Below are 72089 nucleotides of genomic sequence, written 5' to 3'. Positions count from 1 at the left end.
AGAAAGAATTTCATTTCCTAGTATCTTTCCTTTCAAAAGAACCTTCCAAACCCAACTTTTCTTTATCCTATTCTGTGTTTTAAAACCTAGATTCCCTGGTGAATCGGACATCTAGAAATCCAGTCCGCTTTAGAAGGATGACCAATCTAGATTGGCGAACCGGACCAACTCTCTAGTGTGTGAGAACCAATCCAAAAGAAAATTGAAAATAAAAAATAAAAAATAAAAATACAATTTTTAAGAATCAGGTGATCCGATTTATATCCAGATTGCTTGATTCTTTGACAGACCAATTCCTACATGGGATCAGGTTGGTCATGATTGATTCCCTATCTAAATCAATGATTTTCGATCCATATCACATGTTTCTACAAAATATTGATTTTATCAAATCTTGTTTCTTATAAAAGCTGTTATAGGCTCAACCCAATTTCTCTTTATGTTATCGATCATATTTCTTATAATAACTCGTATACACACCATATCTCTCTTCCCTCTCTCTCTCACTCCACCACACTAAGACCTTAAAGATATATCCAAAATAAGGGCATTTATTTTTTGTATAAGGAGGTCAAGGATAACTGTGACCTATACATTAAATACGAATAGTCTCGTTGCATACTTTTTCATGTTGGTGTGGTTTCCATATATAGTTGCAACCTTAAACAATCCATTTAAGGCACATCTTCAAATTTTATCATAACATATAGTTTTGATGTAAAATATTCTTAAGATTATCTCAAAATCTATTTTCAAATCTAACTAATAAAATTTTAAACTCAAAAAATTGATTAAAATCAAGTAGATTTATAATCATATCAAAATCTTGAAAATAAACGGTCTAGATAATATGTTACATTTCTGGGACTCAAGATCCTTTGGTTTTTTCATAGTCATACATCTCGACATTGAGAAGATTAATTAGAGAGCTTTTCAATTTTCAAAATTAAAAGAACTTTTACATATCGATCTTTTAGGTGTATCTGTAGTTCTACATTTGATGGTTGCAAGTTTATATAAACTTTTTCCTTTCCCTCGGAAACAACTTCAAACACTGGTCGCTATCTTTCTTATCTTCTAAAGATCGACTATTTCCCACCTCTCTTATTTATTTATATTTATATTTATATTTTTTATTTTTTATGGTGCTGGCACGTGATTACAACAATGTCATATCCATTCTACACCATTCTTACATAAGGACGACCAATCAAAATGTCTCCAATTTTTTGCAAAGACTTATCTCTTGTGTCATTTCAAGTCGTTTCTCTCTTTAGAAAAAGCATTTTCAAATCGTCTTTCTCTCTAAAAAAAGCCATTGATTATGTGAGGGGTCAGAGCCCCCCATAAGTTAGTGCTCCATGTGGGATTCTCTTGTCATCACCGTGTTGCTTATCTCTTTTCGTTCATTGCATTTGACCATGGTTAGAGAGAGAAAGTGCATATTACTATTTTTAGATCGGTAGAGAAAGAATTGAATCGGAACCGTTAATAGACATGTGGCCCTAAGTGGTCCAACTGCCCTAACTGATAAGCCGGCCGGTTTAATTGGTCTAATCAGGCAAATTTTGGACGGTCCAAAAATATTAAAAATATACAAAAAATCTAATAAAATATAGACAGTTTATTTAAAGTATGATTAACAAAACACATCCAAATAAAGTTGAATATTAATGAAAAAATGGATTTTAAAGAATTGATTTGTGTCTAGAAGTATTTTAAATTTTTTCAAAAAAAATAGAAAAATATAAAATTAAGTATTTGTGGCAAAAAAAAATTCTAATATTTGTCAAAATGATGAAAAACATTAAAAAATATGTTACAAACAAAATTCCTTAGTTTTAGGTATTTTTTGTTTTCTCAATTGCTTTTAAAATACCCAGCCGGTTCGTGAAGATCGGCCGAAACCGGAATTGGCTAGTGGATGTTTCCAATCTAACGAGGTAGTTACGATTTTAACCACTCGATTTTTTCTGCACTGGTTTAGATAGAGAAAGTATATCTCGTAAGGGCTAGCAATGGGCCGACAGGATGGCCCTGAAGAGAAGTAGGTCATTGGCTATAGACCGTGGCCTGAGGCCTGGGTTAGGATTAGTGCGACCCGGTCTAGTCCTTTTTCTTTTTTTCCTTTTATTTCCCTTCGGTTGCCCTTGGTCCAATCCAGCCCTGATTACTAGCCCTATGGGGACAAGGGTCAGACTTGGCCTAACCCTACCTTAATTGGGCCTGAGGCAGGGCAGGGCAGGGCTTAGCCCGGCCTACAGGGACAAGGGCCAAGGTAGGCCCAGCCTATTGCCACCCCATTCTCCTATGAATGATATTTCATATGGCCATGTCCAGAGAGAGAGAGAGAAAGTACATATTTTTTCGAAGTTAGAGAGAGAAAATATATCTTATGAATGATGGCATTTGGCGTCTTTGATCGTGCTGTGTGGCTTATCATCTTTCGATTCATTGCACGTTTTTTTTGTTGGATATGGTCATATTTAGAGAGAGAAAGTACATAAATATTTGAAGAGAAAAAATACAAATTGTATGGATGATGGCGTTTAGAGAGAGAAAGTGGACCCAAGAACATGCTGCGCAACCGTTTGAGTGGCGGTGGGGATGGTCCAATCCAACGCTGATTACTAGCCCTATGGAGACAAGGGTCAGGCCGAGCTGGGCTGGCCCAACCCTACCTTAATAAGCCTGGGCAAGGCAGGGCTTAGCCCGGCTTAGAGGGACAAGCGTCAAGGTAGGCCCAGCTTGTTGCCACCCTATTCTCCTATGAATGATGTCATTGGGCGTCTTTCGTATGGCCACGTCTAGATAGAGAAAGTACATATTTTTTCAAAGTTAGAGAGAGAAAATATATCTCCTATGAATAATGGCATTTGGCTTCTTTGATCGTGGCGTATTGCTTATCCTCTTTCGATCCATTGCACATCTTTTGTTGGATAAGGCTATATTTAGAGAGAGAAAGTACATATTGTATGGATGAGAGCGTTTAGAGAGAGAAATTAGACCCCAAGCACACGATGCGCAACGGTTTGAGTGGCGGTGGGGATGGTCCAATCCGACCCTGATTACGAGACCTATGGTGCCAGAAGTCAAGCCAGGGCTGGCCTGGTCCAACCCTACTTTAATAGGCCTGGGCATGGCATGGCTTAGCCCAAGCTATAGGGACAAAGAGCAAGGTAGGCCCACCCTATTCTCCCATGAATAATGGCATTGGGCGTCTTTCAAAGTTAGAGAGACAAAGTACATATTTTTCAAAGTTAGAGAGAGAAAGCATATTTCATATGAACGATGGCATTTGAAGTCTTTGGTCGTGTTGTGTTGCTTTCGATTCATTGAATGTCTTTGTTGATATGGTTATCTTCAGAGAAAAAAAAAACATAAATATTTTAAAAGTAAAAGTGTATAAGTATTTAAAAAGAGAAAATATATAAATTTTTAGAAAAAAAAAAAGCACGTAGTGTAGGGATAATGCGCTCAGAGAGAAAAAGTGGACCCCACGCACAAGCTGCGCAGCGGTTTGAGTGGCGGTGGGGATGGTGCTTCTAGAAGGTTTGCAGCCTTTTGGATTATTGTCAGAATGTTTTTTAGCGTTATGGACGAGACGTTCCAAAAATGGCATACATTTTTTAGAGAGAGAAAGATAAAAGAAAATATTTTATTGGAGACAGAAAGATAAAGAGAGTTTTTTTTGGAGAGAGAAAGATAAAGAGGTAGATAAAAGAAGGGATATGCCCAAACACTATCGACGCACATGAAAGCTAAGTTTTAGAAAAATAAAATAACAACATGAGAGAGAAACACACACATGAAAGCCAAGTTTTAGAAAAATAAAATAAACAAGAGCTCCATCTAGAGAGAGAGAGAGGCTTCTAGAAGATTTGAAATTTTTGAAATGATGGTACCATGTGCAGGTGATGTGCAGGAAAGGAATCAATTTGCATGAAAGAAAGATATGTCATCCTAGAGAGAGAGAGAGCTAGAGAGAGAGAGAGGCTTCTAGAAGATTTAAAGTTTGTGCACTATTGTTGGGATTCTCTTTTGTGCTCACCATTGAGATGCTCTTGTTGGAGCAGCAGTGTACATCTACTCCCATTTAGGAGATTTTTTTAATATTAAAAATTGCAACCACTTAGGAAACGCTAGATTATTATTTTCAATTTTTTTTTTTTGAATTTTGAGTTTTTTGACATTTAGATCTCACTATTTAAAAATTGAATAGCCTCCGTTCAATCTTGAGGCATCAGTTTTTGGGCAATCTCGATGCATCATTTGCTGGAAGCCCATAAATAATACAATTTGGAAATTTTAAACTTGGTCCATAAGTTGAAGAACTTATATTCCCAAAATTTGATATCCTAAAGTTAATCTTAGACTGAGTTTTACACGACGGAGTAAATAGACATTATACACCAATAGGTGGATAATATTTTATGATATAATTATATGGAAATGTATACAATGAGATCATTTACTTTTGACATAAAGATATCACAATTATCATTGGCTGCTAGATTTGATATCCTGTGGTTGAGAATAAGTCACCATTTGGGCATAAAACCCAAAATAAAATTTATTTAAGACTGTGACATTTTTATCCATTGAATTTCACATCTAATGGCTAAATCCTAAATGTAATTGTGACCTCCTTGTAATCAAGGGTTTTACAGTATACAATCTCTAGTTATATGGAGTTAAAAATATGGAAATTTGATTGTGATTGTGACCTCCATGTACAAGACGTAGAACCCAAACCTAGATAAAAAAATATAGTGTAGGAGGTGTGGGATCTACATTCAGACTCGAAAATATAGTGTGAGAGGTGTGGGACCCAGACCTGGACCTGACCCAAAAATTAAAATACCTATTTACTTAACTATATTTAATTATATTTCATATATTGGAACCCAAAAATATTACCTGGATCTAGACCCAACTAGACCTGAACCTGGACCCAGACCCAAATAGTATTCGGGTCCAAGATGTGGACCGAGCTCCAATCTGCCAAGTCTAATTTTTGAACCCATACTCAGATTCGAATCGGATCAACCCCTCGAGTGACGGGTCACATCGGAGTCCATTGCCACCCCTACTTTTCTCTACTTGAAGAGAGACATGTCCAGCCTAGTGGTATCATATCACATATGTTGACGCAATCCAAACATACACAAATCAATTGGGGACCTGGTTTCTATGCGGCCAAGCCCGCATATGTAGAAATGCGGTCCTTTTAATAATTCTATTTGGATATGGATTTTAAGACTTAATATTAAAGATACGTAATATCTAACACAGAGATCAAGAATATGAAAAAATAGATAAAAAATTAAAAATAATAGTTTTAGAAAGAAAATATTTGGATCTTTAATTTCCCTGATTTTTGGATGAAACACCTTCTTTAATGTGGATGCTTTACACTTTCTGGACCGCCTACGTAGACATGTTGTCCAGCCCGCATGAAACAAATTTCGATCAATGGCGCACTTCCATTTTTTTGTAACTAATAAACCAAGTCTGTCATTCTAACCTGTTACATCGATTAAAAGAAAAAGAGCACACCTTTTCTAGCAAGCACTTTGACAATAGTGGTCTTACATAAGTGGTTCGACAAGTTAATCGGTTACAAATGCACCTAGGCCCCAAAATACACTACTCGAAGTGATAGTGCCTATGCATTTGGCTCCAACCCAACTTGTTTTCCTATTTTGACATTTATCTCTTTCTCTCGTTAGGCAACCGTCAGGGTCCGGGTCCGGGTTTGGATCGGGCCGAGTCAAAAATAAATTATATAAAAAAAAAGGGTTGGTAGGGTTGGGTTGGCACAATCCCTAGCCCGGCCCTCAGTCCAAAGTTTGTGGCCTAGACCCTACCTTTTCTAGGGCTGGCCAAACGGGCCCATCCATTGCCAAGCCTATCTCTCTCCTCTGTATCTCTCTCTCCCTCTCCCTCTCCCTCTCCCTCCATCCTTAGGGGTGCAATGGACCCCACCAGAGCTGGGATCTCATGGGTAGACCTGACCTTGGCTCTGGGTATGGGTCCAAAATTTGGAATCGAATACCATTTTGGGTCTAGGTACAACCGGACTTGACCCGTACCCTACACGTACCCATAATTATAGGGTATATGATGGCATGTGTCTTTAGGCGTGCATTAGGTGTTCATATTGTTGCAATACTGTCAATATTTACAATATTATTGACAAAAAAAAAAAGCTCATAATCATAAGGTATATGATGGCAAAAAAAAAGAATTAAAATAAACTCATTGTCATAAGATGGCAGTGGATTTGACCATACTTAGGACCCAATGGCTAGACCTAGGACCCGACAGCTCCGGTTATGGGTCCAAAATTTGTAACCAAATACTATTCGGGTTTGGGTCTGGGTCTAGCTTAATCCAACGGATAGACCAAAGACCCGACAGGTCTAGTTATGGGTCCAAATTTTATAGCTAAATGCTATTCGGGTCTAGGTCTAAGTCCAGGTCTAGTTGGACTTGACCCGTACCCAACCCGTTGCCACCCCTATCCATCATCTCCCCCTCCCTCTCTCCTCCCCCTCGCTTTTCTCTCCATGTGATGTTGCTTTTGTGTGGAGTTACGTAGGAGGAAGGCTTACATATGAGTGAACTTGTGTAGAAAGCTACAAAGTAAGGGAAAAAAGAGAATTGTTTGGAAAGCAATGAGTTGGGTATATACTAAAAAAGTGAGGTATTGGACATATTTTGGGGACCTAAGCTATAGCACTATGGTGCACAAGATCAGAAAAGCAGCACATTGGTTGTTTTTTTTAACGAAGGAAACCCACACCGACCTCCACATTTGATGTTCATAGATATCTAATTATTCGTTTTGCTTTAAGCAAAAGCATCCTTTATTTTCTATTTTTTTAATATTTTATTCTATAATTGAGTTTAATTTAATGAAGTATATAATAAAATTATTCACATTCGGGATATGAAGGTCACAATTAATCTTAATGTGAAATTGAGTTGTTGCATTTGTTCCATTGACTAGGGTCGAAGTTAAAAAGAATTTTGTTGATTTTTGACAGACCCAAGCTGTCAAATTTGACATCAGATGATTACAAGTATTTGTGATCTCTTTATACCAAAAGTAAATGGTCTCATGATATACAATCCCTTAATTTAATTCTTGAGGGAGAAGAGATCGTTATAGTTAAATGCTAGATGCTCACGTAAATACAAGACATATGCTGCACATACTAAGGCCCTATTTGGATGTCCAGACAGTGGTATTCAAACCTTAGTTTTTACGTGAGGAGCGATTGTGAAAATAGGCTCTCTTCATTGGTTATCACCTGTAAAGTTGTCAATTATGAAATAGGTAAGCTTTCTACGCTTCTCCTACTGCATAACTTATATACTTTCCTCTATCCAATCATTTTTTCTTACTGAACGCTTGAGATGGCCACAATCACAATGTCTGGTCTCTACACTATTTTATTTTTAATTTTTTTACAAACTATTTTGACACCAAATTTGGGTGTCCACTCCTCTATGAAAGTCGCACATATAAAAATATAAAAAAAAATCTCAATAAAATAAAATAACCAAAATGCCTATAAAACTTTTAAAGGGTATTTGATAGTTATATTTTATCGAAAAGTTATTTTTAATAGTTTTTTAGGTTCACACATTGAGATGATAGCATGTACCAAATTTTATATTTGGATAGTTTGTAGAAAACAAATTAAAAATAAAATACTCTGAAACCTCTGATCTAAAAGATGAAATGGTTAGGGGCTCATTTGATCTAAATTGGGCCGACTGGATAAGCAGGAAAAATATATGTTATCTGCAGTAGGGAAAGTATAGAAACCTTTCCCTAATGAAAATAGGCTCATTTTATATTATGTCATCATTATCATGTGATAGGAGCCTCAATAAACCTCACTTTGGCTAGTTGGATTTCAAGGTATCCTAAAACCTAACCCTAAACCCTAAACCCGGGAAATACCTCGCCTTGATTATCCTAAATAGTTTATATTAGAAAACCTTGATAGTAACCTTGAAAAATGAACTTTGTGCCCAGTAACCTTTGAGAAAATTACCCAAAATAGGTCTATTTCACTTGTGAACTATATAGTACATAATATTGTGAGTTCAATGCACTAAGGAGTAAAATAGTCCAATCTCCCTTGCTCTAGTGCCACATTGCAAATGCCACATATCACAAATATTAGTGATCTATTTAATATAGAAAAAGTTTATATAAGGTCGCAATCTTAAAATTCAGAATTAAGGTGCACCTCAAAAAGCGATGTTTTGAGGTTGGAAAACCCTCTAATTGATCATCTCGATATTAAAATATATGAGTATGTAAAAAATAAAGATTTCGAGTCCAAAAAATAGTGCATCTTGCAATACATTATCTAGACCACCCATTTTCAAGATTTTCATGTGCTTATAGATCTACTTGATTTGAACATTTTTTTGCCTTCGAAAATTCATAATTAAATATGAAAATGAAATATAAGGCCACCCTAAGAATTTTTATTGCTAAATTTACATCTTATGATAAAATTTAGAGGTGCACCTTAATTGGATTATTTAAATTCGCAACCTTATACAAACCACACCATTTAATATTTATCAAGGTTTACAAAAACGGTGACCCCATCCAGAATCGGGCGATCAAGATCGGGAATTGCCCAAGACACACTGGACTAGACCAAAAAAAGGTATTCGGACTGTTCCAAATAGTGGAATCGTTGATTTTTTCGTTGAGTTGTTGATTTCGACGATTCTTTATCGAGTCCGACCGATTCCAAGTGATTCTCCACCAAGTCAAGTGAAAAAAAAAAGGATGAATATTTTTTTCTTGAATTATTTTTGTAAAAAAATTGAAACAAAAATTGCTGATTCCCCCGATTCTTTCAATCCGATCCACCGATTCCCCCTATCCGACATAGGTACGGATGTGACCGATTCAAGCCATCGATCCATTTTTTTAAACCTTTACCGATCGTTTTTTCTAGTTGAGTTAAACTGATTGTTTTTCTCTCATAATAAGCAAGGTTCCAATCATGAAGGTGCATCCATGGAGGTAAAACGATTGTTTCTCTCTTATAAGAAGCATGTTCCAATCTTTACCACCCTTTATGATTGCATCATAAGGGATAGTGTGCTAGAAAAAGGCACACCCATATGGAGCATAAACTTTATAAAGTTTGTACCATGGTTAGGTATCCTAAAATGTATTTATTTAGAAAGCCTAATAGGTAATCTCAAAAATGACTTTTTTGCCCATTTACCACTAAGAAAATTACCCACAATAGGTCTATTTTACTTGTGAACCATAGTATATCCCATTATGAACCAAATAGTCCATGCTCCCATACTCCAGCCCCACGGTGCCGCGGAGCAGGCTCCATGAGTCATAGATACCAGGTTTACAAAGTTATGCTCCCTCTGTTGCTCTTGGTTTTCTATTTGGTGGACCCAATTTTGTGTGTGTGTGCATGTGCGTACCATGAATGAGAGAGAGAAAAAGAGAGATGTTGATTTAATGGATGGCTGAAAACTAAACTTTCTATAATGGAAGACAAATATATATATATATAACATTCGGAGAAGAGATGGTTATAATCAAATTTCAAAAAACCTCAGCTTAATTGGTTAGCGCTCGTTGATTTACAATGCTATGTTTTAAGCTCAATTCCAACAAATAGTAGAACGCTCTCCCTACTAAGGGAAATGTTTCTATTCTTCCCTTACAGCATAGAAGATTTATGCTTCCCCTACCATCCAACCATTCAATTTTAATCAAGAGAGCCACTCACCATTTGATCCTAGATCCTATGTCTCAAAATATTTTATTTTTAGTTTTTTTTATACAACTTTTACGTATATGAAATTTGGTACGTGTTATCTTTTCATTGGGGCGCACCTATAAAAAATATTAAAAATAAATTTTAGATAAAATATAATGACCAAAATACCCCTTGAATCTTTCAGGGGTATTTTGATCATTTTATTTTATTGAAAATATTTTTTTATATTTTTCACTAGTGCGAGTTTAATAGAGGATTGGACGTACACAATTTGGTGTCAAAATAGTTTATATAAAAAAATTAAAAATAAAATAGTGTAGAGACATGACATTGTAATTGAGGCAATCTTAGCCCTCTATTCAGAATGGACGGTTGGATAAGGGGAAGTATATAAGTTTTGTGTTGTAGGGGAAACATAGAAAGCTTGCTCTTATGATAATAGGTAAATTTTATCTATAAGCCAGAGTTAAGGGGTGGACACGAGCCATAAAAATAAGAAAAGATCCTAATAATACAGAGATTGTAGGATATGTCACATTGGCCTATCCTGAGAAAGATAGAGTAAAAGAGGTGTGGATGACAGAGGACATATGATTATGGAAGAGATGAAAAGAGAGATGTAGATGAGATACACAGATGTGAGGAAAAAATTAAAGAGCCGAAGAGCTTTGGAAGAGAATTTTATGGATAGAGAATATTTAAAAAGAGAGGAAATATAATTTATAGAGAGAGAGATTTGGTTAGTTAAAATGAAATCAATGCATAAGTAAGTTGATTCCTTTTTTTCTCTCTTCAAATTAGAAAATTGGAGTTATAAGAAAAAATAATATTTAGAAAAATGATTTGGGTTAGTTATAAAGAAAGTCAAAATTATAGGAAGGCAAGAAGAAAGGTGGACTTTATAGGCATGTTCTTGATCTGATTAGATCATTAAACACTATATTATGAAAGTTTGTATGTTGCGAAAAAAAAAGAAGGAAACAAGCCTTCTTTTTATATGTTCTTCCTCTCTTATTTTCTACTCGGTGGAATTTTGTTTTTTAATTTATAGTTTTTTTGGTTGATGAGTGGTATTTTTATTCATTGTAGATATTTGAGCATATGTAGGAAATTAAGCACGAAGGCTATATTAAGGTATATTCGAATTGCATGCATATGCTTTATATTATTGTTTGTCTTTTCTCTTTAGTAATAATCACTAGTAATTAGAAGTATGATTGTTGGATTACATCCTATATTACGATTTGATTATACCTTTTTTAAACTTTTGACTGTGGATTTCAAAAATCTTAAATGAATAACATTGTCTTTGATATAAGACTCATCACTAAAAACTACGATTCTTTAAAGAAATAGACTGTAAATTTTGTATGTTCATTAATTTTATTTGTGGCCAATCTTTTAAAGAATTTTAAAGTCCTATAAATTAAATTTTCTTTTCACAAGAAATTATCTTCTATTAGCAGTTTTAAATAACAACTCTATTTTTGTAAATTAGTGATTTAAGTTTTCGTAAAAAGTAACTTTATTTTTGTGTTTCCATACTTCCTAAAATTCCAGTAAATTTTAAATTTTATTTTTCAAATATTTGAAATTACATACATTCTAGAAAATTAAATTTTAAGTACAAAGTTTTACTAGCTAAAAATTTCAAATTGTAAAGCATCCCAAATGAATTATGTTGCATCTATTATAAAAGTAGAAACCATCTTAGTTCTCTTATATTTATTAGATTTTAAAATTTTAATAGTTTAAACCTTTTTAAAGCTTCATTTACGCATATTCCCTTTTTAAGAGCTTTAAAGTCTTTATAATTGAGTTTTTATTTTAGCTAATTTTCCATGCTTTAGAAATAGTATATGATCCATTCTCTCAATTCTAATACTCCGTCACAATTTCTTGGGATGTTAAATAATGAAATTTTTATTTCGAGCTACTATTAGATAAAGCGTGTGGTTTTTAGAAGGTTGCAACCTTGACCAATTCAATTAAGGCACACCTTCAAATTTTATCGTAATATGTAATTTTAGTGTAAATTTTTTTTAGGATTATCTGAAAATATTTTTTTATATATAATCATCAAATTTTAAACTCCAAAAATAGTTAAAATCAAGTAGATCTATAAATATATAGAAATCTTGAAAATGGTCGGTCAAGATAATGTGTTGCAAGATGTACTATTTTTAGGACTCAAAGTCTTCTTTTTTTTTTCATATTCATACATGTCGATGTCAAGATAATCAATTAGAGGCTTGCTCAACATGAAAACAACCTTTTTCGATGGATTTTGGAGGTGCATATGTAATTCTACATTTTAAGGTTGCAACCTTCTATAAATTTTTTCCTTAGATAAATACATTAAATGTGCAGTATTGTGCTTTTTATTTCTTTAATTTTTGTGCTTTTCTGCCTCCTGATATTTTTTATTTAAAATGCATCAATTATTTTTTGGTGAATATTTTTATTTTTTGTCCCTCAATACATTCTACGTGCAACGCACATTAATCAACTAGTTAGTCATAATCAGTGTTTGATTACTTGCCCGAGTAACTTGGAGTTGCCACCTTGGCCTGAGTGTCAACGAGTTGGTAGTTTAACTTGGGGATCTTAAAAAAAAAAAAAAAAGAATTTCTAAAAATCCAAAAAAATAAATTTATTTGTAATATGTTTTTATGTTTGGCCATGAATACTTGTTTTTACATTTTTCCTTCTTTTTGGATTATTGCTAATACCCCATGATTATCGATTTTTAAATATCTATTTCTTCACGAATTTTTTAACTTTGTTTAGTTGTGCTTGATTTAATTTTACTTTAACCATGTTTTTCTCAGTTTTTGGAATTTTTATTTTTATTTTTTTAACACTTGTTGGCTTTTTCAGAATTCAGCCCAACTCGGGACAAGTTATTCAGACTCAGCCCGAGTACTCGGCCAGGCCTTGGCTTACTCGGCCCGAGTCGATCCAACACTTATCAACAATATCAATATATTTTGGCCTAACAAACAGGATTCTATTCTTGAAGTTGCACCTTTGAATAGAGGGATTCCAAATTTCCAACTTTTTTGGTACAATTATAAGGGAGTTTTTGTTTACACTAAAAAGAGGGATGTCCTAAAGAGGCAAAAAAATTTAGGATGTATGCCACAGTGTCATCACCATGTGATAAGGGTAATTGAATTATTGGATTTTTTTTTGTCTTTTTTTCCGTATGAGTTTATTGGATTTAATCAAAGCTATAGATTCAGAGTCATAAGGATGAGGAGACAACTTTTTAAGAAAGGGGATTTTTAAAGAATGATTTTCCTTCTTTAACTCTATGTTTCTTTTGCTTACATAAGATAATGATAAATTCCTCAGTTTTTTAACCTCCATGATTTTTTTATCAAGTAAATAAAGGATTATAGTATATTTTAAATTTTTGTATTTTTAATTCTAAATTTTTGTTCTTTGAAAATATCTATGTTTCTACACAAATTGGGAAGGAAAGTCTGAGATCTCCCCTTTGAAATTCATATTGCAAACAAAGAACACCATAGTATTGAAATTCACCTTTCAGACAAGGTAGTTTTTGAAAATCCAGGTCCAATCAAATTACAATGCCATAGGTTACTCGTTCTATCTCTCCTCAGTGAATTATACTAGTTGCACTAGCTAGATCTCACTTAGAACTCTTAATAAAACTATTTTTTTATATTTTTTTTTATAAAAATTATATTAAAAAACAAAGAATATCTAAATCGAATAAAAATAATTCAAGAGAATAAAACCAATTAAAAAAATAAAGAAAGTTTACCAAGAGGTGCCTACAAGCCAGAATGAGAAGTTCGTGCCGGATCAGATTGGCAAGATCATGTATCAGCCTTCCCACTTGAAAGATAGACTATTACAAAACCTAAATTTCGAAGAAGGAAAAAGGTTATACAAGACTGCAACCTTTAAATGTAGAATTAAGGTGCACCTAAAAAATTCATCATAAAAGGTTGTTTGATGTTGTAAAACCCTCTAATTGATCATTTCAACATCGAGATGTATGAATATGAAAAGAAAAAAAGATTTCGAGCCTTAAAACTAGTATATCTTGCAACACATTATCTGAACTGTTCATTTTTAAGATTTTCAAGTGTTTATAGATCTACTTGATTTGAATCATTTCTTTAGTTTAAAATTTTATAAATAGAGATGAAAGTAGATTCTCAAGCCATCCCAAAAAATTTTACACTAAAATTATATTCATGATAAAATTTGAAAGGGCACCTTATTTTGATTGTTTAAGGTTGCAACCTTATACAAACCACACCCTTTGAAAAATAAAGGTTTAAAGGTTAATCTAGGGTCAAATGGAAGGAAGAGTTTTAAAATCCAGGATTATAGCAAAAAACTAGGTTTTCTTTGAGGATTGTGCTTAATTAGGGTCATGGGAATTTAATCTAAGGTTTTTGGGAGGCTTAGGAACATCAAAGCAGGCTCAGAATTGGCTTTGTTTGCTAACCCTGCAAGGTATCCCTAGGGAAAATTTTGGTGTAGGAATGTGCCGGTTTTTTTGGGGCATAGGCCACCAAATGTTTTGCCCAAAGCATGTCACATGCATTTTAGGAAAGATCAATTCTAGAGATGAGTGTTTGACAACTCGGTCCGTGTTCCGAGAACTCGGTCTCGCTAGTGCTTGAGCCCGAGTTCCTCGAATTGGGTGTCCCACTTGGGGATATTAAAACAATCATAAAAAAATTCCCCCAAAATAAGAACTTTATTTGTGATTTATTTTTTTACATTTTCTATCATTTTGGCAAAAATTGGAAAGTGTTTTAACAAATGAATACTTAGTTTTATATTTTCCCTTTTTTTTGAATTATTTCAGAACTACCCCCAGTTACAAATTGATTTACTGCTCCACAACCGTACAAATGGACATATTTGTTATTCTACAATTTGTACACTATCAGTCACATCTCTCTAATGGAACACCAAGCCCTATGAAGCTTTTACTAATTGGAAAAAGTTTATATAGAGTCGAGGCTCTAAACAATCAATTTAGAGCCCACCTCAAAAAATTCAATAGAAGAGGTTGTTTTGATGCCCAAATATCCTCAAATTGATCATCTCGACATTAAGATGCATGAACATGAGAAAAAAAAATGGATTTCAAGTTTTAGAAATAGTACATCTCGTAACACATTTTTGGATCGTCAATTTTGAAGATTTTCAAGATATGCTTGAACTACATTATTTTTTAAGCTTTAAATATTATAATTAAAGATGAAAATATATTTTAAGGTTATCACAAAGATTTCAGGTATTGAAACCACATTTCTCAATACTATTTGAAAGTGCACTTTCTTGTGATCGTTTAGAGCCTCGGCTCTATACAAACTGCACTCTTATTAATTTGATGGGTGATTTGATGCACTTTGAATGTATTAATGAATGAGTTGCAACAGGCTAATCCTAAAGATGCCAATTCTAAATCATTATTTCAACTTATTAAATAACTTTGCAATGGCCGATTCGAAGTGGTCATGCCAATTCCATGCTTGGATAAAGGAGGAAGGTTGTACTACGTAGGTCAGACAACGTAATACTTTGCCACATCTTTTCATGAATTATGAACTTCTGTTATATCAAATAGAATGACAGAACATGATTTGTGTAACCGACCCCAAATAATTAGAATAAAGCACGAAAGATATAATAATAATGATGAATTGCAACCTATTAAGTTAAAAACCTTTGTCTTATCTCATCTAGGCAAGTCAATCTCTCTTCCGAAAGGGTTATCTCCCTTGAACATTCATGCTTGCTCGATGCATTCCCTCTCGTATATGACACAATTAGTGTAATGAGAGACATATTATGTGCCATGAATACATAGTCAGGGGTAGTTTAGGAATTTCATTTGCTAATTGAAGGGAAAATGTACTATATTTCCTCACTTATATATATATATATATATATATATATATATATATAGGAAAGATGAGATTAGCCCACTAGTTCATGAACATATGAGCCCAAGGTTGATTTGACGATCACGAATGTTTGGTAGTGTTTGAATTTTAGTTTTTTTCTTACAAATTAAAATCACTTGAAATTTTATATTTATGTTCATAAAAAATAGTTGAATCTTCGAAAAATATCAAAAAAATATTTTACATGAAAACAATTCACCAAAATACCCCCGAAATGTTTTGGGGGGTATTTTGGTCATTTAGTTTTTTACAGATAATTTTTTTTATATTTTTATTAGGTGCGCCTTGATGATAAGAACATATAAACAAAATTTTAAGTGATTTGAATTTGTAAAAAAATAAATAAAATTTAATCACTACCAAAAATCCATGATTGTCAGATCGGCCTAGATTTAATCTGAGCCGTTGGGCTCATATGTTCATATGAGCTAGTGGGCTAATCATATCTTTTCCCACACACACACACATACACACACACACACACATATATATATATATATATATATATATATATATATATATATATATATATATATATATATATATATATATATATATATTAACGGCTCAGATGTTCATATGAGCTAGTGGGCTAATCACATATTTTCTCGCACACACACACACACATACACACACACACACACACACACACACACACACACACACACATATATATATATAGAAAATACTGAGATTAGCTTACCAGCTCATATGAATCCAACGGTTTAGATTGAATCTAGGTCGATCTGACAGTCACAACCTCATTTCATATTTAATTTTTAATTTTTTTTCTACTAATCTAAATAACTTGAAATTTTAAATGTGTTCTTCAAAAATAGAAGAATCTAATAAAAATATCAAAAAAAATAATTTACAAAATTTTTTTTGACCAAAATACCCCTTAAAAGTTTCGAGGTATTTTGGTCAATTTATTTTTTGTGAATTATTTTGTAAATATTTTTATTAGATGTGCTTTGATGAGAAGAATAGATATGTGTATATATATATATATATATATATATGAAAAAGCTGGGATTAGCCCACTAGCTCATATGAACATATGAGCCCAACGTCCCAAATTGAATCTGAGCAAATATAAGGATCACGGATGTCCGGTAGTAGTTGAATTTTTTTTTTTCGACAGATTCAAATCACTTGAAATTTTAGGTATGTGTTCTTCTCATCAAGACGCGCCTAGCCCACAAGTTGGGTGCTCCGTTTACAACCAAAAAATCAAGAAGGAACAAGGAGAAAAGTGTGGGAGAATAGGTAGTGGGGGGGATAGAGAGATACAGTTAAGAACGATAGGAGAGAAAAGGAAAAGATAATTACATGCAAAGTGCATTACAATTCCAAAAGAAGTTATTCAAAAAAGTTCTTCACTGTCTTCATCCTGAGCGTATCAACACCAAAATTAGCTTGCACGGCCTTTGTAACGCTCTGCAGAACTGTGGGGTGTACCATGCGGGGTATGGGTTGGGCTGCTGAAACTTAAGCTTCAAGGTGTTGGAGTTTGTAGCTTTGTCCTCTGTTCTGTCTTGGAGTGTTGGTAAGACCCAAAGAATGCATGGGCCTTGCTTTTGAGAAGAGAGAGACATTTTCGTAGAAGCAGAAGGGAATGCTTCTAAGGTAAAGTAGCGATGGTGGCTGCTCCTAGGCAGGAGCAACAGTGGCAGCTACTAGGTAAAAGCTGTGGTGGATGTTGAGTGGGCCTACTTCTAATGGGCGGGAGGAGTCAAAGGGTGCTGATAAGCATGAACCTTAAAAATATCTGCTAGCTGTAGTTGTTCATGAGGTCCCTACCAGGGCTTTGTCCGCCATGGGAGAGATGGTGGGGGGTGGGGTCTGAAGAGGCCTTAAAGAGGGCTAATAGAACAAGGTGGTAAGGCTGCAAATATTGAGTGGTGAATAGAAAGAAATTGGGGTATAGGGGTCAAAGGGGAGGTGTAACAAGAGAAATATGGAGTTGCAAGAGAGCTTACCGAGAGCCCTACTTACCGGCTGCTGAGTATGCTTAGGGAAGAGAGACGAGCATGGGTTTGAGGAGGCAAGAGAGGGAGATATTAATGGGGATGTAAAAGAGAGTAAAGAGGTAGTTCCCATTTCCCCGAAAAAATAATTATATTGTTTTCCTTCTGGAGGCTATGCTATAGATGGAGCAGATGTTAAGGGGGAAAGATGAGAAAGAAGAAAAGGGGGGTTAAGAGAGAGAGAGTCTAGAGTTTGAGGCCATACCTTTGAGAAGCCGGAGAAGACCTTCCAAAGTTTGCTATGATGGTTTGCTTTGATGGCGAGCAGAGAATCAGAAATGAATTAGAGGGGAGAGAGAAAAGAGAGTTTTAGGCCAATATGTGCCTATATGAAAGAAGAGGATTATCCTTCTTTTTTATTTTTGGGAGAAAGAGGGGGAGACAAAGAGCTAGAGGGGAGAGATAGAAAGAGAAAGTGAGAGGGGGAGGTGAAACTATTGTCAAGCAGACGGTTGGGCTTCTTGTTTTGCCAGTCGGTCTACCTCAGAATTGGATGCTCGGTAAATATGCATGAAGGTGACCTGAGGGACAAGGCTGCACAAGAAATCAATATGCTCAAAAGTCGAAGCTAGCCTCCAGGGGGGCTGTTGCTCACGGGTGGCCCAAAGAAGGGTGTTGGTGGAGTCAACTTCTATAAGGATACCTTGAGAGTTGATTCCCAACTGAGCCACCCTCTTCAGTACTTCAAGCAAAGCCAGTGCCTCAGCATAAGTGGAGTCCTATATCCCAATATACTCTAAGAATGTGAATATTTTAGCTGTACTATTTGCAAGCCAGCCACCTATGCCCCGAAGGTCCTGGGTTTCCTAAGGAAGACGGGTTTCCTAAGGAAGACCCATCGGTAGTCAACTTTAGAAATCCCCGAGAGGTGGGGAGGGGTCCAGAGGGGCCTAGGTCAATCTGATAGGGTTGATAACTTGAGGAGGCAGGCCCAATTGTTAAGAAAGTGTTGTATAGGAATTGTAGAGTCCATAGGGATGTTTTTGGCCCAAAGAAAAATGAGAGCAAAAGTGGAATCAAATATAGATTCGATGTTTTTCAAGGTGCCTCTGGATGTCCGAGAATTCCTCTCTAGCCAAATGCTCCAAATTAGGGCAGAAACTGGGAGGTACCAAAGCTTTTTTCCATTTTTTAAGAAAGGGTGGGAAAGAAAAGACTAAAATAGACTATTTAGGTTATGAGGTGTCACCCACTTTAGGCTAAACAGTTGGAGGGATGACCAGAGGGTGAGAGAGACTTTGCAATGGATAAAAAGGTGTGGAATGGATTCCTCTTCCTCAAGACACAGAATGCACCGGTTAGGGAGAGAGAAGCCTCTCCTCTGGAGGTGATCTAGTGTATGGGTCTTACCTTGTAGGAAGACCCAAAAGAAGGCCTGACCTTTGTGGGCAACAGGGAGGGCCCAAGAAAAATTGAGGAGAGGCTCGAGGTTCTGGTTGGGGAGGAGTGAGGAATAAAAGGAAGAGACGGAGAAAGTTCCCGAAGGGGCCACAGACCAAATTAAAGAATCATGTCAAGAGAGGGTAAAGAAGATGGGGTCAAGAATTTGGAACAATGTTAGCAAGAGAGCAGATTCCTGATCCGTGAAGTTTCTTCTAAAGATTGGTGTCCAAACTACATTGGAGGCATTGAATTCTACGCAGTCCGTAATGAAGGCTTTAGGTTCTCTTGCCACAAGGATGAGAGCAAGGAAAGCCACTGAAAGAGGAGAGTTTCCAATCCACCGATCAGACCAGAAGAGTATGCAGGAGCCATCTCCTAACCTATATCAGATACGATGTAGGAAGGCATTCCTGGTTGTGGAGATGCTTTTCCACACTCCCGAATATCTATGAGATGGGGCTCTAGGGAGCCATTCCCCACTGCTAGGACCATATTTCGCTTGTATGACCTGTTTCCAAAGGAGTGTGTGGGGAGACAAAAATTTCCAACACCATTTGTCAAGAAGGGCAAGATTCATGGTTCTAAGATCTTTTATTTCAAGACCCCAAAATTTTTTTGGGGAGCATACAATGTCCCAAGCTACTAGATGTATTTCCTTTGATCCCTCTACTCCGGACCATAGAAAATCCCTCATTAATTTTCTCTAAGCGCTGGATAATAGAGATGAGGAGCTGAAAGAGGGACATGTAATATACTGGTATACTAGCCAAGGTAGCTCGAATGAGAATAAATCTGCCCCCAAAGGATAGAAACCTGCCCTTCCAGGAGGCAAACTTCCATGTGAATCTTTGTGTGAGATCGTCCCACAGTTCCTTTCTAGGTTTTCCTAGGCACAAAGGGAATCTTAGGTATGAGGAAGCTAATGGTTCCATTGCATATCCTAGATGTTGTGCTAGGCTCCACAATTCAGTATCTCCTACATGGACTCCTAACATTTTTGTCTTCTTGAGGTTAACCTTTATCCCTGTGAGGAGTTCAAAGGCACGCAGAAAACGCCAAAGGCAATCAACTTGGGTTGGGTTTGCTTCGCAGAAAAAAAGAGTATCATCTGTGTAGAGTAGATGGGTTACAATTGGACATGATGGAGAGGTACTAAAACCCGAGAGAAGGCCTCTATCATAGAGTCTAGAGATTGTTTGGGTAAAGAGTTCCCCAATGAGTGTAAGAGGAGGGGTGAGAGGGGCGCCCCCTGCCCAAGGCCTTTTGAAAGAATCCATTTGGGGACCCATTGATGAGTATGGAGACGGATGGGTTGGAGATACAAGCTTGAATCCAATTTCTCCAAAGTGAACTGGATCGAGTCGAGCAGGTCCCAGCCGACCCTATCATAGGCCTTTTCCCAATCCGGTTTAATGATGAGGCCTTTCTGGCTAGACAAGGACTTGAAATGTATTGCTTCATGGGCCGTCAGAGCACCGTTTAGAATTTGTCTATTTGCAACAAAAGCTGATTGGGTTGGGGAGATAACTGTGGTGAGGACCTCTTGCAGGCAAGTACCTTTGCCAAGATTTTGTAGGATTAATTGACGAGGCTGATAGAGCGGAAATATGTCATTCTATGAGCTCCTTCAATTTTGGGGACCAAGGCTAAGAAGGTTCAATTGAGAGTTGAGTTAAGTCTGCTTCTGAGAAAAAATTCTTGGAAAAGGCATGAATATCAGGAGCTATAGTATCCCATTGGGTTTGGAAAAGGGCTAAAAGGAAACCGTCTAGGCCAGGGGCCTTATCTTTCAGAAGATCAAAGGCAGCTTTCCTTATTTTCTTCTAAGGTGAAAGGGCACTCCAATGTAGCCATCGCAGGGGAGATGGTTTGAAATGCAATATTGCCAAGAAGTGGGCGGTGGTAAAGAGGTTTAAAGAACAGATTCTTAAAAAATCTAATGAAAAAAGGCTAATGTGAGAGGGTTGGGTAAATGAGAGAGGGCCTACTAAAATTTGGGTGATAGCATTGCCCTTGCGTCTCAAGCTGGCCGTCTTATGGAAGAAACCTGTATTCCTGTCCCCTTCCTTATGCCACTTAATCCTAGACCTCTAATACCAATAAGTTTCTTCCTGCTTAAGGGTCTGAGATAGGGTGACCTTTGCCTGGAGCCCATCTTCCCTTTCCTGAGTGGTAAGTGTTCGGGATTCCTCTAGGAAATCTAAATCTGGGCTGATGGTATTTAGGTTTCTGATTGGGACTCTAAAGTAAGAGGGGAGCGCTAGCGACTCCATTGTTTCAAAGCGGCTTTAAGAATTTGGAGCTTACGGGACAATCTATACCCTGCCCACCCATATATCAGAGTAGAACTCCAGGTGTAGTGGAAGAGGGGGAAACCTAAAAAAAGTTCCATCCAAAAAAGTTGGATCTTCCATCCAAAATAGTTCAAACCTAAAAACCATGCAGGATGGATCTTCCATCCAAAAAAGTTCAAACCTAAAAGATTTATTAGGACGAGTAATTGGGAAGAAAATCTTCCCAAAGGTGGTTGACCAAGAAGTGATCAATCTTAGTCATAGTTGGACTTTCTGCATGGTTAGATCATGTGAAAGAGGCCCGTGATAAAGGGATGTCAATGAGAGGCATGCTCTCAATGATTCCGAACAGCCACTCATGGATGCATTGAGTGGACCACCCATCAATTTTTCTGAAGACCACTCGACTGTGTTGAAATCTCCTCCCAATAACTAGGGGAGGGTAGGCGAGGCCAAGGATGAAAGCTCCTACCAAAATGAAGGTCTAAGAGAGGCGGTGTTCGGGCCGTATACAAAAGTAGTCATGAAAGTGAAACCATCAGAGATACAATTGAAAGAAAGGGAGACTGAGTGATCCATGATTTGTGGCAATAAACCTTGAAGAATGGTTGGGTTCAAAATTACCCAGATTCCCCCTAAGGCTCCCTGGGAGTCTTTAGCTACCCAGGTGGACGGCGGGGGGCTGTTGTGGACCATGTTCTTGGGAACCAGAGGATGGAAGTCTCGGAGTATGCTTCAAAGCATGGTATTTGCGGTGCACCATTGTCCAACCTCCAAGGTTTGGATTGATGCAATCGTGACAGTCGGGAATTTGAACAGAGGCAAAGATAGGGTAAGTGAGGCCATTACAATGGAGATGTAAAGAGGTTGGAATGAGTTCAACCGAAACTGAGGAGATAAGGACTAATGTCTTTCCAAGAGGAAAAGAACCAAAAGACTACAAGTGGACCGAAAGGAACTGGCCACAACAATCACCTAGAGATTTAAAGATTTGATTTGTCCATAGGTGCAATAGAGTACCTTGGAAGGTGACCTAGTATTTTCTATTATGTTGGGTATCCAAGAGTTGGTTCCACCCATTGTTTGCAAAATCGCCCAATCTAACTGCTAACCGCCCGGTTAGATCGACCAGTGGTTGGTTCCAGTTTTGGGCGGTTAGGGTGATCAACCAGTATTTTAAAAAAAAATCAAAAAAATGTATACAAATTATCAAAAATAAGGAATTTGATTTGTAATGAATTTTTAAATATTCTTTATATTATGGTAACAATTAAAAAAAAAATTGGTCATTAATACTCACTTTTATATTTTTCCATCTTTTTAGAAAATTTTAAAAATATCCCTTGGAAAATATAAAATGGGTTAAAATCCATTTTTTTCATTAACTTTCAACTTCATTTGAATGTATTTTGTTTTAATCATTATTTATATGCTATTCATATTCTAGTAGATTTTTTTGTATTTTTTTATATTTTTTCAACACTTTTTTGATCGCCCAGGACTTGCCTGGTTAGAGCGGTTGATTCGGCCGGTTAACCGGTTAGGTCGGTTAGTGTTGTGCTCTTATACCACTTATTATGCGCGGAAGCTCTAAACCCGGTGTGTTAATAGTTGGCAAATAAAGTATGAGAATTAGATCATGAAATACATACAACAAGAAGACAAAGATTTACGCGGTTCACCCTAAACGGGCTACATCCATGGGCACGGCAAACAGAAATCCACTATACCAATCAAAGTTATATTAAAGATTTTCGAACAAACCTCGACAAAAACCCAACCTTAAAAAAGGACCAAAATACCCTTGAAACTTTTTCGGGGGTATTTTGGTCAATTTATATCTTATAAAATATTTTTTTGATATTTTTTGAAGATTCACCTATTTTTTATAAACACACGCCTAAAATTTCAATTGATTTGGATTTATAAAAACATAAATAAAATTCAAATACTATAGGACATCCATGATCGTCAGATCGGCCCAGATTCAGTCTAGGTCGTTGGGCTCATATGCTCATATGAGTTAGTGGGCTAATCCCAACTTTTTTCATATATATATATATATATATATATATATATATATATATATAAAGCTTGGGTGAGCCCACTAGCTCATAGAATAGTATAAGCTCAGCGGCTTAGATTGAATTTGGGCCGATCTGATGAACACGGATGTCTGGTAGTGTTTGTATTTTAATTTTTTTTTTTAGAAATCCAAATCACTTGAAATTTTAGATGTGCGTTCTTCTCATCAAGTCTCACCTAATAAAAATATAAAAAACATAATTTGCGAAAATATTTTTGACCAAAATACCTCCAAAACTTTTTAGGGGTATTTTAGTCAATTTTTTTCATGTAAAATATTTTTTTGATATTTTTCGAAGATTTACTTATATATATATATATATATATATATATATATTTATGGAAAAAGATAAGAATAGCCTACTAGCTCATATGAACATATGACCCCAACGGCCCAGATTGAATCTGGGCCGATCTGACGATCACAAATGTCCGATAGTATTTGAATTTTATTTTATTTTCTACAAATCCAAATCACTTGAAATTTTAGGTGCGTGTTCATAAAAAATAAGTGAATTTTCTAAAAATATCAAAAACATATTTTACATAAATAAATTGACCAAAATACCCCTGAAATGTTTTGAGGGGTATTTTGGTCATTTTATTTTTTACGAATAATTTTTTTTTATATTTTTATTAGTTGCGTCTTGATAAGAGGTTTGGATTTATAGAAAAAAAAAAAATTCAAGCATTATTGGACATTTGTGATCGTCAGATTGGCCTAGATTCATTCTGGGCCATTGGGCTCATATGTTCATATGAGCTTGTGGGTTATTCCCAGCTTTTATATATATATATATATATATATATATATATATATATAGTTAACAACCCCTCAAAATACAAAGGTTCAAGTTAGAAGGGGTTGTGATGAGTGTATTTATCAAAATAATCATTACTTTATTTAAATAGGTAACTTTACCATTAAGCAAAGGCAAATTTGAAGTTTTCACAAAAATTCAATGTCATTTTGGATGTTAGTGTCATGGAACTTTGTTTGTAGAGCGCCCTTGTCTTTTAGTTAAAATTTCAAGTTTACCTTTTATGGAGATGACAAAAGTATCATTTGTCTTATAGTAATATTTACAAAATTGCCTAACAAAAGTAAATTTTTTTTTAAAAATAGACTACAAAATTAATAAATCCACCATTCACAACTCTCTCTATCTTGAACCTTTGTAATTTGAAGGGTTGTGAAGTTTAGATTATCATATATATATATATGAAAAACACTACGCAACACCTATAGGTGAAAATGAACAGTGGTTTCGCCTACCCCCATTACCGTCCAAAGTTCATCGCGCAGTCACGATTATCAGATAGTGTTTCATTTTTTATTTTTTTTATTTTTTTACAAATTGGAATGACTTGAAATTTGGAGTGTGAATTAATAAAAAAAATATAGCAAAATCTTCAAAAAAATATAAAAACAATATTTTACATGAAAAAAATTGACCAAAATACCCCTAAAAAGTTTGGGGTATTTTTGTCTTTTGTTTCATGGATAATTTTTTTTATATTTTTATTATATGTGCCTCAGTAATATGTACATACCATCTAAATTTCAGGTTATTCTAACTTGTAGAAAAAAATGAAAAATAAAACACTACCGAACAATCGTGACTGCGTGATGAAATTGAGATGGTGATGAGGGTAGGCGAAATCACGATTCATTTTTGCCTATAGGCGTTGGGAAGATTTTTCATATATATATATATATATATATATATATATATATATGTGTGTGTGTGTGTGCGTATATGTGTGTGTATTTTCCCATCTCGTGAACATGTCAACTAGGTTAAAAGAGACATGTCAAATTCTATTTATATAATAAAATTATTAGACAAAAGTAAATGGTAAATATTACAATTTGAACGATGAAAAAAGTATGAAGGGCGATTAAACGTCCTTTTCTTTTAAAATGGAGGTTGTTTAAACCCTAGGGGTTATTTGAGATTACAAATATTAAAAAGGCGTATACGACATTTTTTAAAAAAAAATTCGCAGGGTAAGAATTTGCTTTTTCTTACCAATAAAGGCTTTCTATGCTCAAGGAATTTTAATTTTTTGTAATTTATTTGCTAGGTGGAAAGCAAGAAAATAGCATAAAAGAATTTAGTATATTTTAATAAGGGTCCGGTTTCTATAAGGTGGCAATTTTAAACAATCCAATTAAAAGGCACCTCCAAATTTTAATTTAACATGTAATTTTGGTATAAAAATTCTTTGGATTATCTCAAAATCTATTTTCATTTCTACTTATAAAAGTTTAAGTTCCAAAGATAGTCAAAATCAAGTAGATCTATAAATATATGAAAATCTTGACAATGGACGGTCTAGATAATGTGTTGCAAGATGCACTATTTTTTTAACTCAAAATCTTTTTTTTTCATATTCACACATCTTGATGTTGAGATGATCAATTAGAGGGTTTTCCAACATTAAAACATTCTCCGATAGACTTTTGAGGTGCATCGATAATTCTACATTTTAGGGTTGCAACCTTATATAAACTTTTTCCTTTTAATAATAACCAAGTTTTATTTGTTCGTTGGATTTCGGGCTGAGTTGGTGCATCCAAAGAAAAAATTTGTAATAGATAAGGATGCCATATTCATTTTACTAGCAATAATATTTCATTTTTCTTTATTTTCTGATTTTTAAAAATTTTACTAAAATCCAATTTTGTTATGGAAACTTAAAATAGTCCCCGCTATTTTATATGTTAGGCTCAAGTCCTTTTTGAGAGATCGTAATGTATTTTAAATTTGTTTCTTGTATATATTCTATTCATATCATATTTTGGGCATCCATAGGTCTCTTCATTGCAGGAGAAAACCTATAAAAGAAATTCAATGAACTAAAATGGGCAAGATACTCTCGCAAGTTTAACAGGTATTTTGGTTAATTTATTTATTTTGACTTACTATATTTTTATAGGTGAATTATTGTTGATCCACATATAAACTTAATTAGATGTGTAAAAAAACTAATAATAATAAAAAAATATGTACTCTCAAGAGTGGGATTTGAGTCTAAAATATAAAATATGTAAACTTTTTAAGGATTTTTCTATCTGGGACGAGTTGGAGCAAAAGAAATAGAAGGCTATTTCTCTTTTTCTTCTTTTTTGGGGATATTAGTGGAGATTTGGGCCCTACCTTTTAGTGAGAATGGAGTCTGAAACTTGATTCATGGGGCTCCGAAGGTGATACTATCAATGCCTCAACTCATTCTCAAGATAATTTCTCATCTTCTCTGTTTTTGTGAGGATATTAGTGGGGATTTGGGCCCTACCTTTTGGTAAGAATAGAGTCGGGGACTTGATTCATGGAGCTTGATAGTAATACTATCAAGGCCTCAACTCATTCTCAAGACTATTTCTCATCTGCAAACAGAAAATATTTTTTACCCCTTAAAACATGAATCCTTTTTTACAAGGAGACGATTCTTCCCTTTCAAATAATAGTTTTTGTATGCCCCCATATCCACTTTTTAAAGAACAATTGTTTCATGCGGGTTGGACCGCATTTCAACGTTTTATGTTCCAAAGGCATAAAACATCCATGTTAATGATGGATGCAAATAATTGGTTAATCTAAAAATAATTGTAACTAACGGTTCAAAAGTTTTTTTAATAAATTATTATTTTTAGTTTTCAAATTATTAATTTTTTTTTTCATATTCATGATTTCTGTATCATTTATTTTTGTTAATTTCTTACATATCAGATTTGTACAAGATGCCATCCTTATACTACAAAAGTAAGGTGCATCTCTAAACTTTGTTTAAAGATGTAGTTTCGTTATCGAAAACTTTATGAGAGCTTCAAAATCTATCTTTATCCCTAGCTTGTAGAAGTCAGCTCAGGACTGCTCGAGCCAGATCAGAACCAACGGGGTACCATTCTGGGTTTAACACCACATCGATTTTCTGCTCTGATCTAATACAAAAAGACCCGGTGACTTAGGCAGTTCAGAACCAATGGATGATCGGTTTTGGGCATCTATTCGATTTAAAATTTCTGGTCCAAAATAACTGTATTTTCACTCTATTTGTACAAAAGCTTCTCTCTCAATCTTATCGGCCGTCTAGCTCTCAATCTCATCGGTCGTTTGGATGGTGGACACATTACCAATCTTTTATATAGAGCTGAGGCTCTAAACAATCAAATTAGAACCCACATCAAAAATTTTACCAGGTTGTTTTGATGCCTAAATATCATTAAATTGATTATCTCGACATCAAGATGTATAGACATGGGAAAAAAATGGATTTCAAGTTTTAGAAATAGTGCATCTTGTAATACATTTACCGTCAATTTTCAAGTTTTTCAATTTTTTATGGATCTGCTCAATCTACACTAATTTTGAAGCTTTAAATTTTATAATTAAAGATGAAAATATATTTTAAGGCTATTACAAATATTTCCAGTATTAAAACCACATTTCTCGACACCTTTTAAAGTGTGCTTTACTTTGATTGTTTAGAGCCTCAACTCTATGTAAACCACACCTTTATTTATTTACATATTATTTTATTGAATTTCAATAGAAAATGTATACAATGAAACCATTTACTTTTGATACAAGGAGGCCACAATTGTCATTTGACTGTCAGATTTAAAAGTAGGTGATTGATGATGACACATCATTCTAGAACATCTAAAATTAAATTTTTCAAATGCTGTGATACGCTTTCATTGGCTATTAGATCTCACATTCATTGGCTGAAAGTGATAGTGAACTCCTTATACCAAAAATAAATGATCTCATAAAATACAACTCTATTTTAAAATTATTGCATCTTTAATAGGCCATTATCCCAACTAATTGGGGTCTAACTACTTCAAAAGAAAAAAACCTATCAAAACATGCAATCGGACACGGGACCCAACGGCTCTGGCTATGGGTCTAAATTTTGGACACGAATACTATTTGGGTCCTTGTCCAGCCGGACCCGACCCATTGTCACCCTAATTTTGAGTTGGAACAATAGAAAAAGGATAACAACGTGGAATAGTTGAAGGGAAAATTGTTTCCTGCGGGTTGGACTGCTTTTCTACAATATGCAGTCTAGAGGTTTAAAACATCCATTTTAAAGATGGATACATGTAGATGGTCATCTAAAAACAAGTGTAATTAACAATCCAAATATTTTTAATAGAATTATTAATTTTAATTTTCAATTCTTTTTTTCATATTCATGATCTCCATGTTAAAGATTATATATTTTCTAAAAATTAAGATAAAATTATATTTCAAATATATATTTATTGCCAAGCCCGCAATTCTACAATATGCGGGCTGGCCGCATAGAAACCATGTCCTAGTTGATAAGCGGGTTGTATTTTTTATAATTTTCCTTATATGAAACACAGTCTTCGAAAAAAAGGATGCCAAAGTTTTACGTTTCAAAAATCATAACCACTGTTTCTTCAGTTTAACAAGTGCGTTCTCTCTCTCTCTCTCTCTCTCTCTCTCTCTCTCTTCTGATTTTTAGATTTTATCTTTTTTGATTTGTTGTTTACCGTGTTTAGGGTTTCAGGGTGTTAGTGTTTTGGGGCTTAATTTTTCTTTTCTTGTTGGAAAGTAGGGTTTAGGGTTTAAGGATTGGAATGATTGGACTTTGGTTTCAAATTATATTTCCAGGATTTGTTTTTTTGTTTTCTAGTCATTGGAAAAGCGGAAACAATGGTTCTAGGTTTCATTTCAGACATTTCGGAGTAATTTTCTGAGCTTCACTCTGTAAAGTTCATTTTTTTCGTGTTGTGAAATTCGAGGTTGGGGGTTTAGGGTTTTAAGATCTTAATTTTGTTTGAAAAAACTATGAAAACGCTAAATTGTTTTGTTTTCAGATGTTGGAATTTATTGTTTTTTGTGATTTCGTTCTTCTTTGGTGCAATGACTACAGTGTATGATTTAAAGCAGACTTTGAATTCTGGTTTAAGGGTATGTTTTTTGGGGTTTAGGGTTTCAAAGACCAAAATATGAGGGGATACTCTAGATTGCATTTGGGATTAGGGATGAGTGTTTGTGAGTTTCATGGGTAGTTATGGAGATTTGTAGCTTGTGGTTTTAAATATGGGATTTAAATTTGTAGTTTCAAGTGAAGCATTAAGGCATTTTTACATTTAATGTTCAGAATCTTGGGTTTTTTTGTAATGGCTTTCCTATCTCTTTTTTTTTTTTTTTTCTTGTGATAACTGGGGCCTTCTCAAATTTCTTTGGTAGAACTTGCTGTAAAATTGCATATTGCTTTCATCCTTAAACAGAGATCAATAGCATGGTGCCTTTTATGTGTTTTGCTTTACCCTTGCTTTCACATTGTTTTATTCAATTTGAATTCACTGACAAAAGATTTATGTTGTTATCATTGTCTTACGATTTGGTATTTCTTTCTTTTTTTTATTAAATACCATCTTATCTATCAATTGGTCCTGAAAAACTTACAACCAATGAAGACTATTGAATTGCGCTTCTTTTGATTTTATATACCAAGTTGTTTGCAACCAAGATGATTTGTTGAGCGAATTATATCCTATGGATAGTCATATCATCTATTATAACACATTGTTAATTCTGCAGCAAGCCAAGAAGGAATTCATGTCCAGTAGTGGTAGAAATGGTCATCCCAAACATGCCAATAAGTACAATACATTTCCATTTTTCTTTGTCATCATCTACTCAACTGGACCTAATTTATAAATAAAAAATAAATCTTGGGGCATTTTACTAATATTATTTCGCATTTTACTAATATTAATATAAAGTCAATAGTTCTCAAAAAAAAAAAAAATCTTGGGGCATATAGATTAATGTGTTTCCTATCAATGTGGTGGTTCTTCTCAGGTATGCTTGGAAGCCCAATGCTGGTCACAAGAAGAATGAGACAGTAAGTACTACTTATGTTTCATTCTGGTTTTGTCGCCCTATTGAGATAAAAAATAATTCATAACTAGTTCATTATGAATAAAAGGGATAAAAATGGATATTTTTTCTATCATATGCTTTAATGGCCTCTGGAGTTTAAACCTTGTTTGCTTGTGATTGGATGGTGCTCCACCATAATTTCATGTTATGAATATCAATTTCAATGTATTTGTAATGGCATGACTTTTGTCCTTTATTCATTCTTCTGTGTTTGTTATAGGGGTCGTAATGCTATATTTGGATACAGTTTTTTTGTGTAAAAATTAGTGCTATAATACTCCTTTTCAGTTTCCAAATTTTGTGCTCATGATAAATTCATTGTCGATCTATTGATTTGCATCCTCTCTTGCTCTCTTGCACAGGAAGTGGGCGGAAAGCTTCGTCCATTCTCTCAGATAACAGGTGTTTGTGGTCGTTGTAAGGATCAAATTGAATGGAAACGCAAGTATGTTCTATTACTTTTACGATAGTATACCCCTATTACAGATCTTTTTGGTCAGACGTTCATGCATAAGAAGTTGAATCTGGATGGGTTGTTCTAATGCTTTTTTGTGTTGTCTATGTGGCTGAATCTTGTCTGTGATGCGCGGCATGTGATCGGCTTCTTTGGGTAATCCATGTCTGCCTATGGCTTCCAGCCAGTCATAACCCTTGATACATTTACAACAAATTCAGCTCTCCCTTTTGAATGGAAATTTGCCCTGATATAATAAATAACAAACAGTTCCAGTATTTACGATATTGTTAGGAATGAGGTTCTTATAAGGTGCCCACTTTACTATGCAAGTAAATCATGGCTTTAAATTTTTCTGGAAGATGTAGTTTCGATGTCGGGAACCTTATGATGGCTTGAAAATCCATGCTCAACGCTAATTATGAAATTTAAAATTTAAAAAATGGTTTAGATCGAGCATATCTATAAACACTTGAAAATCTTGAAAGTAGACATTCCAGATTCCTTGTTACATGATGCATTATTTTAGGATTTAAAATTCTCTTTTCTCTTTATATTCGTACTTCTCGAGGTCGATTGGAAGGTTTTCGAACTTCAGAACACAATTTTCTACTACATTTTTGACACCTTACGTCTATATTATAAGGTTTCGAACTTGTATAAACTTTTTCCTATTGTTAATCGAGATGCTGGGCATATTCATTTCTTTGTTGTGAATAGTTTATGATAATTAAAGTATAGAAACATTAGTTGATTTGACGCTCCACACCCTTGTATTCATCATGGTGCAGTTGCAATAACTGTTCTTTTCTACATTGATGCATTCATTGGAATCAGATTTATCATGTCTTCTCTGATGGTTGTTTCATCTTATTTAGGTATGGAAAATACAAGCCGTTGGTTGAACCAGCTAAATGGTTAGTATAGGATCATGCTTCCTTTCTTTTGGGCTTTCTATCGAAATGTTTAGCTTAATGGTGGCTTCTTAATGTAAAGAAGAGTAATATTCATCTTTTACATCACCATGATTTTTTTTAATTCAATAAATATTTCCTAGTATATTTTGTTTTTTAGCATTTAAGTTTATGCATAGCCTATGCTAGTTATTGCTTGTTAAAAAATTCTCTTACAATTACGCTTTCTTGCATGTTTAGTCAGCGATGCGGGAAACGAGCGGTTCGACAGGCTTATCATAATCTTTGTTCTGGAAAGTTTATCTCCTTACTAAATGTTACTTTTCTGTGTATCTTGCAATTGTTTTCTCAAATTCTTGTTTCTATAGCCACATTGAATAATTTTCTCCTGTTTTGTTGAAAACATAAAATCACAATTTAAAAAAAGGAAAATTGTGTATCTGTTCCTTCTATAAAGCTGAGTTCCTCATGCAATTTTTTGTTTACTCCATGTAACTTTACTCCATGTAACTTTGTGCAGCATGTGCGAAGGATCTTGATGTTTGTGCAAAATGTTCATGCTGTGTCGATCGAATAATTGGAAGGTGGGTTTGAGTTAACATTAGCTTTGTATGCCTTTTTTTTTCTTGTTTTTTTTTTTTCCTGCACTATTGTACCTTTGTCTCCATGCTACACGATGGCTTCATTACTTAGTGCTATTATCTGAGGAACTACGTTGTTGTTATATCATGTGCTACTATTTTAAGAGTATGGACTCTTGTTTTCTCAGAGATATTTCAGAAGTAGAGGCTGAGCGCAAATTACTAGAAGAAGTAATGTCCTTTCTTACTTGACCTCTTTCTTATTTCAATACTTAGTAGCTTTGCATTGTGATGGTTGTAACCTCTTAACTTGTGAAATAAATATTTGCAGTCTATCAAGAATGCTAGGGAAAGGGACAGGAGAACTTTGTTGCGTGCTGTAAGTTGTTCAAAAACTCATTAACAAATGGCTTTTCTTGAAGATAAAATCGTAAAAGTTTTCATTTAAAATAGAATTTGGGGTTGTTGGTCGTTAACTATGAGATTTTCCTAGAGGTTGCTGTGGATGCATGTGCTTTGATCTAAACATAATATCCAAATTTAACTTGGTTCTTAACTTTGTTATGGAGGATGGTAATTTTTGAAGGGTAGTTTCTGTATCATTTTCATTGGCTTATGCCATGCTTCAGTCACAGCTTAACGGAATCTACCATTTGCCCACCATTATACATTTCCTTTGGTTACAAATTGTACCTTGGAATCGAGACGACAAGAACTAGAATTCAAGAACTGTATGAGTTCACATCAGGTCACTACTGCTCTTTTTTCAGTTAAGAGTGCCTAACCAGACTGATCAATGGTCTATTTAAACCAAAACTAGGTTGGAGCTACTGCACAGTCCAGATTTAGTGCTCTCTCACTCGCTATATATATTTGCAGATGTGTGTGTGTGTGTGAAGAAAATGCATACATGTATGTGTGTGTGTGTGATGGGTCTCGCTCTACCTAAAAAAAAGCGTATGTAACATGGCAGATGGGCAATGGAAAAGATGGGGTGAGAGGAAAGAGCTTGAGAAGTGCAGAAACGATGAAAGAAACTACTGGGGAGGCCTCAAACGATGAGCCTGTCGAGCAGGGCAGTGACAAGGATGACGAAACAGAGTTTGCAGAGTTGAGTGATGAGGGTTAAGGACAATTCGGTCATTTCATAGGGTACCGTTGGATTGGGGGCTTTTTGGTAATTTATGGGAATACAGCTGCCTATTGTTATTTATGATTTGTTGTGGTGATTTCTCTGTGGCTTAGGGCTTTTTTAGTGATCCTTTTGCTCCTAGTCAATTTAGGAAATTTGTTTGGTGCGTCCTAGCCGGCACCTATTGCTATGTGGGCTTGGAGATCTTCGTAGTTCCCCAAAATTGGGCCGCATAAATAATAGTCCTCCAAAGAAAAAGTAAAAATCAACTGATCAAATATTTTCTCCAAAAAGGATCATCTCTAGTTTTTAAAGTCTATGTATTTGTATAGAATAATAATCTCCATGTTAAAGATTTATACATTCTTTGAAAATTATGATCAAATTCTATTTCAAAAATAAATTATTAAGGGGCCCGTATTTCTACATGTGTGTCTGTGGACTCATGGAAACTGTCTTTAAAAGTAAGAGGAGCTTTGGATAAAAATAAGTTTACAAGCTTAATGAATTTTGAAACACTCGTTTGGATTTTTTGAAAGGTAAAAAAGTTTATTATGTAACTGAATAATTTTGAATCGATTTGCCCAACCTCTAGAATATCGTCTCTCAATTCTAGACAGAGTTCATCTAACATGAGCTTGAATGATTCAAATTCCTTCATGGAATTATGGGCCATTTGGGACCTTTGGATATGAAATTCTTCTTTTTCATGTTCAACTTTTGATGGCCTAAGGTCGTTTGGATGTATTTTTGGAGATCACATCTTCGAAACCTCTTGTTCAATGCTCTTGTTCATTTTTTTAAAAAAAACTACGAATAAGCAAATGCAAGATTTTGAGAAAATTAGCTTTTTATATTCGGTCATGTGATTCTTCTCCTTTTCTTTCTATTTCATAATAATGATATTATTCCAGAATTATAATATTAAAATTTAATATTTATTATTATTATTATTATTATTTATGAAATATCATCAACGTAATTAATATTAATATTATTATTTTATAATTTACAATCATAATCTAATAATAATAGGGTGCGTTTGTATAGAGCCAATGCTCTAAACAATCAAAATAAGGCATACCGTCAAATAGGGTCGAGATATGTCGATTCAATATTGGAAACCTTTGTGATAACTTTAAAATATATTTTCATTTTTAATTATAAAATTTAAAGCTTCAAAAATAGTATAGTTCAAACATATCTATGAAAATCTTGAAAATTGAAAATCCAATAATGCATTGCAAGAAACACTATTTTCAAAACTTGAATTCATTTCCGTGCATCTTGATGTTGAGATGATCAATTTAAAGATATTTAGGCATCAAAACAACCTCTTCTAGTGAAATTTTTGATGTGGGCTCTAATTTGATTGTTTAGAACTTGGACTCTATATAAATTTTTATCACTTTAATAATAACATATACTATCATTATATTTTATTAACACATTATATTATCATCTTAACACATTAATTTTATATTATATTTATCATCAACAAAGCTTTTTCTCAACTAATTGGATCAGCTATATAAATCTTGATCTATTAAAAAGTTATATCCTCCGTGAGACTATAAATCTTTTTTTTTTTCTCATTATCAACCACATCTTAAGTCTACGTTTTTATGTTTTTTTAGCCTTCCTTTTATAGTCAACAAATGCACTTGAGTCTCCTGCAATGTAATGACTTGCAAGTCAGACAACTTTTTGTCATCCTTGAGATGCTCAGAAGTCTCCACGTCTCTTTAAATCAATTTGGGTAAAACGAAACTCATTGGAGTTATGCTCGAAACTGAGTTGGAATTGGATATGGACCCACAAGTGTGTGGACCTCTATCCATGTGTGCCCGTTTCTGAAGAAAGACAACAGGTCGACTGGGGTGGATATGGACCCAAATCCGACCCGGGACCCAAGGGGTATACCCGATTTAGGTCCGGGTATGGGTCCAAGAGGGGTATACCCGATTTAAGTATGGGCATAGGTTCAAATGTTGGACTGGAACACTTCGCAAGTCCAGGCCTGTAATATTTTTCGAGTTTTAAATTCAGTGGAGATAAGAAACCCCTACTCATTTTTTAAAATCATTAGTGGTTTTTTAATGCGTTAGGTGAGAATAGATACCTAAAACTTAGTTGGGGCACAAGCATTGCTACCACCACGACCCTAACCCCACTCTCGCTATATGCAATATATTTAAAAATAACTAAATATATAGATATTTAGTTTTTGGTTCAGGTCAGGATCCCATACCATACTTTCGGGTTTGGGATCAGGTCTATTGCTCGTATAAAGGCCGCTACTGTCACTAGGGGAGAATTATAAAAGCCACACTCTTAGATATCCCTGCATATCAGATATCACTGTTCTGTATGCCGGTGGCAGTAAATCAATTAGAGGGTGAAGCGGGAATTTCCATCTCGATCTGTGGCCTAGGTTTTTGGGCCAGGCCACTCTTAAAAAACCAGGGTTTAGGATCAAAGTATTGCCCAAGAGCTGGGGATTTTATATTCACCACTATGACCTGCGGGCTGCGCCAGGCCGTGCCAGGGCTATAGCTGGCTTGGACAGAGCAGGAGCCCCTTCAGCTTGGTATATACTTGGGACAAAGCTGGTCTGGTCCAGGCTTGGTCCGTTGACAGCCCTACCGGTGCTAAAGTACATAAGTTCAATTTGGTGGTGATATTCAAGAGAGCACTCTCAGTTGACCAAATAGAGCTAAGAGGTTCCACCCAGCTAGGCCAATCCCAGCTAGGGCAATAACATTGGGTCCCGGTTGACCTCAATCTGGACCCAACCCGATTGGGTCTCAGTTGGACCCTGACTGACACTGAGGATACCATCAATCATCCATTTATTCCATTTTTAGGGGCCAACCACTAATGGCCTTGCATGGTCCATAGGGCTGGCAATGGCTTGCACAGCCTAGCCTGGCCCGGCTTGGTCCTTGAGAAACTCAAGTCTGGGCCATAAACTGTGGCATGAGGGTTGGGTAGGGCGTGGCCACAGCATGATCTGGCCCACAGGCCCAATGCAGTCCACAACAGCCTCATAGGGACCATGGCGGACTATGGCTAAGGTTGCCGTAGCCCAGGCCCGGCCCAGTACAAATGATCCAGTGATTAAATTGGGTTTGGGTAAAACCATAGGCAGTGCATCGCACAAAGCTCTTTATACCATTTTCTCTTCACACATTTTTCTCACCCCACTTTCCTTGGTCAAGACATAAGGCCTTCCTGGTGGTAGGGATAAGGGGTCATCAAACTCAACTTTGATGGCGGCTCTCTTGGCAATCCAGAAAATTGCCAAGGAATAATGTAAATGCCCTATTTAGAAACGTCCCCACTAATTGCTACGATCTTATTCAAGCATGATCGGTGCAGCATCAACCTCTGCGGTGATTGAGGAACAAGCTCTCCTTGAGGGCCTAAAACAATTCGATACCAATTAAGGTCAAGGTCTTCAAGCTGAAAGGGATCCAAAGAACATCATTACTTGAGCAACATGACCATCATCACCATGTCCCGAGAGACCGGAACAAATTTCTTGACCACGTTGTTGAGTTATGCAATCTGTCGCAAGTTTCATTTAAGCATATACATGGCATGAGGCTGATGCAGAAACAAGTGCCATAAATTATGTAGAAGTAGAAAGTACTGGAATGGCTAGAAAAAGAAAGCCTGGGCACAGAAATACAAGTTATTACAACTAGTTCCAAAAATTCTTGTTCTCACTCTAATGATAACTTCTCATTATAATGGCTCTTGCAGCAGAAAGAAAGACCAGGCATTCAAATACCCTATTAGCTAGCCAAATATGGCAGGACTCTCTCTCTCTATCTCCCTCTCAGTGAGTGTATAAAAGTTTCAACTCTGTTTTAGATATGCTGCCTGCATCTGTGTAACATGCTCTCACTCTAGTCTTCTAGCTTGTTGCAAATTATGCAAATCCAATGATGTAAGCACATTAGGAATCCGGCTTGGACTTGAATGGTTAGCAGCTGACATTTAGCAGCACTATATCTCAAGTTTGATTCCTACAGCTGAACTACCACTCCCCTCTACCCCGCTGACAAATATATATATTAAAAAAAAAAAATGAAGAACGGGGATACGAGATATTCATAACATCCACAAACACAGCCGACCTAATGCTAGTTTCTAAGTCACGTATTTGGCTCCTTGTTTCTTGAATATAATGTGGCAAAAAGTGCCCTTAACTTCAAAAGATGACACCATCAACAAGAAGAAGTATAAAACATTCTGGTTCAGAGCATGTCTTTTGGTATATATCCAAGATCGAGGAAGAAACTATTATCCTCGATCCTACAGTTTTTCTCAAAAAACTATTATCCTCCATCCTGAACCTGGATTTTATCATCCAAATCATGACAAATTCACCTCAAACTGAACTTATAGAGCAATTGATACAACAATCACATTTGACCTGGCTCATGTATTGCATGCATTTACACCCTGTCATTGACACTCCAACACAAGAAAAAGAACAAAGTGAGAACTCTTAGCTTTTATAGTGCACTGGGTATGAATCCTATTTTACTCATATGCATGCACACAACACACACACAGAGGGAGAGAGAGAGCATATACTTATCAGGAACGGGTCACCAAAATCTCCATGGATCCTTGTATGGAGGGACATAGTTCTCAGTGGGTGGGAGAAGGCGAAAAGACTCCACTGTCTTCTTTAAGTATGGCCCCATCTGAGTGACACCCAAAACACCAATTATTTAGTCCAAACGAACTAGCTAAATGTCCCATTCAGGCCAATATTTCTGCAAAGCAAACATGCTAACAAAAAATTGCAAATTTAACAACTAGAAATTTCTCTTCTTCTCTTTTCACTTACAACAAAAACAGCCGCACAAGTGCTTGATAGCTTCATTCAAGTCGTCTTGTACACTTATAACACAAATGAACACTTATACTATGCTTCTAGGGGAGCATACTGTCCATCTACTCCTTTAGGCAGAAGACCTACTTGGGAGTGAGTTTTTTGAATCTGAAATATTGGGAACCACTTACCCAAAAGAAATACTGGGATCTACCTAAGACCAAATAGATGATTATTTTCCAAGGAGAAAATTTGAATTTTAAGTTATCTAAAGTAGTCTAACACATAGAACTCACCCTAAAAAATTGGACAATCTATCCAATCTGGAGATATTATTTTTTTCATGTGCATAGAGAGGTCAATTTGAAATATTCACTTTTTGAGGTTAGTCCATGATTTGAAGAGGTTACATCCCCAAATTTTAGGATCCTAAAAATTGCTCCTCAATTGGATTTTACACGAGGGAGTAAATGGATAATATGCTCCTTTGAGAGCATGAAATCTTTCGGCAATAGAAAGTAAACTTTGAAGTACTCTTTTATAGGAATTAGCACATTGAATAGTTCACATTGTGTGTATGTTTTCATCTCAGATCTATAATTTCATGTGCTTAATTATGACCAGTTTTTAATCCAACCCAGTTTTTACTTCAGACTAGATTGGCCAAGGCACCGGACGGAGGTCAGCCCGGACAGTTTACCCGGTCTGATTTGATCATGATGACTATGCTTTATATTATTTGCTTATATTGAGCTTATTTATCGCAAAAAAAAAAAAAAAAAGGAGAAGGTTTGCAATCATTGATAGAGATGTTTGGGTATACAAATATAAGATATATAAAGTTTACTAATATTGTGTCATATGCTGCTAGAGTCATAATGTTAGAGCAATTTCTACCACAACAGATACTGGTTTTTGAGCAATCATGTGAGTAATCATCATATAACATACTCTATATCGGAATTGAACATTGCAGTCATTGATAAAGAGATTGGAGAGGTAAACGATGCTTCAATGAAATTAAAATTTACCATAAACATGCATTTAGACTTGGTTGTATATGGAGAATATGTAAACACCCTTTTTTATTGAAAGCATGAGATGTAATAACAAGAGATTTTGGAAATGGATAGCAATTTATATAAAATTTATGTTGCACGAGATGGTTCATAGTAAATGAGAAATATATAAAAGTAATAAATCAAAAATTGGAGAGTAATAATAAAAAATTGGAAACTTACAACATTCCATTGTTTGCTAAGTGTAGAAGCACTCAAAGAGTACAGATACCCTGCAAATAAAACACCAATAGTACTATTCATTACAAGTTAAGATGGGACAATAGTAAGGTGGAATGTAAAAACAACTGAAGATACATGGCTGTCCATTAAAACATTCAATTCATCGCTCTCTTTGTGTGTGTGTGTGTGTGTGGTGACGTATGTGCGTGTGTGTGCAAAATGAATATGGAATAGAATATTATCAAATCTTTAGTGAAGGATTTTACCATCCCTTTCGGCAGTGGAGGCCAGGTATTGCCTATAAAGGTTTGTGTCCTGAGCCTGCATTAAGAGGCCAAAATACACCAATAAACAAGGATGACAAAAAAGAGCAGCACCAGAAAATACTTCGAACTCTCATATTTTTTGTTATCAGGCAAATACACATCAATATTTTGTGATAAAAAATCGAACTTGGTATTCCTCTGAAAAACTTTGTGCATGCAGCGCAACAATGATTTGGAAAACTTATTCATGTACTGTATGAGTATGCAGAAAAATTTTCAGCATTTTCAAGGGTATACATCTAGAAATCCACCAGGCTTTCAGTTATGAGAAAAATTTCATGAATTAGTTTAGCGAAAAACAATCATGTTATAAAACTTGGCAATATAATAGAAATGATCAAAACTTAGAAGAATATAAAAAGGCTAAGAAAAACGCTAAACAAATGGCAAGAAAGGTTAAATTTAAGGCGTTATGATAATCTTATCATCTTATAGTAAACTAGGAACAAGAAAAGGTGAAAAAGATGTCCTCAAATTGGCAAAAATGAGAGAAAGTGTAGGGATTCAAACCATATTAAATGCATTAAAAGTGAAGATGAAAGGGTCTTTGTAAAGAATGAAGAGGTCAATGAAAGGTGGAGAATTTATTTTCAAAAGTCATTAAATGTCAAATACAATGGGAACATAGCATAAATGAGGGCGGAGGTCATAAATACCATTGGCATAAAAGACGGTGGAGGTCATAGATACAATTGTAGGATAAGAATATCATGAGTGAAAGAAGCTTTGAAGAGGATGAAGATAATAAAGGCTTTAGGATCAGATGGTATTCCTATAGAGGTTTAGAAGTGCATGGGTGAGCTTGACATTGATTGGCTGACCAAGTTGTTCAACAAAAAATGAAGGAAAAGTAATGTTCAACACAGAAAATGCCAAACAAATGAAGGAAAAGTAATGTTGTACCTATTTACGAGAACAAAGGAGACATACATAATTGTGCAAACTATTGAGAGATCAAACTTAGAAGCCACACTATAAAGCTATAGGAGAGAGTAATTGAGCAATAACTAAGACATGAAATGAATGTATCAGAAAACCAATTCAGTTTTATCCCAGGGATGTCAACAATCAAGGCTATTTTCCTATTTAGGCGACTAATGGAGAAGTTTATGGCAAAAGGAAAAGACCTCTACATGGTCTTTATCGATCTAGATAAATTTTATGATAGAGTACCTAGAGATTTGATTTGGTGGGTGTTGGAAAAAGAAAGAGTCTCAAGACACTCCATCGACTTTGTGAGAGATATGTATGAGGGAACGCTAACTAGTGTACGAACAACTAGTGGAGAGACGAGTGAGTTTTCAGTGCAATAGATCTACATCTGGGATCAGCATTGAGCTCATATCTCTTTATCTTAGTTATGGATGACGTAACAAGGAACCTACAAGATGAGGTACCGTAGTGCATGTTGTTCGTGGACAATATAGTTTGAATCGATGAGACCGAAAATGGCATCAACACAAAGTTAGAACTTTGGATGCATGCTCTAGAATCTGAAGGTTTTAAAATTAGTCAGACTAAGATAGCGTATATGGAATGCAAGTTTAGTAATAATAGGAGTAAAGACAAAGAAGTAATTAAGATTGTCGATAAAGAAATACCAAAAAGAGCACACTTTTGATATCTTGAGTCGATAATCCAGGAAAATAGAGAGATTGAGGAAGACGTCACACATAAAATTAGAACTGGGTGGGCGAAGTGGAGATGTGCAACCGAAATTTTATGTGATTGCCGCATACCAATGAAGCTGAAGGGCAAGTTCTATAGAACAACTGTGAGACCAGCTTTACTTTAAAGAGCAGAATGTTAGGCACTCAAGAAACGACATACCCATTGAATGAAGGTAGCTGAGATGAAGATGTTGATATGGATGAATGGAAAGACAAGAAGGGATAGAATTCGAAATGAATACATTCGGGAGAATTTAGGTTTGGCACCAATAAGCAATAAGATGAGAGAAAGTAGACTTAAGTGGGTTGGGCATGTGTGGCACAAACCCAATACAACAAATGTTAGGAGGTGCAAGTTAGTTCAAGTGGAAAGCTCAAAAAGGGCAAGGGATACGCCCAAAAGGACATGCTTGGAAGTAATGAGAAAATATATAGAGACTTATGATCTCACTGAGGGTATGACTCTTAACAAAGTAAAATGGCGGACCAGGAGTAGTGGAACCGATCCCAATTAGTTGGGAAAAGGCTTCGATGATGAGTTTAGTTATATTTAAATAAAATCTATTGTCCTCAAAAGTGTGACAATTCACTCATTTAAGATTGAATATGGAAAGAATTACACAAAAAAAATCAAGAGTTAACCATATTCATTTATTTTTCTATGCCATGACGGTCATAATTTTCCAGACTGCCTAATTAATTAATATTCCAACCTTGTTCAATGTATGAATATAATTAGCAATATTTTAGGGAATTGAGGCATTTTTTATACTCAATAATTTTAGTCAAACAGCTCAACTGAGGTGTGTTTATAGTTATGATGTTGTCAAATCGCTGTGATTCTTCTAAATTTTATGGAATACACATTTTGGTTAATAGATTTATCCACATACATTAAAATATACATGAAGGGGGAGCCTATCTATGTTTACATCTTTGAACAGTGTATTACATGTCATGTTCTGCATGTTCAAAGCTCAAATCCATATATATATTCAACCAAGCATCAAACAACAACATAATGACAGGAATTTTTAACATGAAATCAGCTTTACAAGTCCACAGAAGGTATCTGACTCAGTGATAGACCCATTATGATGATTATAGACTCACAGATTTAGTGGGTGATTTTCGAATAATATATTCGTAATACCAGTAAGGCTCACCATCAACCTGCAAAACCCAACAGATCACACATAGAATACTCAGATTGCAACGACATAATCCGCACAAAAATTGTCATTGGCAGTTCCTCACATTAAAGAAATCATTCAAGGTCTTTATCCAAAACAAAAGAAAAATAATTCATTAGGATGCCAACTAGAAAAGAATAAAGGGACAAGTTTATGTGTTTAGTACATCAGTGCGATGAGCATCAAGAACAGAACTTTCGGCCATCCGTTGACCAGTGGTGATACGCTGCACAATGATTGCTTTGTTAGAGAAACAATTAGCAGTTAATGCATAGTATGAAAATACATGAGATAAGAAGTATACTTCAATCCAATGGACATGGAAGAACTAATGCACACTGACTGGGACCCACCGATGGGGTCATGTCCCATTCAGGTCCACTCTCCCTCCATGACCATCCATTTTGATCGACAGTGATCACATAATGGACAATGGATTTTCCTATGTTCACTGGTTTTAGTATGCTTTCCCATAGTCAGAGCCTGAGGATCAAGGAAAATAACCTTAATTCAAATTAAATAGAAACAAGGGAAAATGATACCGGTTATGTTCTTAAAGGAGCATAGTTTAATACCAAAGAAGATTTGTCGGATAAGAGAGCATCAGCGACATCTTTTGCATTCCATGTATTCTTATCCTTGGATTTTAGGAATCGGGAATTGGGAGGACCAATCTGCATTCAAGAATCAAAAGGAAAAGGAGATTCATAATTGCGCTCTGTCTCTCTCTCTCTCCATCTAACTAACAGTTTAGACAGATAAGATAACAGATTTGGTAATAAAACGGGAATTGATCATTTGGAATTACCGAAACAGATATAACAACATTATCAATCATGTCAACTCGCTCGGACACAATACGCTGGCGAGCATCAGCTGAGAGGAACAGAATTAGTGGTTCAGTTAGTTATGGGGTGAGTCCCCATTTCGTAAGAAAAGAGAAAAAGAGACCAGAATAAATAAATACAAAGATCACTAATACAGCAGAGTTAACTGTCATTTAATAGTTTCAAAATGCAAGCCAGTACCAACTTACGAGATAGTGGTGCAGCTGACGAATAACGCTCTGGCTTTCTAGATTCCACCCTTCAAAATTATAAAAAGCTATAAGTGTTAAGGTGATTGAATAATATAGTATAAGCTTCTGATATATGATGAGCATCCACAAAATTGTGTTTTATTGGAGACCCAAATTCATGGTTTTAAGAAAGTAAATATTGTGAGGCACCATACAATCCTTTATCTGGCGAACACAATATATCTTGGGTAAGCGATAAATATGAAAAGTAATACAGAAACATTTTAAATGAACGGAAAAAATCAAGGCTAGACGTAAACAAGTTAAAGCGATAAAAACTTCATTATGGGATGGTGCTTTTATTTCTCAGTTTCTCATTACGCAAAGGAAATAACAAGGTTCAAAAACCATGGTGACCAAACCTTTAATGTTTTTAATATCTTGACAGAAGTAGAGTTCTGGTTATAATCTCAAAGAAAAAAGTAGAGTTCTGGTTATGGAAAAGAAGATACTAGGACACGGACTCACATTTCAACTATAATAAGATAATGGAAGAATTTATTAAAAACAGTTCTATTAATGGGGTATTTACTGAGGGCAAGTAAATCTTGGTTAGAGAAGTGCCACTTGCACTAAATAACCTCAATACTCAGTTAATGGTTTCATTATAAAAGTCAAAACCACAAACAAGACCAGTTCAAAAGAAGATTTAGTAACCTACGCCAGTAAAGTGGGGAAAAAGTAACTGATGTTTAGAATGGTCTCCCTCAATCAAGATTTTGATCTTTGGGCAAGGGCAACAGTGTCATTGTAAACCCAAAAAGCACAGAGATCACTTCAAAGAAGATTGTTGTAGTAGTTGTGATGGAAGGAGAATAAAAAGAAGCATGATAAACAATTCGAAGGAACAGAGATTGTGTAATTCATCTTCTGTGAGATACTAGTCTTTGCCAACATATTTACAACTTCAACTTTAACCATGTAGAATTCTTGAAAATAAGAAAGAAATTTCTAAACATAGGGACTAAACTACTAAGTAGCAACCATCAGCAATACTGGTAGTTCTGAAAATTAGGTATTACACAATAAGGTCTTAATCAGCATTACCAGTAATAAGTAAGAGACGTTATCCTCACTGACCAGTAGTGAAGAAGTCATCATTATTTCATGAGAACACAATTATATTCATATTTCAGTTTGTTCACTTGGCTTCCCCTTTCTTTTTCTATCAATTGAAAAAAGAAAAGAAATGATCATGTTGGCATCAATTTGAATACTGCAAAAGAATTAAAACTCAAAAACCAATTAGGTTTGATGGAATAAAGTTAGACACAAAACACAAATAATGGAAATTCCATAAAACACTGAGGAAAGTGAGTTTACCATTACCATTTGAATGTAAACTTTTTAGAAGGTAATTGCACTGGATAGAGAAATGAATAAGCATTTATGTCATCAACTTGTAAAGCCATAGCTATCTCATCATCTTTCTCCACAATATCTGCCACAGTTATCATAAGTAGTGAAATACTATTAATTTTCCTTGAAAATCTTCTGCATTAACTAACTCACACCAATTGTAAGGTGAATATGATACATAAAAATCAGGACCCATAGAAAGACAGTTCATTCAGAAGCTTTTCCTTCCTACGATTTTTCAATGCTTTCATTGAGAGGGAGAGAGAGAGAGAGAGAGAGAGAGAGAGAGCAACAAGTTTATTTTACCTGTAGCTGCATTAGAATGAGAGGGATACAGAAGGAATGAAGCCGAACCCAAGAACAAAAAACTCATCAAATCACGGCGATAAACTTTTGATTCAGTCAATTGCAAGCCTTCTGAAACAATGTTACCCACAATGGGGTTTGAAAAATCAGGCTTTTCTTTCAAAACTTTCCATAGTTTCCTTCTGAAGCTCTGGCTTTTGGGTGTACATATGCAACACCTGTGAAAAATACAAGCAGTCCACAAAGTTATTTCCCCCAATTTCCTTTAAAATGGGTTCGATGATTCAAACTTCTATGTTTACACACGAAAGAGCTAAGATTTTTGTGGTCGAGAGCGAGAGCGAGAGAGAGAGAGAGAGAGAGAGAGAGAGAGAGAGAGAGCCAAAAAACTTAAAATAGTTTACAATAAGGATATCAATATTTCATGAACAGAGAACCCGAGTAGGAGAGAAGGAGATAGCCAAAAAACTTAAAATAGTTTACAATAAGGATATCAATTTTTCATGAACAGAGAACCCAAGTAGGAGAGAAGAAGATATCAAATTTTCATGAAGGAAAAACCATAGAGAGAGAGATGGGTACTTAGTGTTTTGCAACTTTGAATGGAGGTGGTTAGAGAGATGCGTGGGGTGAGAGAGTTGAGCTGCTGCCATTAGAGGCAGGGAGCTTATCCACTTTACTCGCAGGCACTCTCTTCTTAAGGTTTTTTGCGCCTGTTTACATTCTTCTTATTACTGCCTCTCTCTCTCCCCCATTTTTCCCCTGTCTTTCTCTCTCCATTTCTCTCTACTCTCTCTCTCATCTCCATTTGTCCCTCTTCTCTCTCTCTCATCTCCATTTGTTACCCTTTGCTTATTTTTGTTTGATGAATACTCGCTCCCCCAAATTTTTCAATAAAAAGATCTTGCTCGTATGTTTGCCAAAACATATTCTACACCGCTTGGAGTAGAATGTTCATTTATAGAACTAGTTTGAAGACCCTATTTTTTTTTTTTTCTTTTTTTTTTTTGGAATGTGACATCTTCAACTCATGGATTAACCTCAATAAAAAAAAAAAACCCTAATTGTACCCACCATGTACTTGAAAATAAAAAAAAATGCCTCAACATTGAATAGAAAGACCATCCAATTTTTAAATGGTGAGACTTAAATATTAGAAAACTTAAATTTCAATTTTTGTTTTCTTTTGGGACTAGTCATCTACTAATTTTCAAGGAGTTCCCAAAATTTCAGATTGAAAAATCGTCTCAAATAGGTCTTTTAACCGAGGGAGAAGAAATAAACTATGTTCTTGAGGGAGCACCTAGTCTAGATGAGCCAAATCCTAATTAGTGCCAAGATCCAATCCAAAGCAAAAAATAGATTTAACTTAAAATTATTTAAAGTTAATATTTGACCGATTTTGATCAGTCGGACTGACTGGATTTGACCTGTCAAATTAATTAATCAAAATTAGATGAGTTTTTTTAATGTATTCTATATTTTAAACTATTCATTTATTTTTGGGATTGCATACTATATCACTATTTATTTTTAGCACAAGGATGTTATAATCATTTTTAATTATTGGATGTAAAATCCAATAGATTGAAGTGCGTAACAACATTTGAAAAATATAGTAATGCACTATGAAACCCTCCCACACCCATGTGAATAGGATCTAAAAGGATCACCATTAAATAGACAAAAATCTCTAGAAAAGCTATGACATGGCTGTGGAACTTGAGTGAATGGGTTTATTGATAATTTTTATAGAAATCTGTGTCAATTTAATAGTGATCCTTGGGAGTCCTACTAACATAGGTAGGAGGATCTCATAGTATCATTACTCTTGAAAAATTCTATTTTGGACTTTGTGTCAAATCAATGACACATCTCTAACCATCATATTTTACATCTAATAGTCAATAATAATTGTCACATCTTTATATCAAAAGAAAATTGTTTCATCGTATACACGTCCTTTGTTTTTTCTTTATTTTTGAGAATTTGATCTAATCAGTTTGATTAGTGGTCGTTTTGACTGAACTAAACCCACTAGTTCGTATCCAATCTATTTTCAAACACTAGCTTGTTCTCCCTCTTCTCGGACCAGTTTGGACAAACCATCTTATTTTCTTCTAAATTGATAGACAATTTATCAATCATTTTAGCGAGATTTTTGGGCCATTGAACCCCATTTCATTGAAAAATAGGGGCCTTGATTGAGCCATCCTCGTCACAAGTTTAATTCATATAAAATGGAGCTATTTTATCTCAAATTTCTTTCTATATTGCTCCATTGAAAAGCAAAAATAAAAAGCCAAAATATGGAACCCTGCAGCGCAATACTGTTCAATTACTCCCTAAGGTAAAACCCAATCTAGAAATATCTTTAGGATTCCACATTTCGCCAATTTAGCCTCTTCTATTCATAGACTAACTTCAATAAATAGAAAACTTAAAAAAAAAAAAAAAAAAAAAATCCAAATCATACGTTTTATACGGTGAGATGCAAGTTTTAGAACTCAAAATCCTACGCTTTTTTAAGATAATATAGTTTTTCATCCCAAAATTTCATATCAATAAAAAATCTCCCAAGTATGCCTTCCGTCCTAAGGAATGTAATACAATCTCCAAAGGGAGTAAAATTTCAAACTCATAAATGAAAATTCGATGATAGAGAATAAGGCTAGCAATGGGTTTGTTGGCCCCGCCCGACCAATCTGCTTGGCCGTAGAAAACAAGGGCATGGGCCACAAAATGTGGCCCGAGGGCCGGGCTAGGGCTGGGCTGGATCGGACTTGGGCTAGGTCTACAATAGGGCCAGTTAGGTTTGACCCGAACCTTTTAACATTTTTTTTTTTTTTTTGAGTTGTATTTAGCCCGACCCAGTCTACCCTAATTGGATCAAAGCCGAGGTTGGCTTAGGACCTCTTTGGCTCTGTCCAATGTTGGGATTTTGGCATAAAATAAGGCACTTGACTTCGAGTCCAAGATCAGAATTTTGGCATTTAAGCACGAAAACTTTGTCAGACCGAAGACCTAACCCGCACCATACCCGACCTAAAGCAAGAACCCTTATACCCTTCAAGCCACACTTTGATCCGAACGAAAGAAGACCTTGTAGCCCGACTCTAGCCCGAAACGTAATTTGACGGGACCCTCTCTCTATCACCCTCTTTTGATTTGTTTGCACCTGAAACCAAGGTGAGGGACCGAGTTCGTTGATTGTATTTTCGAGTATAAACACCTCTCTTACTAAGGTTATCCAAAGTAGACAATTTTTTTTGAAAAGCTACCCATAAAAATAATTGAATCTTCAACGGCACCTACAAATTTCATACTTTTACAAAACTATGAACGGTCACTCTGTGAGTCTCCTCATACAGCAGTTGACAGACAAACTTAATTGAAAAATCCCTCGAAGTCACGAGTTCCCACACCAATCGATTATCTTTATTAGGAACATAGAAAAAATTATGCAACAGATTTATAAGTAATTGGGATTCATGAAAGAAAGAGTCTGAAACCCTCTTATACCTATAAATAATATTTCAAGACGAGTTAGTAAAATCAGCCCCTTAAAGATTTTTCATTGAGGCCAAAGGATTGTCAACTTTGGAGAAGACCTCCAGGAAAGAATCTCGAAGAGCAAAGTTTCCCAACCACTTATCAAACCATAACAAGGTTTGATCTCCCTTTCCATCTACTTTACGATAATGAGGTATAATAATCGGCATGCATCAATAAAATTCCAAATACTTGAAAAACCAATCTTAGATCTTGAACTTTTAATGAGGTCAATCAATACATCTACTCCATATTTTTCTTTTAACACTTTTCCCTATAAACCATCATGTTGATTTTGGAAACGCCACCGCTACTTAGTCAATAGGCTGGTGTTCATCAATTCGAGCATTTTAAATCTTAGATCCACATCTCTCTTGAAAGTGCATACTTTTTCCCAATTCACAAGTTTCAATTTTTTTTCCATTCCCACATTGCCTCATAAAAAAGGTCTCAAAATGTTTTCTAAAGTCTTCCTCCAAACGGCAACAATTTATACTTCCATAGATCCAGTTCCTTATTAAATCTCTTAAAAAGAGGATATCATATTGCTACTAATTGATTTCCTCCAAACAAAGGAATACCTAAATATTTGCAAGGTAACTTACCAACCCCACATCCAAGAATTTATGCCAAAGATGCAACCAAGTTCTATGAACGTCCAGTCCCAATCAAATTGGTTTTTTTCAAATTGACTTTGAGACCCGTTGCTATTTCATATACTTTAAAAGCACCCACAAATTCCTTACTTGTTGTTCCTTCGTGGTTACAAAAGATAATAGTATCATCTGCATACTGTAAATGAAAGATTGTTCAATATTAAATCCATAAATGAAGCCTCTACTCACCACAAAATTCAGGATAATACTAAAACTTTCAGCTACCACAGTATAGAAGTATAGGGACAAAGGGTCTCCTTATTGAATGCCTCTTGATGCTTTAAAATAACTACAAGATTTTCTATTGAAAAGGTTGGAGAAATGAGTTGACATCAAATATCCTTGGATCCACACTTTCCAACATGATCTAGAACCATATTGCATAAGATTTCATATAGAACATGTCAATCGACTTTGTCATACGTCATTGCAAAATCTATTTTGCATAGAAGACTTGGGTTTTGCTCTTTCAACTTTGAAAGTATGCATTCTTGTGCCTCTAAAATATTGTCTATAATATATATGCCTTTAAGGAAAGCCAACTGAGGACCTTTGACAACCAGATTATAATACTTCCCTCAATCTATTATCCAAAATCTTTGTAACAAATTTATAGACACTCCCTTGTAGGTTAATTGGCCTTATGTCATTCACACTCTCTATAACAGTTTTTTTTGAGAATTAAAGTAATAAAGATAGAATTTGTTATTGTCAAGATTTGACCTCTATGATAGAATTCATATATGAGGAAAAAAAGATCTTCCTTCAAAAGCCCCCAAAAGGTTCGAAAAAAGGCTAACCTGTCGCCTTATCCTCCCCGAGGAGAAAATAACACCTTTTATCTCATCCATTTCGGAAGGTCATTCCAACCATAAAGCCCTTTCTAAAGACAATCTATCGAATATGACATTCTCAATGATAAAATGGTTTCTTTTTTCCCGTATAAAATCTTATTTGAAATGGTTAATTAAACTCCTTTCAATGCTACCTGGTTCAGTGAGTTCCACAACCCCACATTGATTTTATTGATGAAATTACCCATTTTTCTGGCATTCACAATGACATGAAAGAATTTAGAGTTTCTATTTCCTTTCTTTTACCATTTCACTCTAGATGTTTGCCTCCAATATATTTTTTCCAATTTCAGAAGGTCGTGCAAGAAAGCAAGGGAGTTGTTTCTTTCCCTCAATTTTTCTGGAGGCATTAATCCTCCCATAAATTGGATCTCATCAATCTCTTTAATATTTCTTTTTTGTTGTACCATAGGTTGCCCCAAGATTCTTTTTTCCATTTACAAATTTTATTCTTCAGCATTTTCATCTTAGTAATGAATTGATGACCCACCCAATCATCTATCTTGATATTTTATCAAAAATCTTCTACCAACTTAATAAATCTTCTATCTAATAACCAATTTAGCTCCATTTTAAAAGGTAATGAGTCAAATTTCATACCCATCGAATTAAACAGGAGAGAGACATGATCAAATACAATTTTCATTAAGGCTTTAACAAAAGATTTGAAAACTTATTAAGAAAGGAGTTGGTAACCAGAACCTATCCAATTGGGTAAGAGTAAGGTCTGAAAGAGTATGGTTTGACCAACTGTACATTGCCCCAATCAAAAGAATATCCAGAAGTTCATGATTCTTAATAAAAGAAATAAACATGTGCTTACAAGGATAGATCCTAGGATTAATTGATGATTCACCAGGGCATCGAATCACATTGAAATCACCTGCAATACACCAGGGGAAATTAATGAAATTTATCAAAGCATTCAATTCATCAAAAAATTGTAGACCATATACATTTGCTAAACACCACTTAAAATCATCCACAGGGCCAAAAAATAAAATGGGGATATGTCTTTTATTTAAAACATAATCATCTTTTTGAACAACAGTCAGGACTGATATGACCCACAAACCATCTGATAAGCCAATAGAATCCAAACCCACAAAATCCATTGGTCTCCTACCCCAAACTAACTTGGCAGGTTGAAATTTTGGGGCCTCCATCTTTAATTCCTGTATAATCAAAATGTCAGGCTTTTCCTGCCTAACCAAATATAGAGTATCTATTTTCCTTCTACCACTGTTGAGACCCCAAACGTTCTAGCATAAAATTTTCATTCAGACACATAACCCCTACAATACCTGGTGATCTTACATGGACCAGTAAACACAGTACCACAAGGTACATAATTGGGGCAAGTGCACCCATTAACAAAGATTTTGTTATAGTTTATAGAGCATACAAGATCATCGAGCTTCCTTTGCATTTTGATTTTTGAATTTTTTAACCTCTTGGCTGTGCATCAACACCCTCGTCATGATTTTTCTGCAACATTTTAGTGATAGAGTCCAGAGAGTCTCGGTATTGGAGATTGATTGCATCAACAACCATGCTGACTTTTGATGGGTGCAAGACAACTGGTAATTTTCTAGGCTCATCATCTTCTCCATCCTCAGGGGGGTCATCTGGTAAGTGATAGGCCAAGGGGATTGCATGACCACTTGTTCATCTTCCTCATTGTTTCCACCACCTGCTGATTCCATAGGCCCTACTTCTTCCAAATGTTGCTAAGGACATTTCCATCCCAAAGTAAGTTCTCACTCACATCAGACATCAGCGGTTCATCATTTTCGTCTTCTTCTAGGTTATAGGCAATCAAGGGGTGATGGCTAGGCTCCGGGGTACTCGTTTTCTTTTGGGATTTCAGAGGTTTTGAAGCCGCTTTTTTCATAAAATTTTTCCTGTCGTAAGCGATGGCCACATTTTTTTACCTTTTGTTGAAGTAAGGGATAGTCAGGGGTGGTTAAGGAGGGCGGGGATAGTTAAGGAGGGCACTGGAAAACACACTATAAATTGGCCCCTTGGAAGACGCTGCTTCATGATGGTGGACTTGAGATTTCGCTGCATGCACCACTATTTCCAATATTGGGTGGCGTCCTTCTAAACACGTGTCCCCAACACATCTAGGTAGATTTTTTAATACAACAAATTTATTTCGGATGGTGATGGAAGCTAAGTTTTCATTTGAATTTTGAGATTTAAAATTCAAAATTTTATTGTCATCATACTTTACTATCCACTGTTGAATAATGTGTTTCTCGATGAAAGTGGCTCTTGATTGCGATGAGCGGCCAGGATTGCTCCGAGATGTATCGTTGTACCAGGTTGGCCATGGCTGCTAATAGAGATCCCGTGCTTCATTGGGATTGAGGACATTCAATCCAACAGAAATATTAGCATAATTGTTTGGGCAAATATTGTCTTGTATAGAGTTAATTTACTTAAGGGGCCTTTTGTGTACCTGAAAATCTATTACATGACAATAGAGTACAAGGAAATATGACATTTCCATGATACACTTTAATAGCAAGGAAATGGATAGAGATTACCCGATATTTGCCCAAAAATCACGAAACCGAAGTGAAAAATCTATTCCCGAGATTTCCCCAAAAATCACGAAACCGATTACCCGTGGTGAGGGGTGAAAAATCTGATATGCGTGTTGACGGGTAATCTTAGAGAAACGTCTCTCTCTCCAGTATCCCCATTTAAAAAATGTCAACCCGCCATTTTATCTCTCTCAAACTTGTATGAGTAACTTACCAAACGCTTCTCTCTTCACTGGTAAGTTTGCTAGGTACTCCCTCCTTCTCTAAGCCCGATCCTCTCTCTCTTAAGCCCTAATAACTGGTTTGCATAAGGTGCTTCCTCCGTCTCTAAGCCTTCCCCCATTTCTCTTGAGCCCTAATAACTGGGTACTCCCTCTGTCTCTAAGCCCGCCTCTCTTTCTCTTGAGCCCTAATAACTGGGTACTCCCTCCCTCTCTAAGCCCGACCCTCTCTCTCTTAAGCCCTAATAACTGGTTTGCATAAGGTGCTTCCTCCGTCTCTAAGCCCGCCCCCTATTTCTCTTGAGCCCTAATAATTGGGTACTCCCTCCGTCTCTAAGCCCGTCTCTCTTTCTCTTGAGTCCTAATAACTGGTTTGCATAAGGTGCTCATAAGGTGCTCTCTCTTGAGCGCTAATAACTGGGTACTCTATCCGTCTCTAAGCTCGCCTCTCTTTCTCTTGAGCCCTAATAACTGGTTTGCTTAAGGTGCTCTCTCTCTTTAACCAGTTATTTTGGTGTGGATAAGCCCTGCCTCTTTAACTCCTCAAATGCCTCAAAATTTTCTACTGTAATTACCAAAGCTTCTAGTCTACTAATCAAACTTCTTCCCATTTTTTAACTTGTACCATACCTTCTAGTCTACTAATCAAACTTCTTTCCATATTTTAACTTGTACCATAAAGATTTTGAATTGGGTATCATAAATTTATTGCTTATTTGAAATTATATAGAGACATTTGAAAGACTTTTATAATAAATAAATAAAAATAAAGCTTATCACAATAAAAATATATTATTCCAATCATATTATTCCAATGACTTATCATGTTGAAACCAAAGTCTAATCATGTTAGATGATATGTGATTCCATGTAAGTACCAAAGGCATGCTAAATAAATAGGAAATTGTGTAATGGTGACTTTAGAGTACAAGTTATTATCAAATAATCGTTTTGGAATGGCGATGATGTTATTATTAGAAAATCTTTTTAGAATTGTGTGATGATGACTTTAATTCTGTATTTCAGTAGAAGTTTGTCACAAAAAAAAAAGAAATGATAGTTTATATGCAAGTGCTGGTAAAATATTGGTAATGCATTTCCCATATTTCTTCCAGACAGCCAAACAATAGCAATGTATTTCTCATGATGCATTAAATACTCCCCAAACAATGACAATCCATTTGCAGGTAAAGTATTACGCAGTAATGTATTACGGCAGTAATATATTTCACAAACAATATATTTCCAAGCATCCAAACGGCTCCTAAAGGTCAAGAGAAAATCGAAAAAACCAACTTTTAGAATACAAGAGGTAGGACTCTCGACTTCTTTTTTCTCTACTTGAATGTCAGCAAGTGATACGATGTCTTTGTCCAATCAATCTTAATCAATGTCCCACATAAATTGGAAATTTATTTAAAAGCTTACGTCGACCATGCTATAACTGGTATACCATTCATTCAAAAATATGCAGATTTGGGTTTAATGAGAGATTTTTTCATTGCTGGGACCTATTTTTCGGCTATCAACTCCACACTTTGAAATCTCTAAAATTTATGTTTTATCACTTTAGCTGCTTCATTGCTTGATCCATGAAAACATAAAATTTTACCTCCTTGGATACTTCTACATAGGCTAGGGGTCGAAGTCCAAAATTTGTCTACCATCTATTAAAAGCCACAATGTTTGTATCTTTAGAGAGAAAAGATACCACAACACTGGATTGGTTGGATACGTTGGACTTTATCTTTGACAATATTTTCGCCTACCACAATCACCAGATCTACATGATGGTCAAACCTAGTAGATGAGCGAAGAATCTGAGCATACGAAAGGAGTTTTACTCCCTCTTTGGTTTCTTCCTCCTCCATTACTCCTCTCTCCCCCGTACACATTGAATATTAGCTCAAACTTCGATGGAAAGGAGTTCACTCACAAGCGAACTCTCAAATAATGGGTGACATTTTACTTGCCTTTTACTCATAGTAACCACCTAAAAGCAACCACCACCTTAAGCTTTTATCAAGCACTTGGAATACCCCATTGAAGGAAAAATGAGGAGATCTAACCGGTAACTGCTCGATTAGATTGGAACCAGCCATTAATCGACATCAGTTTCTGACGGTTTTGGTGATCGGCTGAGTATTTAAAAAATCTAAAAAAATATTGGATTTTGTTTGTAATACTTTTTTAATGTTTTTCATCATAATGGCAAAGATTGAATCTTTTTTGGCCATTAATACTTATTTTTACATTTTTCCATCTTTTTTTAAATTTTTAAAAAATACCCCTAAGCACAAATCGCTTATTTAAAATCTATCTTTTCATTAATTTTCAACTTCATTTGGACGTGCTTTGTTTAATTATTATTTAAATATACGTTTCATATTTTATTAGATTTTTTTGTATATTTTTTAAAAAATTAACGGTTTCTTGTACCACTTGGGACTTGTCTTGTTAGAACGGTTGAATCGACCGGTTTAATGGTTAGGCCGGTTGAACCGCTTCTAGACCCATATTTAACCATTCTGGTTCTATTTTTCCTATATTGGAATACCCTCTGCTCAAGTCCAAACCTCTTAGGAATGGGGCTGGGGTCGTGGTGGTAGTATCCCCACACCTAGTCACCACATTGTGGTTTCCATTCTTACAATTAACATCACCTTCAAAAATCAAACTCTTAATCTACTTAAAAAAATAGGTAGGAGCCTGTCGTCCCGACTGAATTACCCAAAATATAAAAAAAAAGGAAAATTGTTTCATGTGCACTAGACCGTATTTCTACCCACGAGGGCCTGCTTCCGTATAGAAAGAAGGGCCGACAAGAGCTCCACCCCTATTGCTTTTAGGCAGGGCTGAGTCTATTAGATTCCATTCTTCCATTCTTTGCTCTTGCCCTGCCCTGCCTAGCCTAACCAATAAAAAAGTTACAACGCCCTGTCGAGACTGACTGATTTACTGAGATTTTGCCTTGTATATCGATTTATATTAGGTGCGATGCTCCAACCGCCCGTCCACTCCCTGCCTTTCTTTCTTTGTTATATGCACTCTCGAGGTATAAAGTATCTACTTTAAATATGAATGCAAATAAGTTGTCCATCTAAACACAATTGAAATTAACAATCCAAATGTTTTTTTTAAAAAATTATTATTTTGAAATTTTAAAATTTATTTATCTTTAGATAAAGTTTCTATAAGGCCTAGGCTTTATAAAAACAAACTAAAGCCTCACTTCAAATCCCTGTCCAGAAAGCACTTTTAGCCATAGAAATCTTCATGATGGATCTAAAATCAATTTCTAACAAATACAATAGGATTTGAAACTAAAAATGGTATAAATCTTGCGGATCTATGAACACTTATTTTTAAGGTGAAATGAACAGTCTAGATAATTCATTACAATATACACTATTTTTTTAGCTTAAAATTCTAATTTTTTTTACAACCACAATGTTCATGTTGAGATGATCGATATAAAGGTTTTTCAATACTTGAATTGTAATTTTCGATAAGTTATGAGATGAGACTTTACTTATTTTAATAGGGCTGTGGCCTTATCAAACCATTTTCCTTTTTATCTTTTCATGTTCATGATCTCCATGTTGAACATTACAAGTCTTTAAAAACTTAAGTCCAAAATTCCATATCAAAAATAGATTTTATCGACGTGACTCATTCCTCGTAGAAACCGTGTCCCAAAAAAAAAAAAAAAAAATCCAAACCTCTTTGCCCTTTCGAACCCGACTGCCCAAGTTCGCCTCTTTCTCTCTCTAAAAATCCGCGGTCCCAATCTTGTTTCTCTCTCATCCACTTCTCCATCTTGTGCGGCTCTTAACTTTCTCTCTCCCTAAAAAATTATTCTCTTGACTTTCTCTCTCTAAAAAATCTATTCTCTTGACTTTCTCTCTCTAAAAAAATCTAAACCATTTCTTCTTACCTCACATTCAATTCCGATCGTCTCTCAATCTCAACTGTCTTCTTTCTCTCTCAAGATATTTCCCCAATCCCTGATTCCCGCTCTCTATAAATTGCCCTAAATACCAGTCTTTTGTCTCTCTTTGTCCAGTCTCCCAACCCATTGGCCCACTTTCTCTCTGTAGGAGAGCGAGCCTACTTTTTTTTTCCACACCTTAAGAGAGAGAGAGAGAGAGAGAGATTTCTTGTGAATTGCTTGTTTTGGTTGAAAGGCAAGAGGATGAAGAGGGTTTTTGGGGCGAAGAAGGAGAAAGAACCTCCTCCTTCAATTCAAGATGCTTCTGATAGAGTAAGTTTCTCTTTGTTGATAAAAGCAGGGTTGGGTTTTTACAATTCAAAAAGTAGAATAGTTGGGTTCTTTCTTTGATATTACAATTGATCAAGATTTAATTATCATGCGCTGGTTGGAAATAAATTGATGGGTTTTGTGGGTTTCAACGGTTTTTTGGATATTTATTTCGATGAGATATTGTTCTCTGTATTTTGTTTTGCTTAAATTCTGGCTCCCTTTCTGTTCCTTGTGAACTTCATTTCTTAGCTATAGTTTGTGCTTAATCTTTACAAATCAAAGTAAACATGTGTTGAATTGTTTTACCATTCATCTCTGTTCGTTTTAGTTTTTCCCTTTGTGCTAGTAATTGTGATTTCTGGTTTAGTCCCAAAAAATGAGTGATTGAGGCTAAACCATGATCTTTCTCGTGATCTGAATGGTGCGTATCTAATATGAATGGCCATGATTTTGGAAGATGATAATGAAATTGTTGGTCTTTTTTCAAATCCATTTAGGCAATTGGGTCATTTTGAATAGAAATCAGTCATTTAAGTTCGTAATTTCTTTAAAGGCATAGTGTTAAGTACGACTTGAACTTTTAAGGTCTTTCCAGCTGTTTGAGGAGGTACGAATTTTCAAAGTGGCACCTGAAGGTTGATGATTTGAATCTTGGAGCAAAAGTAAAATTAATTCTGTGGCTATAGCCTTGTGGTCTATCATGGTTTAAGTATTAGTGTTTCTTTCGAATATGTATTTTGATATTTTGACAAATGGAATATTGAAATCTTAGAAACTCCTAAATTACCCCTCAGTAACATCGAAACAATTATAGTACAGTATGCAAAGCTTTCGAGCTATCGTTCACTGGTTGAACTTGCTCATTTCAAGTTATGATAGCATTTCAATGCTGCGACTTGATGTTATACTAAACTAAAAGTGCTTCAAACCATCCTAAGTAGTTTGGACACTTCATCCTATCATAATAGACCTTTAAGGCTCTAATTCCTTTTTTTAGTGATATAAGACTCTGATTCACTTGACTTGATCAATGTCTTGAGTTGAGTTTCATAGAAGACCCGAGTGCAACTATAAACAAAGATTGAGGTTTTGGTCGACTTGAAGGACTCCATCAAATCCCTGTCCTTAATTTAGTCTATGCATTTATTCACTAGTGGAATCAGAATCTGGAAGTGGTTTCCTATGCATGCTGGGGGGATTCATGCAACACCTAATTGATGTTGTCAGCTCTGTAAGAGAAATCATAATGTTCCACAGAATTTCTCAATCATTTGGTCATCCATCACCTGCAACTATTCTGGAATATGATAGGGGGTTTGAAAGCCTCCATCTTTTCGTCTCTCACAATGATTTTGAAAAATATTCTAGAATGATGTGCCACCTTAACTCACCATTCATTGAGTCAAGGTTGAGGCCCAAGATGGCGGACAGAGATCCTAGCTTCATGAATTTGTTTTGCTATCTTGAAATTTTTATCATCAGAAGTACTTGTTAATTTAGACTTGAAATCTTAGTACTAGATGATGTTGGCCTCAAAGGAACACAAAGATATAGTTGAGATGCTTATTGAGGTAGCTTGAAGATCATAACTTTAGTGGAAGTGAACGTGTCATGATAAAGTGGAAGCCAGATATTATGTTTCTCTTCTCTATTGTATTCTTCCTCACAACATTTTAAGCGGAGTTGGTAGGAGGTCCATCCGTCATCTCGTTTGGGCCATTCATACCTTAATTGGGGAAGGTACTCACATTTGGATGGCTTGACACTTTAGACAACATCCAGGCCATGGACCTCCTTCAAACATGGTTGACTGACCCCTTGCATTTGTTTCATGTTTTGGAAAGTAAGTAGACTGTGGATAATCTTCGACTACATACAACATATGTGCTTAAGATTTGGGGGTGCTATTGGATTTCTTTGAGTTGTCATAGACGGTGCTGGACTAGTACTGCCTTGATTCTATGGTGATTCAATGCGTTGTGGCCTGAGAGGGATTTGTAAGATTCATCCAGTGGCAAACTGGGAATATTTGTAAAGAATTGATGGCTTATATATGAATTATCCTAGATTTATGGAAGTTTTCAGGGATTTTACTTCTTTTTTAGGCCTTGGACCTAAAGGAAGTCTTTTTGCCTTCAGGGAAAGGGACTTGATCCAAGAGTTGAAGATAGTTGCTTGAAGTGGTACCATGAGTCCATGAGATTTAAGAAAAAAGAAAAACAATGTATTTGGGTGTGTCCACCTTGCCTCGCATGCTAATGTTCCCAACTTCTGATCTCTTAAAATCTCACTGGAACTGAACTATCAAAAAATAAAAACGATCTCATTTATTTATCAAAACCACATTTTACGTAAAAGTGATTTCCTTGAAATTTGATTATGTCCCCCCTTATGTCTTTAAGTTACCCCACTTCCCATTAAATGGATCATGTTTCCCATGTCTAACATATCCTAACAACCTAACCATGCAAATCCTACTATAAATACTTCCAAGAAAACTTTCCTATGTAGTCCAAATCTCTACAATGAAGAAAATACAAAAATAACCCTAATCCTAAAATCTAAAAATAAAAAATAAAAAATAGAAACCCACTGCATCAAAAACCCAACATTAATTTTCATAGAAATCACTAAACCACTTCTTCGTAAGCCAAATTCCTGTTAAACTTCTAGTTTCTATTTTGTTTTACTTGCTTGGGTTATGAGAGTGGATGGGACAAGTATTTATGATATGCCTTGACATGCAACGAGAATGAAGGATCTATGACTAAAGTACCAGGTGCTCAACTGGTTCTTGTGTCTTCACCAAATACCTAGTCTTATATTCAGGGATATATCCAGGGGATGAATTGACTGCTGCCCGAGACTTACATTGGTTGCTTTGCTCTCCTGATTCATTGGATCCCATAAAGGACATAACTTTAATACTTGTACCATAGCTGAGTTCTTAGATTGTTGATATAGCCTCTAAATAGGAAATATAATACTGAGACTTAATGGAGAGTGGAATTGAAGGCGTTGGATGGTTGCAGTGGCTGCTCTGCTTTTATCATTCATTGAACTCTTAAAAGGATACATTTTCTATGTTTGAATTATCAACCAATGGTCTTTGATGCTATGGTGTGATACCATGTGGTCAGAGGGAGATCAAGATGTTGAAATTTCGTTTTCTTGTGACATGCTTAGACTCCCCTAAGTTTGTCGTTTTCTAACTGATGCTTACACACTCAGTCAATGCTGTCGACATGCCAAACTGGTTCGCAATATGGCTCTACTTGGCTTGTATTGAGCAAGCTTGAGCAATATTTTTTGACTCAATAGGCTGAGCCCGCAAGCGCGGTTGCCAAGCAAGCCCGTTTACAGTGAACCAAGCTCAGGTGGGCTTGTTTAATAGAATCTTAATGTATTATGCATTATATTTAATTAACATAACCTCAAATTTAAAGAAAAGAGAAGGCTGTCAATAGAACTCACGATGTCTCTCTATCCAAGCCATAATCTGGGGGAGCTGGTTGGAGTGGAACTGCAATCTTTCATGGAGGTGCCAATCAACAGGCTCACATGATTCACTGGAGTAGGTCCTTCATTGTCTCTTGACCATGGCCTACATAGAACTCTAGGAGTTCTCGGCAGTCATGTTTCAGTCTCAATCGATCAAACATTGTTTGGTCCTCCCCATACAAATCACATTTCTCCAACCTGGCAACCGCCCCCATATCAGAGCAATAAAAAATTTCCACAGCGGTTGAAAGGAAAACCCAGGTCCCCACTGGTATTGGGTTGTTCCAAAATAATCAGGGACGTATACCCTAATCTTTCAGGTACCGCAGACCATGAAGATGCCAGCTTCCCTGAAATCCAGGCTCTTCTTGTTGGTCTCGAAAACTTTTAACAGGCAATGGGGCAACAACCTGCTCTGAGGGTATTATGGCGAACATCGTAACATTGCCCAATAAAGAGACAACCTGCCAATGGAGACTTAATCAAACATTCAATAAGATCCATGGCCTTTGCTCCTTGCTCCACATCACATTGCAACATGTTTTGCAAGAAGCTAAACCCCTTGCAGTCAGCCAACAAAATTGATGCTTCCCTTCCATTTATGCTACCCCTTGCCCCTCTCAAACAGAGTAGGCAGGATGCCTGTTGTTGCACTCATTTGTATCCATCACTGTCATAGTTCGTGCTTCATTGATCTCAAACTCATGCTTCATGAATCTGAGCTGTTTGAACTAATTTTTTAAGAAACTTTTTGGTGCGGTCAGATTCATTTGTTTTTTTTCCAAAGCAGTCATTGGATGCTGTCATTGGATGTGCATGAAGTTTCAACCTAGTGGTCTTATACAGACGTCATGTATTAACAATTTTGGGCTGTGGGGCACTACTTTAGTGAAATGTTGATGATAACCTGATGGATGAGAATATCTTTTTGTTGAAGAAATTTTGAAAATATGGTCTTAGTGTCATCATGTTAGTCTTTCATCGCTATAAATCTTGGGCTTAGAACTATTCAGAATTCTCACTTATCAGAATAAGGGATTAATGACTGACTAGGTAAGTATACTATTTTGCTAAAGTGCGTTTGGAGGGGCAAGTGTTAGACTTAGGTCGTAAAAATGCCCCCATATAACTATTTTATTGCCATGTAAAAGTTGTGTCTTTATTTTAATTCTAGAATGTCTCATTCCCTTACCAAAAGCAAGAGAATATATTATTCTTTCTAATTTGTTATTCTTTCTAAAAATGCTCTTACAATTTTCTAAATATTTAAAAGTATGCTACAGTTTAATGATGAAAAAAAATGATGCACGAAGGAAAGGTGGGAAATTAAATCCACTTTTTTCTAAACGTCAGGCAAGTAAAAATCAACAGCAATGGCAAAAAAGCATGGTTTTAAATCAAGCCAAGAGAAGAACTTTCTTCTTTTATAAAATAAAATTCATTCCAATAGCATAAGCATTCCATAATGTGATGTTCCACCTTTCTTAAGCCTATAAAACCCTAAATTAACTTAATATCCAATTAAACAATTTGATATTCTAAAATAACCCTAAACAATTTAAAAAACATCCATGTTAACAATAACCTGTGTACGTACCTGTGAATAGTATCCATAAACAGAATTAATAAATAGTAACCAGTGAGTAGTAAATAAAAGAAAATAAAAGATATAAACTAAGTGTTGGAGATTAACCCCACATAATAATTTCTAAAAAACTGACCCTAATAAAAATTAAAACAGATAACCACATCTATGAAATAAAAAAATAAAATTCAAATTTTTTAATCACCTAGCTCTTGATCTTCATCATTCTCCTCTAGTTGGAGAAAACTCACCCTTGAGTTTTGAAACGGGTTAATATAAATCCTCCTCTAAACACAAAGTCTCTCTCACCCTAGGACCTATGGGTTATAAGTTTTAATCAAAATATCATTGAAAATATCCTCTTAACAAGTTGCTGACGATATTAGTGCACCTAGCTATAGTAGCTTGCCTTCGTGGGATGGAATCCTCTAATTGGAAACAAGAGAGGTCAGCCCTACCATTGTGGTAAGAGAAAAGAACTAAGGTTGTTGCCTCAAGCTTCCTCTTTTACCTTTTCACCACTATCACTATCGTACTCATTACCATCATTGCGATGACCATCACCTTTGCCTGCAACTTGTTCTTCGTCATAAATAGGAACTCCTAGATTTTCGTTTTCGTCCAATGTTTCATCAAAAATGGGATCACCATCAAATATAAGATCACCTGATTCTTTATCAAAAATAGGATCACTATCAAGCATAAGAACACTATCAAATATAGGACCATCCGCTGATTCAATTGACATTGGATCCAATTGAAGATTGGATCCTTATTGTTCTCCTTCAAAATTATGCTCCTGCCAATGCTATTGCATATGAAATCCATCTACATAACTTAGACACATCATCAATCCGTTCCCACTCAGATTCGGACACTAATTTGTGCTAATCTCCATTAAAAACCCTCACGATTTGGATCCATCCCTGTAGATTCCTCTTCATTTAGGGCACCTTGTTGCTGGTCTCTCTTACACAATAACTGTGTGACCGTCTTGTTGATTTCCTTGCGCAAACGGATCAGATTACATCCGTTTAGTTTAGACCTCCACGACCAACCATCGCAATCTCTAACCATCTTCAAACCGAGCTTTGATACTGGTAGATGCAGGAGGGAAAGGCGGGGAATCAAATCCACTTTTTCCCAACCCTCAAACAAGTAAAAATCAGCAATAATGAAGAAAAATGAGGGTTGTAAATCAAGCTAAAAGAAGAAGAACTGTATTTCATAACATATATTTTATTCCAATAACATAAGCATCCCATAATATGATGACCCATATTTTATAAGCCTATGAAATCTTAAAATTAATTTAAGATCCAAGTAAATAATTTAAGACTCTAAAATAACCCTAAACAATATTGAAAATTTTAAAAATACCCATATGAACAGTAACTCGTGAACAATACCTTTATAACTAAATGAAATTAAAAGCATGAATGTACAAATAATAATGATTCATTCAATACGTTATGGCTATAAAGCGAGAAGTAAAAAGTTTAACAATAATACCCAATCTTTTTATTTTGTATTCCAAGATTCCATAAATTTAAGGATTTTCAATAGAATATTTTAAATTTTATTGTTCTTTTTATTTGAAATCTTTAATGGTTTTCATCAGAATATTTAAAATTTGAAATTCAGGAAAAATTGATGAGGGAGAATAAGAGGGGAAAAAAAAACTAGATAGTCATTGAATAATCTACACCTATAAGAGTTTTTGTGGATATAAACACTTATCCTTTTCTCACATTGCTCTTCCCATTTTTTATTTCTGAAGATTCATAAGGTTCTTCACTAAATTATACTAGTTTGTAACTTTGTATAAATATCTGATGCACTCATATTGAACAAGTACTTTTCTTAGAGGTGTTATTTCTCCTTATTTAACTGGTAGAGATAACTGGAATTTCAGGAGCTATAAATATATAGTTTTGAAATATGTATGCGTATATCTCAGAATGCCTCAACAAACTCACTGGAACACAGTCAAGGACTTTCACAAGCATCCTATTCTTGATGCATAACTTTTCCAATGGCGTAATGGGATGATGATGTATGGTTTATTAATTGAGGTTTCAGTAGATCTTAAAAGAATGGATTTCTCGTTTTTGATGCATGATGCATGGATTGCTTCATTTTCACGGAAACTAAGATAGTTCAGGGATTCAGTATATAACATTCCTGTTTTCTGCATCTCATTGAGGCTTATACTTGCGAAATTCGCAGATAAATAAAAGAGGGGATACTGTGGACGAGAAGATTAAAAAGCTTGATGCTGAACTTACTAGGTACAAAGAACAAATCAAGAAGACAAGGCCTGGACCTGCTCAAGAAGCAGTCAAAGCCCGAGCAATGAGGGTCCTTAAGCAAAAAAGAATGTAAGCATTCATGGCAATGCATTTTATTAGATGGTTGTTCTTCTGATTTTAACATTGTTGGGTAGACTCCAATGCAAGAAGAGTCATAATCTTTTGTGTGTAATAGGTTGATTTAGATATTTTTTGTCGTATCTATTTTAGGACTTAATTTTTGTTCCTTGAGGTGAGCCACTTCATTGTAATTGTCGGAACTTGAACTTGTTTTGATACTGGTCAGGTATGAAGAACAACGTGACATGCTGTATAATCAGACTTTTAACTTGGATCAGGTTGCGTTTGCAGCTGAAGGGATTAAAGATGCTCAACAAACGGTTTGCTTTAAAACCTTGTTCTTTTTTGAAGTTGAGAAGCTATGGGGATATTTTCTCAAAGATATATGTGCTTAAAGCACTCTCTGATTTGCTGTCCAGATGTCAGCCTTGAAATCTGCAAATAAAGAGTTGAAAGGAATGATGAAAACAGTGAAGATCCAAGACATAGATGTAAGTTTTGTTGTCTTCTTTGCCCGTTCTACTCATTTACAGGGGCACTGAAAAGATTTAAGGCTCAATTGCTTTGAATTGTGACAAATATCTCTGTTTTACTTAGAACCTCTCTTATTCCCACACGTATGCACTTACATGTTGCTGCAAGCACAAATGCACACTAAAACATTGAATATCTAAACTGACCTCCCCAATGCTGGTGCTTTGTGCAGAGCATGCAAGATGAGATGATGGATTTAATGGATGTGAGTTCAGAAATCCAAGAATCACTTGGCAGGAGCTACAACGTCCCTGATGATATTGATGAGGATGAGCTCATGGGCGGTAACTATCTTCAACTTGTATCTGCACATGCCTTTTTGGCACTACCTATCATATGCTGCCCTGCATTAAATCACTGTGGGGCTTTGCAGATCAACATCAAGCAATAAATATGAATTTAAAGAATTTGAAAGGAGAGAACTGAAGCTTAAGAAACACTATTTGAGTGTAAAATGTTAATGTAAGTAACCTACGTAACAAAGATAAGATACTTTGAAAAATCAGTTTGTGAAATAGGTTTATGGCGTGGTGTGTGGATTGGTTTGGCGACCATCCCTTTGGGCAATTGCTGTTATTTCTTGCTGTGCATTTATCTATTTGTGTACATGGATATCTATGTATGCACGCAAGCAGGTGTGAAGAGAGAGAGAGTGGGGGAGCTTTGATATTTAGGCTTTTTGACATTCTTTTCAACGACTCTTTATTACTCAGAGCTGGACGCTTTGGAAGCTGACATGAGCTTGGAAACCGAGTCTGAAGGCATGCCCACATATCTCCAACCCGACAAGGAATCTGATATTGACTCTGAACTCAATTTGCCTTCGGCTCCATCTAGTCATGCGATGCCAGCCAGAACCAATGCTCAGGTATCCCCAACCATCCACACCATCAATTTTTACCACAAACCATCAATTTTTACCACAAAGAGGGAAAATGGTCACTATTTTTCGCCCTTTTTGGTGGGTGTGGTGTAAGTACGATACTGAAATTTTGGGATACATGGTTACTTTTCAGGCGGAGGACGAATTGGGCTTACCAGCTGTTCCTCGGGCATCTATTCGTGGATAGTCGCAAAACTGTCCATGCTGGACTCAGTTATTGACGAGATCATTCATGGTGCATTGGTCTCTGTGCATCGGAGATGTGTATTTGTTCATGCTGATTGTGTTCTGGTTTGGTCCATTAGGTGTTCTGCGCATTGGGGTGGTTTGTATGAAATCAGTGTGATTTGGATTCTCAAAAACGAAAAATAGGAGCATAATTATTTGGAAAAATATATCAAGCGATCATTTACTTAAAAATATACAAAGAGATCATTTACTTTTCATTCAAGGAGGTCACAATCACTATTATGTATCAGATTTTAAATCAAGTGGTTGTGAGTGTGTTATTAATTAGGCTGAAAATTCAAAAAAACAAATTCGAACTTTGTAATATATTTCAATCCATCCATTTTGACATCTAATAGCCAGTAACAATTATGACCTTCTTGTAATAAAGATAAATAGTCTTATAGTATATAATCTTTAATTATTTTAGTATCGAGGTGGTGATGGAACATATTTCTTATATATATATGGTAATGATTTTATGATACTCTTTCACACCCATGTGTGTAAGATCTTAAAAGATCACTATTAAATTTGACACAGATCTCTAAAAAAGTTATCACATAAGTGTGGGATTTGACTTTTCTAGATATCATCAAATTTAATAGTGATCTCTTGGGGTCTTACGGACATAATTGTGGGAGGGTCTCATAGGATCATTACTCATATATAGATATGGAAAAAGTTTATATGAGGATGCTACCTTATAATGGAGAACTACGGATGCCTTTCAAAAATCTATGGGAAAAGGTAGTGTTAATGTTGAAAAACCTTTTGATTGATCATCGAGATGTATGACTATGAAAAATAAAAAGATTTTAAGTCTTATAAATAAGGCATTTTATAACATATTATCTACACCATCCATTTTTAAGATTTTTATATGTTTATAAATCTATTTGATTTTAAATATTTTTGAAATTTAAAATTTTATAATTAGAAATAAAAATAAATTTTGAGATAATCCTAAGAACATTTTACATCAAAATTATATACCATGATAAAATTTGAAGGTGCACCTGACCTCTACACCTACGGATGCATCCTTATGCAAATTGCATCATATATATATATATATATATATATATATATATATATATATATATATATATATATATATATATAAAAGAAATGATCTTATAGGACCCTCCTTCACCCATGTGTGTAGGATCCCAAAGGATCACCATTAAATTTGGTACAGATTTATAGAAAAGTCAAGTCCCATATCCATGCGATAACTTTTCTAGAGATCCATCCGTACCAACTTTAATGGTGATCCTTTAGGGTCCTATACACATGGGTGGGGGAGGGTCTTATAAGATCATAACTATATATATATATATATATATATATATATATATATATATATATATATATATATATATATATATGAAAAAGTTTATATAAGGGTGCAACCTTATAATGTAGAAGTCCGGATGCCCCTTAAAAATCCATTGGGAAAGGTAGTTTTAATATTGAAAAACCTTTTGATTGATCATCTCGACATTGAGATGTATGAATATAAAAAATAAAAAGATTTTAAGTCTCAGAAGTAGTGCATTTTACAATATATTATCTACACCGTCTATTTTCAAGATTTTCGTATTTTTATAGATCTACTTGATTTTAAGGATTTTTGAAATTTAAAATTTTATAATTAGATATAAAAATAGATTTTGAGATAATCCTAAGAACATTTTACATCAAAATTATATATCATGATAAAATTTGAAGGTGCACCTTACCTCTACACCTACGGATACATCCGTATGCCAACTGCACCCATATATATATATATATATATATATATATATATATATATTTCAATGCCTACAGACGAAAATGAACAGTAATTTCGCCTATTTTTACCACCATCCGAATTTCATCGCACGATCACAGTTGTTCGATAATGTTTCTATTTTCATTTTTTTTTCTATAAACCCAAATTACTTGAAATTTGGAGTATGTGTACATCTTAATTTCTTTTGATTTAATTTTTAAAATCATACTCATTTCTAGGGCGAAAAACGGGGTGGGCCGAGTCCTAGCCCTAGCTCATCCCCTGTACCTATAGCACCGACTTAAGCTCAGGCTGGCCCCAATTGGGTGGAAGAGGCTTAGACCCGGCCTTGACCCTAAAAGGGTTGGGCCGGGTGATCCAGACCGGCTTAGTGGCCCAAGCCCAGCTGGGCATGACTAGGCCAATGGGTTCCAGGCTCGGCCATTGGGCCTAGGTCTTGCCCAGCCATGGACTGTATTTTGTGGTTCACGGTCTAGTTTATTATAGTCAGGCTTACCAGGCCATGCAGGGCCGTCCAGCCTATTATCACTCCTACTCATTTCTTTTGATTCAATTTAAATAAAGGCTGAACAACTACGAGTTAGGATAATGGATACCTTAAGCATACTTTGATAAATTGGTGAAGTGCTAGAGAATTAGATGCGGTTTGATAATTGTCTGTTAAGTAGTTTGAGGTTTAGCTCGACTCAACAGGACATTCCAGTAGAACAAGAGCCTCTCTCTCTCTCGGGAAGTTGGTGTCATCTCCATTGTCCTTCATCAGAATGCATGCTTGCAAGGGAAAAGAAAACTCATCTAAGAAGTCCAATGGAAGATTCCTGGGGTTCAGTTAGATGATGTGTGGGGCAGTAAAGAGCCATCAATAGATATCTTTAAGCAGGGCTTTACTTGTGAGATTGAGAAAATATCTATTGAAATGATTCCTTTTTTGAGAATCTGACAGGCATGCTAGTGAATTTGAGCTTGTAATTTTTATTGAAGAGAATGCCTAGTAATTCTTTTGGGTTTGAAAATTTTTTAGAACTACTTTGATACAAACTCTCCACTATTATCCATCTAGAGAACTTTGATGTGATGTCACGTAGTTTTTTCAACTTCGGCTTTAAAATCTTGAATGCATAAAACACATCACTTTTGAATTTGAGTTTTAATTCATACCTTTTTTGGGAAGTTATCAATAAATGAAACAAAATACAATGTAACTCCTTGAGATGTAGTCGATGAAAGGCTCCATACATTTGAGTGAATATAATCAAGTGTTCATCTTACTTGTATGTTTCTCAGCCTTGGAAGGATGTCTATATTGTTTCTTATTGACATAATGCATATAAAATTCGAATTCATCAATTTTTAGTGTTAGGAATGAGATTCATCTTCATCAAAACCTCCACATCTTTATCACTCATATCCCAATATTCTATGCCACAAACGAAATGAAACGTCCTTATCTTCTACCCACCGAATTTACCTCATCATTTATTATAGTGATTCCCAATAACTAGTACAAGTTCTCAATTAGGATTCCTTTTATCATAATTAAAGCCCATTTTGATATTTTGATTACTTCACCTTGACCGGTGAACTTGTAACCATCAGAATCAAAAGAAGAAAGAGAAATCGAGCTTTTTTTTTAGCTCCAACACAAATCAAGTTTTTTTTTTAGCTCCAACACATATTTAACATTTTGAATTGCCCAAATAATCCCATCAAACATTCTTAGGCGAACCAAACTCATTCCAACTACTTTTCTAATTGAGTTATTATCCAAGGATAACGATCCTCTCTCATATGACTCATATGAGTCAAACCATGATCTATGTGGGCACATGTGATAGATGGCTCCACTATCAAGTCTCCAATTTTGATAAAATATAGAATTATATGCCACCATCAATACTTCATTTTCAATAAATCCGGATGGTGACTCTGGTAGAAAACTCCCCTCAAAATTCTAACTAAAAGAATTCTTAAAAACGCAAATTCTGAATCCTAAGGACAACACGAACCCTACTTAATCCTAATACACATACCCAATTTAATTGTCCCAAAACCTTTTGAAACCTACCCAAGTTGTAGTAGACCCCTAGAGCTTTTCAAGTGTCCAAAAATCACTTAAATTGGAGAATCAAAATATACAAGCCTTAGAAGCTTATAAAGATAATTATCAAAATGCCCCTAGGCTGGGCCGTGAGCCACACAACACGTTGGGCCACCCAAGGTATCCCGTGTCACTCTGAGCCACACAACAGGCTGCACCTCAGGAGGCCCAATGGCCCTAAACCCTTATCCATTCAAAAATTTAGTTATTTTTAGTCGGTTTAAATCCAGAAAATCTGAAAATTAACCAATCCTAATCTAAATAGAATTAGGAAATTATATCAAATTATTTCAACTCTAACTCTAATGAAAACCTATAAATACCCCCTCTAAACTACCTGAAACTACAAAAAAAAAAAACAGATCTGAAATCCTTAGAAAATTAGTTGGGTAAATTCCTAGAAAATTCCTGATAAATAGGGAAACCCTCTAGAAAAATTAGGATAAATAGTAAAAAGCCTTTAAAAAGTAGGAAATTCATGAAACAACCCTAGAAAAATAAGAAAAAATTCCAAAAACCCTTAAAAAATTAAGAAAAACTTTTAGAAAATTAGAGAAAACATTAGGATGAAACCCCTTAATCTAGCTCCACTCACAATTCCTCATCCTAAGAACAAGTTCTCCTAGATCCAAGAGAAGCCATTGTAAATCAACCTTCAGTCCTGGTAGGGGACATAACTCTAGGTTTTTCAAGTATACTTTCTCTCTCTCTCTCTCTCTCTCTCTCTCTCTCTCTCTCTCTCTCTCTCTCTCTCTCTCTCATTTTAATTTTATTAATTCCCATCTTTATTTTTTGTTTTATTTTCTTCTAAATATTTCTTTATTTTTAGATTTATTTAAATTTTAGGAGCTTTTTAAGGTCTAATATGCAAATTTGGAGCTAACATTGCCAATGGACCCAAATAAATATCAGATCTGTATAGATTTGCAATGTTTTTAAACCATAATTTGAACGACCTCGCTCTTGTTACTAATTTCTAAATTATCTCGTTCTACAATATATTTGAGTTGATATCGCTCTGAGATCAACCCAACTTCAAGCGTAAATAATTTGACACCCACCGGTGGGCTCTTAAGTTTCAAATTTGCCTATTTGATCTGAAAAAAACTTTCCAAAAAATTGCAATAATATTCTACAAAAAAAAAACAAAAAATATAATTGAAAAATGCACAAAAAACATGCGAAACGACCCCAAAAATTGATTCGGAGTGCTATGTTGTGCAAGGCATAAGGCATATCGTACTGCACAACACTCCTCGTGTTGTGTTGCACGACACGCCTTGTATCACGCAATATGGATTGCCAAAAAAAAATTTCGGCAAGCCATTCTTGCCCTGTTCTAGCTCCCTTTTGGTTTTTTTTACCTTTTGGTTTTCCTGTTTTCACTGTTATGCATTT

At 35.3% G+C, this 72089-nt stretch overlaps 3 protein-coding genes across 15 annotated transcripts; 2 read left to right on the top strand and 1 right to left on the bottom strand.

Moving 5' to 3' along the window:
* Positions 1 to 28891: 28891 nt before the first annotated feature.
* LOC18434253 (small acidic-like protein) lies at positions 28892 to 33662 on the top strand. 12 transcript variants are annotated; one of them, XR_016056353.1, is made up of 10 exons: positions 28892 to 29001; positions 30140 to 30201; positions 30404 to 30446; positions 30847 to 30929; positions 31817 to 31855; positions 32097 to 32145; positions 32373 to 32436; positions 32622 to 32664; positions 32765 to 32812; positions 33407 to 33662. XR_016056353.1 is itself a non-coding variant. In XM_011625075.3 (10 exons), exons 2-10 carry the CDS (start codon positions 30158 to 30160, stop codon positions 33560 to 33562), a joined length of 573 nt encoding a protein of 190 aa, XP_011623377.1. In that variant the 5' UTR covers positions 28892 to 29001; positions 30140 to 30157; the 3' UTR covers positions 33563 to 33662. The 12 variants fall into 12 exon arrangements, 9 of the variants coding, with proteins under 9 accessions (XP_011623377.1, XP_088724129.1, XP_088724128.1 ...); XM_011625075.3 differs by having other exon boundaries at positions 32093 to 32145; XM_088867999.1 differs by having other exon boundaries at positions 28946 to 29001; positions 30847 to 31094; positions 32093 to 32145.
* A 4073-nt stretch (positions 33663 to 37735) lies between these two features.
* On the bottom strand, positions 37736 to 45681 carry PPD5 (PsbP domain protein (Mog1/PsbP/DUF1795-like photosystem II reaction center PsbP family protein)). 2 transcript variants are annotated; one of them, XM_011625083.3, is made up of 11 exons: positions 45591 to 45681; positions 45255 to 45366; positions 43884 to 43933; positions 43656 to 43723; positions 43423 to 43521; positions 43014 to 43073; positions 42768 to 42827; positions 39925 to 39979; positions 39659 to 39708; positions 38174 to 38286; positions 37736 to 38050 (listed from the first exon to the last, which is right to left on the bottom strand). In XM_011625083.3, the coding sequence occupies exons 1-10, from the start codon at positions 45655 to 45657 to the stop codon at positions 38188 to 38190; spliced, it is 720 nt and encodes a 239-aa protein (XP_011623385.3). In that variant the 5' UTR covers positions 45658 to 45681; the 3' UTR covers positions 37736 to 38050; positions 38174 to 38187. The 2 variants fall into 2 exon arrangements, with proteins under 2 accessions (XP_011623385.3, XP_088724123.1); XM_088867997.1 differs by having other exon boundaries at positions 37736 to 38038.
* An 11700-nt stretch (positions 45682 to 57381) lies between these two features.
* Positions 57382 to 66984, top strand: LOC18434255 (vacuolar protein sorting-associated protein 60.1). Its single transcript, XM_006844329.4, has 7 exons — positions 57382 to 57689; positions 65005 to 65156; positions 65374 to 65467; positions 65567 to 65638; positions 65854 to 65965; positions 66395 to 66549; positions 66698 to 66984. The coding sequence occupies exons 1-7, from the start codon at positions 57621 to 57623 to the stop codon at positions 66749 to 66751; spliced, it is 708 nt and encodes a 235-aa protein (XP_006844392.1). The 5' UTR covers positions 57382 to 57620; the 3' UTR covers positions 66752 to 66984.
* Positions 66985 to 72089: the final 5105 nt, after the last annotated feature.

Source organism: Amborella trichopoda, chromosome 5 (assembly GCF_054954075.1).
Source record: "Amborella trichopoda isolate Santa Cruz 75 chromosome 5, AtrichopodaSantaCruz75HAP2 v2.0, whole genome shotgun sequence".
In the NCBI taxonomy this organism is placed as follows: Eukaryota; Viridiplantae; Streptophyta; class Magnoliopsida; order Amborellales; family Amborellaceae; genus Amborella; species Amborella trichopoda.
Note: the sequence above shows the minus strand (reverse complement) of the source record. Positions and strands in the feature narration are given on the sequence as shown.

What these genes read in the sequence shown, in the direction of transcription:
- LOC18434255 (XM_006844329.4), top strand. Translation starts at nt 57,621, where the DNA reads ATGAAGAGGGTTTTTGGGGCGAAGAAGGAGAAAGAACCTCCTCCTTCA. An exon ending in TTAAAGATGCTCAACAAACG is followed by an intron (nt 65,468 to 65,566) that starts GTTTGCTTTAAA and finishes TTTGCTGTCCAG; the next exon opens with ATGTCAGCCTTGAAATCTGC. An exon ending in TGAGGATGAGCTCATGGGCG is followed by an intron (nt 65,966 to 66,394) that starts GTAACTATCTTC and finishes TTTATTACTCAG; the next exon opens with AGCTGGACGCTTTGGAAGCT.
- LOC18434253 (XM_088867998.1), top strand. Translation starts at nt 29,170, where the DNA reads ATGATTGGACTTTGGTTTCAAATTATATTTCCAGGATTTGTTTTTTTG. An exon ending in GTCACAAGAAGAATGAGACA is followed by an intron (nt 30,447 to 30,846) that starts GTAAGTACTACT and finishes TCTCTTGCACAG; the next exon opens with GAAGTGGGCGGAAAGCTTCG. An exon ending in GTCGATCGAATAATTGGAAG is followed by an intron (nt 32,437 to 32,621) that starts GTGGGTTTGAGT and finishes TTGTTTTCTCAG; the next exon opens with AGATATTTCAGAAGTAGAGG.
- PPD5 (XM_011625083.3), bottom strand. Translation starts at nt 45,657, where the DNA reads ATGAGTTTTTTGTTCTTGGGTTCGGCTTCATTCCTTCTGTATCCCTCT. An exon ending in CTCCACTGCCGAAAGGGATG is followed by an intron (nt 39,709 to 39,924) that starts GTAAAATCCTTC and finishes TTTTATTTGCAG; the next exon opens with GGTATCTGTACTCTTTGAGT. An exon ending in TTAGCAAACAATGGAATGTT is followed by an intron (nt 38,287 to 39,658) that starts GTAAGTTTCCAA and finishes GGTGTCACTCAG; the next exon opens with ATGGGGCCATACTTAAAGAA.